The sequence below is a fragment of the Cebus imitator genome, unplaced genomic scaffold (genome assembly GCF_001604975.1).
Source record: "Cebus imitator isolate Cc_AM_T3 unplaced genomic scaffold, Cebus_imitator-1.0 Scaffold154, whole genome shotgun sequence".
Taxonomy (NCBI): domain Eukaryota; kingdom Metazoa; phylum Chordata; class Mammalia; order Primates; family Cebidae; genus Cebus; species Cebus imitator.
Genome location: NW_016107469.1, coordinates 2,501,137 through 2,573,225, shown reverse-complemented (window position 1 = coordinate 2,573,225; position 72,089 = coordinate 2,501,137). Strand labels below are relative to the sequence as shown.

The 72,089-nt window shown below is 35.7% G+C and overlaps 1 protein-coding gene across 1 annotated transcript; it reads right to left on the bottom strand.

Annotated features, from left to right (window-relative positions):
• Positions 1–27,593: 27,593 nt before the first annotated feature.
• On the bottom strand, positions 27,594–64,407 carry TEX9 (testis expressed 9). The gene is made up of 10 exons (XM_037743788.1): positions 64,359–64,407; positions 64,166–64,257; positions 55,574–55,637; positions 45,966–46,045; positions 41,486–41,534; positions 40,617–40,699; positions 38,580–38,755; positions 35,694–35,776; positions 35,125–35,298; positions 27,594–27,749 (listed from the first exon to the last, which is right to left on the bottom strand). The coding sequence occupies exons 1-10, from the start codon at positions 64,383–64,385 to the stop codon at positions 27,600–27,602; spliced, it is 978 nt and encodes a 325-aa protein (XP_037599716.1). The 5' UTR covers positions 64,386–64,407; the 3' UTR covers positions 27,594–27,599.
• Between the last annotated feature and the right edge of the window lie 7,682 nt (positions 64,408–72,089).

Genomic DNA, 72,089 nt, shown 5'->3' with positions numbered 1-72,089 from the left:
ATTTTCTGTCTCAATGATTTGTCTCATATTGTCAGTGGGTTTTTAAAGTTTCCCATTATTACTGTATGGGAATTTAAGTCTCTTTGAAGATCTCTAAGAACTTGCTCTATGAATCTGGGTTATCCTGGATTGGGTGCATATTTAGAGTAGTCAGCGCTTCATGTTCAATTGAACCCTTTACCATCATGCAATGCCCTTCTTTGTCTTTTTTGGTTTTGTCAGAATATAGAATTGCAAACCCTGCTTTTTTTCTGTTTTCCATTTGTTTGGTAAATTTTCCTCCATCCTTTATTTTGGGCCTGTGTGTATCTTTGCATGTCAGATGGTTCACCTGGAGACAGCATACCAATAGGTCTTGGTTCTTTATCCAACTTTTCACTCTGTGTCTTCAGGCATTTAGCCTATTTACCTTTAAGTTTAGTATTGCTACGTGTGAATTTGATTCTGTCACTATCATGCCACCTGGTTATTTTGCAGACACGTTATGTGGTTGCTTCATTGTGTCATAGGCCTGTGTACTTCAGTGTAGTTGCTGGTAATGGTATTTCATTTCCTTTTTATATTTTTTGCTTCCTTCAGGTGCTCTTGTCAAACAGGTCTGGTGGTAACAATTTCCTTCAACATTTGCTTGTCTGAAAAGGATTTTATTTCTCCTTTGTTTATGAAGCTTAGTTTAGCTGGATGTGAAATTCTGAGTTAAAATTTCTTTTCTTTAAGGATGTTGAATATTAGCCTCTAATCTCTGGCTTCTAGGTTTTCCACTGAAAGGTCTACTATTAGTCTAATGGGCTTCCCTTCATAGTTGACCTGTCCTGTCTCTCTAGCTACCCATAACATATTTTCTTTCTTTTTTATAATGGCTGCATAAATGTCTTCTTTTGAAAAGTGTCTTTTCATATCCTTTGCCCGCTTTTTCATGGGGTTGTTTTTTTCTTGTAAATCTGCTTTAGTTCTTTGTAGATTCTGGATATTATTCCTTTTTCAGATGGGTGGCCATTGGAAATTTTTTCCCATTCTGTTCGTTGCCAGTTCACTCTAATGGCTGTTTCTTTTGCTGTGCAGAAGCTCTTAAGTTTAATTAGACCCCGTTTGTTTATTTTGGCTTTTGTAGCCATTGTTTTTGGTGTTTTAGTCATGAAGTCCTTGCCTATGCCTATGTCCTGAATGGTGTTGCCTAGATTTTCTTCTAGCATTTTTATGGTGTTAGGCCTTAAGTTTAAATCTTTAATCCATCTGGAGTTAATTTTTGTGTAAAGTGTAAGGAAAGGGTTCAGTTTCAGCTTTCTGCACATGGCTAGCCAGTTTTTTCAACACCATTTATTAAACAGGGTATCCTTTCCCTATTGCTTGTTTTTGTCAGGTTTTTCAAAGGTCAAATGGTTGTAGATGTGTGGCATTATTTCCAAGGCCTCTGTTCTGTTCCATGGATCTATATGTTTTGGTACCAGTACCATGCTGTTTTGATTAAATCTGACAATTATATGTCTTGGGGTGATCTCATGGAGTATCTTACTGGGGTTCTCTGCATTTTCTGAATTTGAATGTTGGCCTGTCTAGCTAGGTTAAGGAAGTTCTCCTAGATGATATCCTAAAATATGTTTTCCAGATTGGTTTTGTTCTTTCTCTCTTTTTCAGGTACCCCAATCATCAGTTGTAGATTTGGTCTCATTACATAATTCTACATTTTTTGGCAATTTTGTTCATTCCTTTTTATTCTTTTTTTCTCTGTTATTGTCTGCCTGTCTTATTTCAGAAAGACAGTCTTCAATCTCTGGGGTTCTTTCCCCTGCTTGGTCTATTCTACTATTAATACTTATAATTGCATTTTGAAGTTATTGTGTGTTTTTCAGCTCTATCAAGTCAGTTACGTTCCTCTCAATACTATCTATTTTTGCTGCATTATTTTATCATGAATCTTAGCTCCTGCATTACTTGATCATAAATCTTAACTTCTTTGCAATGGGTTATAACATGTTCCTTTAGCTCAGTGAAATTCATTTTTGTCTACATTCTGAAGCCTACTTCTGTCATTTCAGCTATCTCAGTGTCAGTCCAGCTCTGAAACCATACTGGAGAGGTGTTGTAGTCATTTGGAGGAAAGGGTAAACTCTGGATTTTTGAGTTTTCAACATTTTTGCTCTGATTTTCATCTTTGTGGAATTACATAACCTTAATCTTTGAGGTTGTTGACCTTTGGAAGGGGTTTTGTTGTTGTTGTGTTTTGTTTGCTTTTCTTTTTACAGACTGGCCACTCTTCCATAGTGCTGCTGCAGTTTGCTGAGTCTACTCAGACACTAGTCATCTCAGTGTTTCCCTTTGCTGCAAGTATCACCAGTGGAGGATGTGAAACAGTAAAGATGGCAGCCTGCCTCTTACTCTGAGAGCTCTGTCCCAGGATGTACTAATCTTTTGCCAGCCAGAATGCATCTGCAGGAGATGGCTGGAGACCCCAGTTGGGAGGTTTCACTCAGACAGGAGGAATGGGATTAGGGACCCGCTTACAGAAGCAGTCTGGCTGCTTTTTTGTACAGCATCTGTGCTGTGTTGGGTATCCCTTCAGCCCCTGATAGTTTTAGGCTTTCCAAGACCCACAGGTTGGACTGGCTGAGATGCCCAAACAACAAAGGTGGTAGCCCACCCTTCCCCCTGGGCACTGGGCACTTTGTCCCAGGAAGAAATCAGAACTCTGTTCATAGACTTTTTGTTTGTTTGTTTGTTTATTTTTAAGACGGGGTTTCACCATGTTGGTCAGGCTGGTCTTGAACTCCCAACCTCAGGTGATCCACCCACCTTGGCCTCCAAAGTGCTTGGATTACAGGCGTGAGCCACCATGCTTTGGGCAGGTGTGGCCAGAGGCCCCAGCTGGGAAGACTCTTCCTAGGAGGAGGAGTAGATTGAAGTCCTATTTAAAAAAAAAAAAGCAGTCTGGCCACACCTTGACAAAACAGCCATGACATACTCGGAGCTGCCTTTGCCTTGGTCTGCTTGGACTCTATAGCCCACAGGCTGGAATAGCTGAGAACTCCAAACAACAAAGGTGGAAGCTTACTCCTCCTTCTCGGCACTCATCCCAAGAAAATATTAGAGCTCTGTCCATAGAATCTAAGAGAGGGTGGCTAGAAGCCCTGGCTGAGAAGTCCCACCCAGTAAGGAGAAACAGATCAAAGTCTTGCTTAAAAAAGCAGTCTGAATATATTTTGGTAAAGCGGCCCTGTTGTGTTGTGGGTTCCCTTCCTCTTCTGGACCATTTGAACTCTCCAAAGCCCTGCAGATGAATGAGTCATTCAAACAACAAAGGTGGTGTCCCACCCCTACCCCCAGGCACTTTGTTCCAGGGAGAGATGAGAGTTCTGTTCAAAGAATACAGGTGGTTGGGTGTGGCTAAAGGACCCAGTTGAGAGGTCCCACCCAGTGAGGAGGAATGAATTGAGGTCTTGCGGTGGGTGGGGGCAAAAAAAAAAAAAAAAAGAATTGAGGTCTTGCTTAAAGAAGCAGTCTGGCCACATTCTGGCAAAGTAGCTGTGTTGCACTGGGGTGGGGGTGTCTAATCCTCATCCAGATTTTACTAAGACTCTCCAAAGCTCACAGGCTGGAATGGCTGAGTCATCCAAACAGCCAAGATAGTAGACCACCCGCCTTCCCAGGGGCTCTGTCCCATCTCAGTTAGGCTCCATCCTCTTGCCAGTTGCTGGCTGGAATTTCAAGCCAGTGGGTCTTATTTTGTGAGGTGCCGTGGAAAAGGGGCCAGCAGACTGACACTGCTCAGCCCCCTTCCTAGTGGTATGTACGGACCTTTTGCATTGCTTGCATTGCAGTCACCTTTATCAGGCCTTGCTGAGCTGAAGTATGTAAAATTCCTGGGTCTCTGTGCATGCCGGAGAAGCTGCTCTGCCGAGACTCCACACAGTTATGTGTGTTGGACAGAAGGCCCTGATATAGTGGACTCAGGAGGGGATATCCTGCTCAAAGGGTTGCAAAGATTTGTGAGAGAAATGTTATTTACCAGGGTCGTACATTTACTTCCCACTTCCTTTGCCTGGGGATGGTAGTTTCCTTGGCTCCATGTTGCTCCTGGGTGGACTGTTGCCCTGAGCTGCTTTTCTTTGTTCTCTGTTGGTAGAGATGTTTCCCTAATCAGTACCAATGCAAGTACCTGGATATTTCAGTCGGAGCTGCTGTATTTACTCACCTATTTCCTTCCTCCCCGTGAGTGTCACACCTAGAGAACTTATGCATCCCTAAGGAAGATGGGATGCATATAACAACAACAAGGCTGAAAATATACACTGAAGCCAGATTGGGAAGGATCTTGATTTCTGTGCTGACCAATAAGAAATTATATTCTATACATTACTGGTTTTCAAACTGTACACCAATAAGGTATGAGAGCTTCTCAGAATGGCTTAGCTGAATTGGAGGGAGCAGTTAGGAAGATGGACTATAACAAATATTGGAGACTATTTTTATGGCAGTGGGGAGACACTGAAGGGTCTTTTAAGGATAACAAAATAAAGGCTTATTTTTTTTTTTTTTAGGGAGGAAACAGCAGCAGCAGCAAATAAAAAAATAAAAATGAATTTTTGTCAGAAAACATTGGATTCAGAGACCTCAGTTATAAGGCTCTTGCATTGTTCAGGCAAGAGGTGATAAATGCCAAAAGCAGGGGTTACTTAGTTAATGAGAGACAACATTTATCTGTCTTTCCAGTACCACAGCATACCCATTTTAAAGTATATGATATCAAATGTTTGTATTATAAGAATTTTTTCTATACTCTAAAAATTTACCTAAGATCATATATATATATATATAATAAATTTTAAAAGAAATAATTACTTTATCATTCAGATTTTTTTTACTATATTAGGTCTGAAACTTAATACCAGAATTTGGCTTCATCTGTCTTTCTTGTGACACTTTTCTGGAGGAAGGAAAGGTAAAATAAATATATCAATTAAGAATGAAAATAACTTCCCAGAATGACAAGGAAATGTCATGCCTATCACAATAATGGCAAGTATTGCATATTATTAACCTTTGCCTATTTCAGTTAGTCATCTATATTTGTATAGGTAATTCCCATTAATCTCAGTAATGCAGTATGATTTCTAATTCAACTCCTATTTCAATATCATGCCATTTCAAATTGGCCATGTTATATACTTCACATCTACAAACAATTAGGTGTGAACTGCTCTTTGGTTAGAATAATGTAAAAAAAGAAGAAAATTAGTTTTAAGGCTATCTTTCAAAATCTTTAAATTATTAAGTTTAACAGCTTTTCACAGATATTTATATTAGGACATAAACTGACAATCTGTTAGCCTTGGTAGTTAATTAGTCCTCTAATGAGAATTCAAAAAATTATATCTTGATCTCTGGAATCATGGTTTCATGACATAAATGCATATGATCTTGTGATATCAACCACAGTACATTTTAAAAATTCTCAGTTTTTAGAATACAGTAGCAGTCATGAGTAAAATGAACTGTTTAGTATATTTCATTATGTATATCTGTGTCTGAAAAAGAAATCAAAATATTCAATTTACAATAGCTACACGTAAAATTAATAACCTAATAATTAACCAAAGAATTAAAAAAAAAAAAACTCTACAATAAAAACTATAAAACACTAATTAAAGAAACTGAAGAGAGAACACAAAAAAAATGAAAAGATACTTTACGGTCATGGATTGGAAGAATTAGTATTGTTTACATATTCATACTATCCAAAGCAATCTACAGATTCAGTGCACTCCCTACCAAACATCAATGCCATATTTCACAGAAATAAAAAAAAGATGTTAAATCTATATGAAATAACAAAAGACCCAGAATATCCTGAGTAAAAAAAAACAAGATTGGAGAAATTACATTGCCTGAATTCAAATTATACTGTAAAGATACAGTAACAAAAACTGTATGATACTGTCATAAAAGCAAACATGTAGACTTATGGAACAAAATAGAGACCTAGAAACACATTCATATACCTACAATGGACTCATTTTCGACGAAGGTGCCAAGAGCGTACCTTGGAGAAAAAACAGTCTCTTCGATAAATGGTGCTGGGAAAATTGGCAATTCATATGCAGATGAATAAAACTAGACTCCTCTCTCTCACTGTAAACAGAAATCAAATCAAAAGAAATTAAAACTTAAATTTAAGACTTCAAACTATAAAGTTGCTACAAGTAAACATTGAGAAAACTCTCTAGAAAATTGATCTGGGAAATATTATTGAGCTATGCCCCACAAGCACAGGCAACCAAACCAAAATGGGCAAATGGAATCACATCAAGTCTTTTTGCACAGCAAAAGAAACAATCAACAATGTAAAGAGAAAATTCATGGAATGAAACAGAATATTTGCAAACTACCCATCTGAAAAGGGATTAATAATCAGAATATATTAGGAGCTCAAACAACTCTACAGGAGCAAATCTAAAAATGTGGTTGAAAAATGGGCAAAATATTTGAATAGACATTTCTCAAAATAAGACATACAAATGGCAAACAGGCATATGAAAATGTGATCAATATCATTGATCATTGGAGGAATACAAATTGGAACTACAATGAGATTTCATCACACCCCAGTTAAAATGGCTTATATTTAAAAGTCTGGCAATATCAAATGCTGGCAAGGATGTGGAGAAAAGGGAATGTAAATTGCTAGAAGCACTACAGAGAACAGATTGGAGGTTCATCAAAAAAGTAAAAATATAGCTACCATACGGTCCAGCAATCTCACAGCTGGGTATATATCCAAAAGAAAGAAAATTAGTTTATCAAAGGGATATTTGCTCTCCCATGTTAGTTCCAGCACTGTTCACAATAGCCAATATTTGGAAGCAACCTAAATGTCTATCAACAAATGAATGGATAAAAAAAATCATACTTATACACAATAAAGTATGGTTCAGCCAAAAAATAAGGAAATTCTGTCATTTGTGAAAACATGGACAAAACTGGAGGTCATTATTTTAAATGAAATGAACCAGGCACGGAAAGACAAATATTGCATGTTCTCCCTTAGTTGTAGAATCTTGGAATCAAAACACCAAAAATAAATGATTGAGGGGATGGATACACAATTTTTCATGATGTGATTATTATGTTCATTAAACAAGTAGATGTTTGATTAAAATTATCCACTGATTGAAGACAACCTTCTTCATTAGATGCTAAAGAACTTTGATTTTTTTTTCTCTTTTAAAGTAAAAATGGCATTTCTTGCTTAAAAAGAATTATTCTCCTTGTAACATAGAGATAGACTGGCATTGAATTTCTTTTTGAAGATGATAGTTGTATCCATCATTAATGGTGCAATATCTTGCACATAAATCTTAGCTCTGTGAACCAATTCTTTCTCAAAAGACTTTTAATCTTCTAAATGAAGCCCTCGAATTATACAGTTGAAGCACAACTATCTACAAATAAATTGTGATGTTAAAAAGGCACAAAAGGCTTGGTGAGAAAATATAATGGAATTTATTTTTAACAAATACTTCTGCACACTTTTTCAGGTTTATTTCTGTCATAAACTCATAGAAATGTAAATATCTCTGGAAAATATAACATTGTCCTAAGTCTTTCTGCCTAGGAACTGATGAAGGCAGGAATCTATTCCCATGTGAATAATTAAGATTAGCTAATTTCCTCTTCTTGCTATTTTAACACATGGAATTTGAATAACATAGTTTTTCGTATGGCCCTGCCTTTTCAAGACAACTTTTTTCAAATCTGTAAATCTACAAATGAAATTTACGTGAAAACACTCCACCTCAGAAGTTGATATGTCTTGACTGACATTAAGCTAATGTAGAAAATAGATGTTTATGACAACTATTCTCTGCTAAGATATAATATTGCATTTCACTAAAATCTACCTCTTTAAAGTTTGTGGCATGTGGGAGAGCATCATTAATTAAACAGCACTTTTCCCTTGGGCAACTTGGAATGTCAAATTTGGTTCAGTCAAATGGTTTCACATAATGAAGAATATGTATACTTTCTATATAGAGAAATTGGGAAGTACATTTTAGGTAGAGACAGTATATATTTGAGGATAGGTGGATAGTTTGGTGTGTCTCAAGCATGAGATGTAAGTAGGTTAGTAGTAGGAAATATGTTAAAGTAAGTTGAAATTTTAATTAATCAATGAGAAAATATGAAATTTAGAGATTGTGATATGATCAGATTTGTGTCTTAAGAATTTATCAAATTACTATTCTAAGTCAGATAAAGCATCTCTGAAGCATGAGTTGTGATAACTGCACCAGACTGCTAACTTCATTTGTGAAATTGAAATCTCTGGACACTTACTGATGTGTTAGTGAGAAGTATAACATTAATAATTTAATTCAAAAGTCTAGAGATAGGTGAAACAGGGAGGATAAGAAACTTTGTCATAACAGAGGTAGAAGTTTTACTTATGTATGTAAGCAAACACTCACCTGAAACACCAGAGTTCTTCAATGAAGGCACTTTCCAACCTAGGAAATATTAAAAACAAAGATGAAAATTTCTACTCCTAAAATAACCTTAAATTGGCTTCTGCAGCTTGTCTAATTTTAAATACTACTGACACTTAAGAAGACTACTAGAAGACAGCAACAACACTAAAATTCTCAACCTACTGTATGTATTTTCTTAGAATCATCTATTGAAAAGAAGAGATTTTTTACTCTGAAATCATGATAATTTTAGTAGAAACGCCATGAACTATTTCTTCTGGTAGTAATTAAACAAAAGTATGACTGCTTTTGTAAGGGTATATCTAGCTTATGATTTAAAAAAAGAAGCAAGACAAGGAAAATAAGCCAACAGTTTAATGCCTGCATTCAGCCAGCTGTCCTTTTTTTGTTGGTGTGAAGCCTACTAGTTAAAAATGTGAGTTATGACTATTACATTTACATTAGTAAAGGATTAGAAAAAGAATGATAAAAAGAAGGTTGAAGAGGAGGAGAAAGAGAAGGAAAAAGGAAATAAGAAGGGGAGGATTTGATAGATACTGTATGAAACCCAGAACAGCTAAAATATCTATCTAACTATTTATAGAAAAGATTTGCTGGACAATGACCTAGAGTATATTTGTTTACAACTTTTCATGACAGGAAGACATACATAAATATTAGCAAAAACTTCATAGGGTTATTTAAAAAGAAGTACGTAACAAATATTAGGGTCATACATTCTAGTTTCAGGGCTTTCACTTCAGTACCCTTCAAGATAAAATGAAAACTTCTCAGCATATGAATTTGTAACATAAAAAACTTTAAAACACTCAAAAAGTATTCATTTGTAAGGAAAAATATACTATATTTTATAGAATGAGACCTTTGTTAAATTGTTTAACTCTAGTACTAAAAATAGATTATCTGCTCTTAAACAGTTTTCAAGATCTCAGCCATCATTAGAATATGATATATTTAGAAGGTAGAAAACAGAACAACAGAAGCTGTTTTTCACCAAATGCTTTTTGGTAAGACAGAAAAAATATATACTTTGGGTAAACTCTTCCCAGAGTCTCTGAAGCATGAAACTACCAAATACTAAAATAAGTAAGACAAAATACAATTTTTATTTCTATGTTAATTTGCTGTCTTACAATTTTACTTTATTAGTTCTAAAACTTGCTTGTGGTGTCTCTGAAGTTTTTCTACATATAAGATTCTAATTTATGAACAGATACTATTTTACTTATTCTCTGATTGGAATAACCTTTACTTATTTTACTTGCTTAATTGCTCTGGCTAGAACTTTTAGTAGTATGTTGAGCACAATTGGTGAATGTAGACCCTTGCATTAATGCTGATCTTAGACAATGTGATGGTTAATACTGAGTGTCAATTTGATTGGGTTGAGTGATACCAAGTACTATTCCTGGGCATGTCTGTGTGGGTGTTGCCAAAAAAGTTTAACATTTGAGCCAGTGAGTTGCAAGACAGATCCACCATTAATCTCGTGGGCAAAATCTAATCAGCTTCCAGTGACTATAAAGCACAAAAGACCCAGAATAGCCAATTTTATCTTGAGCGAAAAGAACAAAAGGGAAGAATCATATTACGTGACCTGACTTCAAATTATACTACAAAGATATAGTAACCAAAACATCATGGTAATGGAATAAAATGAATACATAGACCAATAAAACACAATGCTGAATCTCAAAATAAATCCATACATCTACAGTAAACTAGTTTTTGACAAAAGTACCAAGAACGTACGTTGGGAAACCAACAATCTCTTCAATAAAAGGTGCTGGGAAAACTGGATATCCGTATGCAGAAGAATAGAATTAGACTCCTGTCTCCCAACATATAAAATCAACTTAAAATGGATTAAATACTTAAATTTAAGACCTCAAACTCTGAAGCTACTACAAGAAAACTTTGGGGAAACTCGACAATACATTGGTCAGGGCAAGAATTTGTTGAGTGATATCCCACAAGCACAGACAACAAAGCAGAAAATGGACAAATAAGATCTCATAAAATTAAATAGCTACTGCAGAGCAAAATAAACAATCAACAAAGTGAAAAGGTAACCCACAGAATGGTAGAGAATATTTGCAAACTGTCTGACAAGGGATTAATAGGCAGAATATATAAGAAAGTTAACAACTATATAGAAAAAAATCTAAAGATCTGATTTTTTAAATGGTCAAAATTCTGAATAGACCTTTCTCAAAAGAATACATACAAATAGCAACATGGATGAAATTGAAGGTCATTATGGTAAGCAAAATAAGCCAGACACAGAAAGACAAACTTTGTATGTTCTGACATATTTGTGAGAACTAAATATTAAAACAACTGAACTTATGCAGATGGAGAGTAGGATAATGGTGATCAAAGGCTGGGAAGAGTAGTTGAGGGGGAAAGAGAGAATGAATACTGGGTACAAAAATCTAGTCAGAATAAACAAGATCAAGTACTCAATAGCAGAACAGGGTGACGGCAGTCAATATTAATTTATTGTATAATTTAAAAATAACTAAAAGAATACAATTGGATTGTTTGTACAACACAAAATAAGATAAATCCTTGAGATGATGAATACCCCATTTACTCTGATGTGATTATTACCCACTGTACGCCTATATGAAAATATCTCACATGTCCCATAAATGTACCTACAAAAATTAAAACTAAAAACTTACTATGTACCCGCAAAACTTAACAATAAAAATAAATGTATAAAATAAAACAATTTCATTTAAGATAACATGAAAAAATAATAAAATACATAAGAATAAGCTTAACCAAGTGGTAAAATAATTGTACACTTAAAACCAGAAAGCATTGATAAAGTAAATTATTAAAGAAACAAATGAATAGACATATTTATGCATGGAAAGAGTTTGTATTGTTAAAATGTTGATACTATTCAAAGCAATATGCATACAGGTATTGATCGACTTATGACCTATGCAACTTACGACCATTTGACTTTACGAGTACAATCGCTAGCCACGACTGCTCCGCGTCTGGCAGCGCAAACGTTGCCCAGCTGGGCGTACGACAGTGCGGACCAGCTTCTGGCAGCACTACCATCTCCACGTGCACCATTTCAACCGTACATATAGCCTACTCAACTTACGACCAAATCATGTTACGACCGGTCTGCCAGTCCCAATCGTGGTCGTAAGTTGAGCACTAGCTGTATTTAATGCAATATCTGTCAAAATTCCAAAGCATTTTTAAGAAAGTAGAATATTCTTAAGATTCATATGGAATCAGAAAATACCCAAAATAGAAAAAAAAGTATTGAGAAAACATAAGCTGGAGGCATCACACTTTCTGACTTTCCAATATATGACCAAGTAACAATAATTAAAACAGCATGGTACTGGCATAAAAATAAACACATAGACCAGTGGAACATAATAGAAAATCCAGAGTAAAGAAAACATGTATATCAAGTCAATTGATTTTTGACAAGCACGCTAAGGACACACAATGAAAAAACTAAAAACTTTACCAAATGACGTTGGAACAATTGTAGGGGAACGAGTAAAAAAGACAAAAAAAGTAATTAGACTTTTATCTCACACCACACACAAAAATCAATCCAAAATGGATTAAGGACTTAAAAAATCTGAGAGTATTTAACTCCTTAAAGGAAACACAGTGAAAAAAATTCCTTGATGCTGATCTCAGCAATTATTTATTGGATATGAAGCCAAAACCACGAACAAAAAAAGTAAAAATAGATAAATAAGACTATATCAAACTAAAGTGCTTCTGCGCAGCAATGGAAACAATCAAAAGAGTGAAAAGGCTACCTGCAGAACAGGAAAAACTTTTTTTTCAAGCCATAAATCTGATAAGAGCATACTATCTAAAATATATAACTAATCCTTACAAGTTAAAAGCAAAAAAAAAAAAAAAAAAACAGTTGGGAAAATGAATTTAATAAGTGTTCACCCAAAGAAGACATACAAGTGGTATACAGGTATACGAAAAGATTCTCAACATCTCTAATTATCAGAAAATGCAAATCAAAATGAGTTCAATTCACATCTGTTAGGGGACTATTGCCTAAAATTCAAAAGATAGCAAATGTTGGTAAGGATGGGAAAAAATTAAAACCATTATACACTGTTGATGAAAATGAATTTTGGTGCTGCTGCTGTGGTAAATGTTATTCAGGTTTCTTAAAAACTAAAAATGGAACTACGACATTGTCCAGAAATCCTACTTCTGCACAGCAATGGAAATAATCCATTGAAATATACATTTCAAAATAATCAAAATAAGTATACTAAAGGCATATCTGCACTCCCATGATTTATTGCACCATGATTCACAATAGCCAAGATGTAGAAACAACCTAAAAGTCTACTGATGGATAAATGGATAGAGAAAATGTAACAGATGCATACAATGGAATATTATGAGGCTTTGAAATAAAAAAGTCTTTCTATATATGACAGCTTGGATAAAATGGAGGATAATTGTATTAAGTAAGATAAGCCAGTCACAGAAAGATAAATTCTGAATAATTCCATTTTTATTAGGTACTTATATTCTTTTATTAGGTAACTAAACTAGTCAAACTTATAGAAACAGAAAATAGCATGATGTTGTCAGAGGCTGTATGGAGGAAAAATACGGAGTTGTTCAGCATGTATAAATTTTCAGTTGTACAAGGTGAATAATTCTTGAAATCTAATAAACAACATTGTGTTTCTATTTAACAGTACTGTGTGTGCACTTAACATTTTGTTTAGAGGGGAGACTGAAGTGGTTTTACCACAATAAAGCAATAAAATAAAAAACAAAAGCAATGAAACACACTCAAACACAGTGCCCCCCTACACACACTCATGAGTACCCTAAGAATAATCAATGATTGACACTATTAATATTTTAAAGTATAATAAATGTGGCATGGTTCAGAAGAAAATAATCTTTTGAATCATATATGCTTTGGTCCCAATCTTGGCACTACCACTTGTTAGCTATATGATATTAGGTTACTTAGTTTAAGCTCTCTGAGACTCAGTCTCTTCTGTATAATGAATTCTATAACTGGCAAATAGCTTCATTGAAATTCATGCATATAAAATTATGATATAATATAAGAAATACTGGCAAACTTAACCCAGAAACACATCAAAAAGTTTATTCATCATGATTAAGTCGTTTTCATCCCTGGATGCAAGGCTGGTTCAACATACACAAATTAATAAACATAATTTATCACATAAACATAACTAAAGACAAAAAAACATTATTATTTCAATTGACACAGAAAATGCCTTCAATAAAATTCAACATCCCTTCATGCTAAAAACTCTCAATCAACTAGGTATTTATGGAACACACTTCACAATAATCAGAGTCATTTGTGACAAAACCACAGCCCATATCATACTGAAGAGGCAAAAGCTGGAAGCATTCCCCTTGAAAACTGGCACAAGACAAGGTTCCCCTCTTTCACCACTCCTATTCAACATAGTATTGGAAGATTTGGCCAGGGCAATCAGGCAAAAGAAATAAAAGGGTATTAAAATGTGAAGAGAGAAAGTCAAATTGCCTCTGTTTTCAGATTACATAATCCTTATTTTGAAAACCCCATCATCTCAGCCCAAAAGCTTCTTAAGCCAGTAAGCAACTTCAAAAAAGCCTCGGGATGCAAAATAAACGTGCTAAAATCACAAACATTCCTATACACCACCAACGGACAAGCAGAGAGTCAAATGGTGAATGAAATTTTATTCACAACTGCTATACAAAGAGAATAAAATACCTAGGCATACAGCCAACCAGGGAAGTGAAGGAACTCTTCAAGGAAAGCTACAAACCACTGCTTAAGGAAATCAGAGAGGACACAAAAAAAATGGAAAAGCATTCCATGCTCATGGATAGAAGGAATCAATATCCTGAAAATGGCTATACTGCTAAGTTATTTGTAGATTCAATGATATCTGCATTAAATTATCATTGACATTCTCCACAGAATTAGAAAAAAACTACTTTAGAATTTATATGGAACCAAAAAGGGCCCATATAGCCAAGATAATTTTAAGCAAGAAGAAAATTCTGGAGGAATCATGCTACCTGACTTCAAACTATGCTACAAGGCTACAATAACAAAACATCATGGTTCTGGTACAAAAACAGACATGTAGACAAATGGAACAGAACAGAGAACTCAGAAATAAGACTGTACATCTACAACTATCTGATTTTCAACAAACTTGACAAAAACAAGCAATGGGTAAAAGATTCCCTATTTAATAAACTATACTGGGAGAACTGGCTAGCCATATGCAGAAAATTGAAAATGGACCCCTTTCTTACATTTTATACAAAAATTAACCCAAAATGGATTAAAGACTTAAATATAAAACCCAAAACTATATAAACCTTAGAAGAAAATCTAGGCAATATCATGTCAAAAGCAATTGCAACAAAAGTAAAAATTGACAAATGGGATCTAATTAAACTAAAGAGCTTCCCACAGCAAAGGAAACCATCACACCAGAGCGAAGATACAACCTATAGAATGGGAAAAAAAATTTCAATCTATTCATCTAACAAGTCAAAAATTCAGAATCTACAAGAAACTTAAACAAATTTACAAGCACAACCCCATTAAAAAGTGGGCAAAGGACACGAACAGACACTTCTAAAGAGAAGACATTTATGTACCCAATAAACATATGAAAAAAAAGCTCAACATCACTGATCATTAGAGAAATGCAAATCAAAACTACAATAAGTTACCATCTCATGCCAGTCAGAATGGAGATTTTTATAAAGTCAAGAAACAACAGATGCTGGCAGGGCTTTGGAGAAATAGAATTGCTTTCACACTGTTGGTGGGAATGTAAATCGTTCAATCATTGTGGAAGACAGTGTGACAGTCCCTCAAGACCTAGAACCAGAGATACCATTGGACACACAATCTCGTTACTGGGTATATATCCAAAGAAATGTAAATCATTCTATTATTAAGAAATATGCATGTATATATTCATTTCAACACTATTCACAATAGCAAAGACATGGAGTCAACCCAAATGCCCATCAGTGAGAGGCTGGATAAAGAAAATGCAGTACATATACATCGTGGGATACTATGCAGCCATACATACTTATCAGCAAACTAATGCAGGAACAAAACAACAACAACAACAAAAAAAAATCATGGCATGTTCTCACTTACAAGTGGGAGCTGAACAATGAGAACACATGGCCACAGAAAGAGGAACAACACACATTGTGGCCTGTTTTCACGGGGAGGTGGAGGGAGGCAGAGCATCAGGAAAAATAAGTAATATATTCTGTGCTTAATACCTAGGTGATGAGATTATAGGTGCAGCAAACCACCATGACACACGTATACTTATGTAACCAACCTGCACATCCTGCACATGTATCCCCAAACTTAAAATAAAATTAAAATTAAAATAAAGAATTTTCAAAAAAATAGAAAGATAAGTATTTCTAGTAGTTATTTTAGGGTTTATTGAACATTCTGTAATAAATACAATTATTTACATATAATAGATGGTGATGTTCATAAATATTATCCCATGTCATTTTTTCCTGTTTATAATCCTGCTGTTTTTTAATCGGTTTTGATTATTCATGAAACAAAATAAGAAGAAGCAAATTTTATAGGGAGAGGTTGAAGAACAAGAAAAAAATATCTAGTATCAAATTGAATCTTAAGCCTGGGTTTCTATATTAACACTGCATTACAATGATCTCCTGCACAGTATAAGGACTGAACTACAGTATACCTAGGAGTTAATAAGAAAAAAGGATCAATATACTGTTAACAAAAATACTATCTTATCTCAGAGTGGACATCCTAAGACCTCTATTGCATGAAATCTCACTAATATTTGATGATCTTACAAGTTCAAAAGTTAGGAAGAGCCCTATTTTCTGGTGTAGGGCCAAGAGAAGCTGTTTCTTATTCTGAAGAGTGGAATATTGAGTTACATATTTCATAATATATAGTAATCATTTTAAGATTGAATCGATCAGCCATGGTATCTTCCCCCATAAGAAAAAAAATACAACACTTTGATTTCCATGTGTATTTATCCATATTTTATCTTTATTTCTTATCCATCAAAAATTGAAATACAAATTCTGTCAAGTTTCAAGGGGACTTTTAGCAAACTTTTGGCCACAGTTTTTTCTAAAAGCAATGCAGTACTTTTGAAAGTTCAGTACCTTTAACACGTGGTGTTTTTTGTTTGTTTTCTATAATATGATTTTATACGCATGACTTTCAATTAGGCCATTTTCGAAATGTCACAGCAATGAATCTAGAGAAAGTTGAAAGTTAAACCAGTGACGTAGGACTAAAATGAACACTAAATTTACAAATACTTTGTATATTATCATTAAAAAGTCCAAACTTCTGAAGTATAGGTTTCCTATAGAATCAACTTCTACTATAGTGTACTGAGAATTTGCCATGTCCAATGAAATTACTAATGAGTACCTAAATCCAGGGTCTCTTATTGCATCTTTCATTTTTCTACCCTGCACCTCTCATTATGCAAATTCTAATGTATCTAATACATACATAACTACATCTGTCATGCAACACCATTCTTTAGAATGCAGTATAAGGTTCACATCTCCCTGAAAGCTTTTCATGATTAACACCTTTTTTTCTAGAAATTGCCAAGAAAGAATGCCATATGATCTTTCATAATATGTGTTAATCATCTTAAGATGGGATCAATGAACCATGTATCTTCCCTCCACAAAAAAATTTGCAAAACTTCGACTTCCATGTGTATCCCATGTGCCATATCAGACTCATACCTTTATAAAATACATGTGTATAATTTCTACCCTGTACTTTCTTTCCTGTTGCTAGTACTTTTAATTACATTATCTTTGTCTACTGATATAAATTGAATATTCAGTGGTCTTTTCTATAAGGATTATATGAAATTTCATGGCAGACATTAAATCAAAATCATGTGAGAGCTCTTTCTTTTAGGCAATATCTGAATATTTTCAAACATTTAATCTCGTAACATGTATAAATGTAGCTGATGTTGCCATTGCCCATTACAAATCAAAGCAATGTTTCACTTAGCCAATTGCCATTTTTCATGGATTTATCAAATTCTGTCTTTGGTGGTTCACAGAGAACAGAATTTTTAGTTGTAGGGTATTTTAAAATACAAATTTCAAAGGTATACATTTCTTTATGTTGAGGAAAACTTTACGATTTTTTACATCATTCTTGGTTTATCAAGTAATGAACACACTTACACTAACTCAGTATTTGTATTTCCTAACATTAATACATGACTTTCAACTTTTATGTATTTAGGCATATATTTCTTTTTGTGTTTGAAACTCCACCACACATTTATACACATATAGGAATCACTGTGGACACTGGTGAAATATGTTTCCACAGTTCAAAAATCCAGCACATGATGAGTAGCACCAGAAAGATTTGGTTTCAAAATATAAAGCATCTTCCTCTTGTACAGAATCATATAGAACTGCAACAAGGTGTGCTCTTCTAGGTGCGTATTTCTACATACAAAGCAGTGCAGTGAAACAGGAACGGGACAATTATAATGATCAAGAGGATAACACCGATACGGGGTAAGAACAAACATGGTACTGGTACTCTTTTTCATGAAAAGATTCAATACAAATTTATTCAATGTCATTGGAGTGTATAAAATTAGAGTTATTAAGAAGGTGAACAAGCCAAGAAAAAGCGAAACTAATCCAGGCGATGGAAACGGAAACAATGAGTGCTTTTGCGGAGGAGGGGGAATTAACTGAAAAATAAGCACAAGGAAACATAGCAGTCAAATAAATGTTTTAGTGGAGGTTTAGTAACACAGGTGTATACAGGTTAAGACTCATTGAACATAAACTCTGTGTATTTTACTGTTTGCAATTTTGCCTCACTGAAAAAGAAAGGAAAAATCGAATAGCCCGAAATCACACTGATTCAACAAATATAAATGTTCCAGGACATTCAATCATTTTCTTGAAACTACATTAAACAATAATTTTTAGGAAAAATAAAGAAAACATATGGGCTAGGATCAATATATAAGGCACGTGGCAGGCTTTATTCTACAGTTTGGAAATGGAAACATTTCTATTAGGTTGGTACAATTAAAAGTAATGGCAAAAACCGCAATTACTTTTGCACCAACCTAATACTTTAAAAGGCCTGGATTTATTTTACAATAAAGGGGAGAAAATATTGATATTGAAAGTAATTTATTTTCCATTAGATTCAAGTAGCATTTTGTTCTATCCTTCAAAGTTGCTGATCTGTAGCCTCTCTTTCTCCACAAAGTAGTTTCCACATAAAATGTTATATATATATAATTTCCAGATTTTAAAAATATATTTGTATACATACATATGTAGAGAGAAAGGGGGAGGGAGATATATTATATGTATATATACTATATATATAATAATATCTATAGTATCTATAATATATAGCCATATTATATATAAATATAGAGATAAATTATATTTTATATTATATATAATAAATGTATAATACATATAAAATATGTATATATTATACATTATTATATTATTTTATATTATTATATTATGTATACTGTATATAGATATCTATATATAAATATAGAGAATCTATATAAATATATATTTTATATTTCTCCATATCTATTATTACCTATAATAGATAATAGATATTATAATCTATAGATAATACATATAATAGATATATATCTATATCATATAGATATAGACATATCTATTATATATTCTATATAGATTTGTATATATATTATGTATAATAATTATAATATTTAAATTTATATATTGTTGGGGCTCAGAAAATGATATCCTAAGATGTAATTTTTTTTTTTTTGTATCAACATGATAACAAAAGAAGTAGCCTCAAGGCCTTTCTGATCTCGTAGGGACTTCAAGTGGCATAGAAAATACATTTGCTCAAACCTCTGAAAATGAATCAAATCTTAAAACCAAGTATTTTTTCCAGTCTTATTTCCTCTCATAAGAATTTTCCTTTAAAAGCAATTCCACCTTATAGGTTTATTTTTGCAAATGTCTAGTGGCAAAGCAAGACTTTTTCAAAGTGAAAATTTTAAAAATCACTGATTTGTTGCCAGTAATAAAGACGATTCACCTGTAAAGGGTTATCATGATTAATTATAAGCGCTGCAGGAAATAATAACCTTCTGTGAAGCTTCTAGTAGTATTAAAGATAAAATTACTAACAGAGTAAAAATCAGAAATAGTTATAAATCTAGAACAACTTTCCATGATCTAACTAATTGTAATAATTTAGAAATCATGTGCAAAGAACATACTAACTTATTAACAGTAGAACTGTAAGGTTATTTTTCTATGAACTGGACAAAAATTCATCACTACTAAGCTCACTTTGGTTTAAAATTGAAATTCAGCATCATTCCAAAAGTGTTGGAGGCATTGCTACTGCTGTATAAGTAATTGGTAAAGGTGTTAAAATAAAGGATACTAGCCTCTGTCATACTCTCTCTCTCATCGTCAAAGTTTAAAATTTGTACATCTTTTTGTAGATAGTATATATTTGGAAACATATAAAGATAACATTTTAGGGCCTTCGTATCCTGTGTTAAAAATTACAGTTTAAATATATTTTAACAGCTTAATTGTGACTAAATACCAATTAGCTGAGAACTCATTTGTGTTTCACAATTGTGAATGCCTTTAAACATTTTGATCTGATCTGCAGTTTTCAGATGTTAGTGTTATTCAATGACATTAGTATTGTTTAATGAATCATCTGTTCATAGAGATGTTTCATGGCTTTATTTATTTATTCATATAAAACGTTTTTTTTGCTGAATGTAGAGGTTATGCTTTTGAATAAAGAGGCTGGCTTAGGAACTTTGGCTTAGGCACCCGGGCCCCAAAGGATTTCAACCACTCAAGCTAAACAACCAAGTACTTGGGGCTTAGTTTGTCTTTCCTCAAATAATATACTTGAAAGACTCAAGGAGTAATTCTGATATCTTAGTAGATATTATGTAGATTTAATTGTTTTTATAATAAAAACACATTTTGTCTGATTTGGTTTATCAGTTAAACTATCCTAATTCTGTATTTTGTAATCTTAAGCTTTTTAGTATTGGTGACAGAGGACATTCAAAAGTAGAAGGAGGAATAAATGGATAATAAAAATCTTAGGGAAGTAGAAAACTTGGATAGCTTTCTGGTGCTGATACTTAATTAAATTAGAAAGAAAAGGGCTACTAATTTTTTAAAAGTATATTTTAACTCACCAATAACTTTTCTCAGTGTTTCTCCTTGTTTTTCTTACCTTTCTTTTTTTCTCCAGGACAGCAACACTTTCTTAATGTAATGCATGGTGTTTACTCACAAGTTCTTTTTTTCTTAAACTCAAAAACTATACAAAAGATTTTCAATTGCAGTGTTTATGTGTGCTTTCTATACTGAGCTGAAAAATAAGCTGGTCTACAAAAACAATATTTTATACAACTATGCATACAATTTAGTTAATAAAGTGGATTCACAGTCATAGTGCTGGGTGCAATCATTTTCTATTAGAAGTTAAATGCATTTACTAGTTTCAAAGCTTATTATCTCTATGTATAATGTGATAATTAGATAATATTAGTAATTGGTGAGCATTTAATATGTGTTAAGGAATGTGATAAATGCCTTCTATGAATTATATCTTGAAATCTATGAATGGATTTCTCATTTCACCTATAGGTGATTGAAATTTAGAGGTTGCTTAGATTATACAACTTGCTTAAGGCTGCTCAGCTAATAAATGTCAGAGGCAGGATTTGAACAGCCTGTAAAATTAAAGAATCCATGCTTTTAAGCACAATAATAATTGAATATTCTGATGGAAAACATTGATAATTATGTCAATGAAATGTCCCATTGAATGAACTTGAATAAAATGTCATTCACTGAAAATGTGTAGTATATAGAAAACTTTTTTGGATTTATTTTCTACACTTTTTCTGTTAAATTTAAATGAATTTAATAAACTCATTATATAGGTTGATATAATCTCAGCTATAAGTATTACAAGTGAGGAACTTCACTGTCACATCTGGAAACAAAATGAAAGTTAAAAGGGATCAAGCATTGTTTGTAGGTATAAGGGGCACACCTTACTAGGCAAGATTATACTGCTTAAAAATTACCTTCTAATATTGGTTTTACATGTTTCAGAAATGTTACTAACATATTTTATAATTAAGGTGGTAAGGTTTTGCAGATTTGTGGTATGCAGAAGAGGTATTGAAAATAAAAACATTGTCTCCTTATTAGTATCAAAAATAATTAGTATTTTCTATGTTATCCATATATATTTGCTCAGAAAAGCTTCTCTTTTTAATTAAGAGATTTGGTTACAGTTTTATTTTTATTTTTTAATTGACAAAAATTTTATATATTTGTGGTATCCAACAACAACAACAACAAAAAATAGCTAGAGAGAAAGGGCATGTCCTCCTCCTCCTACAAAGGGAATCCATCAGGCTAACAGCAGATTTCTCAGTGGAAACCTAACAAGTCAGAAGAGAATCAGGGCCTATATTCAGTATTCTTAAAGAAAAAAAAAAAAGTCCTCAAGAATTTCATACTGAGCCAAACCAAACGTCCTAAGTGAAGGAGAAATACGATCATCTTCAGATAAGCCAATATTGAGGGAACTCATTCCCACCAGACCTGCCTTACAGAGCTCTTGAAGGAAGTACTAAACATAGAAAGGAAAGACCACTATGGCTAATACAAAAACACACTTAACCACACAGGCCAATGTCACTGTAAAGCAATCACACAAACAAGCCAACATAATAACCAGCTAACAGCACAACGGCAGGATCAAATCCACACATAGCAACACTAACCTTGAATGTAAGTAAACAGGCTAAGTGCCCAACTTAAAAGGCATGGAGTGACAAGCTGGATTAAATAAAAGCAAGACCCAAATGGTATGCTGTCTTCAAGTGACCTAACTGTTATGTAATGACTCTCATAGGCTCAAAATAAAGGGATGGAGGAAAAAGAATCTACCATTCAAATGGAAAACAACAAAAAAGCAGGGGTTGGAATTCTAATTTCAGACAAAAAGTTTCAAACCAACAAAGATCATAAAAGACAAAGAATGGCATTACATAATGGTAAAGTGTTCAATTCAGTAAGAATACCTAATTAGCCTAAATATACATGCGCATGACACAGGAGCGCCCAGATTCATGAAGCAAGTTGTTAGAGACTTAACAAAGAGACACAGACTCCCACACAATAATAGTGGGAGACTTCAACACTCCATAGTATTAGATCTTCAAGGCTGAAAATCAACAAAGACATTTGGAACCTAAACTCAATGCTGAAATAAATGGATATGAATAGACCATTACAGGACTCTCCACTCAAAACAAGAGAATATAAATTCTTCTTAGTGCTTTATGGCACATACTCTAAAACTGAACACATAATTGGACATAAAACAATCCTCAAAAATGTAAAAGAACTGAAATCATAACAAACATTGTCTTGGGCCACAGCACAATAAATGGGAGTCAAGACTATGAAAATCACTCAAAACCATGCAATTACATGGAAATTAAACAACATGCTCTTGAATGGCCTTGGGGTAAATAATGAAATTAAGGCAGACATCAAAAAGTTATTTGAAAATAATAAAAGATACAGCATAACAGAATCTCTGGAACACAGCAAAGGCAGAGTTAAGAGGGAATTTCACAGTACTAAATGCCCACATCAAAAAGTTAGAAAGATCTCAAATCAAACCTCACTTCACAATTGAGAGAATGGGAAGCAAGAAGAAATCAACCCCAAAGCTAGCAGATGAGAAGTAACAAAAATCAGATCTGAACTTTAGAAATCAGGACGTGAAAAACCATTCAAAAGATCAATGAATCCAGGAGTTGGTTTTTTGAAAACAATTAATAGGCCACTAGCTAGACTAGTGAAGAAGAGTTAAGATCCAAATAAACAAAATTAGAAATGACAAAGGGAATATTACTACTGACCCGACAGAAATAAAAACAACCATCAGAAACTACTATGAACACCTCTATGCACACAAACTAGAAAACCTAGAAGAGACGGATAAATTTCTAGACACATACATCCTCCCAGGACTGAACCAGGAAGAAGTTGAATCCCTGCACAGACCAATAATAAGCTCCAAAACTGCATCAGTAATAAATAGCCTACCAACCAAAAAAAAGCCTTGAACCCTATGGATTCACAGCCAAATTCTACCAGATGTACAAAGAAGAGCTGGTACCATTCTTACAGTAACTATTCCAAAAAACTAAATAGGTGGGACTCCTCGGCAACTCATTCTATGAGGCCAGCATCATCTTGATACCAAAACCTGGCAGAGAGACAACCAAAAAAGAAAACTTCAGGTCAATATCTGTGATGAACATTGATGCAAAAATCCTCAACAAAAAATCTGTACATCAAATCCAGGAGCACATCAAAAAGCTTATCTACTGTGATCAAGTAGACTTCATTGTCTAGATGCAGGGTTGGTTCAACAGACAGATATCAATAAATGCAATTTATCACATAAACAGAACTAAAGACAAAAACCAAATGATTATCTCAGTAGATACAGAACAGGCATTCAATAAAATTCAATACCCTTCATATTAAAAACTCTAAATAACCTAGATATTGAAGGAAAGATCTCAAAATAATAACAGCCATCTATGACAAACCCACAGCCAACATTATACTGAATGAGCAAAAGCTGGAAGCAATCCCTTTGAAAACTGTCACATGTCAAGGATGCCCCCTCTCAACACTTCTATTTAACATAGTATTGGAAGTCCTAGCCAGAGCAATCAAACGAGATAAAGAAATAAAGGGCATCCAAATAGGAAGTCAAACTATCTCTGTTTGCAGACATAATTCTACATCTAGAAGACACCACAGTCTCGTCCCAAAAGCTCCTTTGGCAGATAAACAACTTCAGCAAGGTTGCAGGATACAAAATCAATGTATGAAAATTACTAGCATTCCTGTATACCAACAACAGCCAAATCGACAGCCAAAGCAGAAAAGCAATGCCATTCCCACTTGCCACACAAGAATACCTGGGAATACAGCTAACCAGGGAGGTGCAAGATCTCTACAAGGAGAATTACAAAACAGTGCTCAAAGAAATCAGAGAAAACACAAATTGGAAAAACATGCCATGCTCATGGATAGGAAGATTCATTAAAATGGCTATACTGCCCAAAGCAATTTACAGATTCAGTGCTATTCATATCAACTACCAATGACATTCTTCACTGAACTGGAAAAAAACTATTTAAAAATTTACATGGAACCACAAAAGAGCCTGAATAGCCAAGGCAGTCCTAAGCAAAAAGAACAAAGCTGGAGGCACGTTGCCTGACTTCAAACTAAACTACAAGTCTACAATAACCAAAACAGCGTGGTACTGGTACAAAAACAGGCACACAGACCAATGGAACAGAATAGAGAGCCCATAAATAAGGCCCTACAACCATCTGATCTTCAACAAACCTGACAAAAACAAGCAATGGGGAAAGGCTCCCTATTCAATAAATGGTGCTGGGATAACTAGCTAGACCTATGCAGAAGATTCAAGCTGGACTCCTTCCTTCTACCATATACAAAAACCAACTCAAGATGAATTAAAGACTTAAATATAAACCCCAAAACTATAAAAACCCTGGAAGACAGCCTAGACAATACCATTCTGGACACAAGAATGGGCAGAAGTTTCATGACAGACAGAAAAAGCAACTGCAACAAAAACGAAAACTGACAAGTGGAATCTACGTAAGCTCAAGAGCTTCTGCCCAGAAAAATAAACGACTGGCAGAGTAAACAGACAACCTACAGAATGGGAGAAAAATTGTGCAAACTGTGCATCTCATAAAGGTCTAATATCCAGCTTCTATATGGAACATACACAAATTTACAAGAGAAAAACCCCATTAACAGGTGGGCAAAGGACATGAACAGAACTTCTTAAAACAGGTGACACATGTGGCCAATAAGTATGAAAAAAAGCTCAATATCAATGATGATTAGAAAAAACAAACCAAAACCACAATGAAATACCACCTCACACCAGTCAGAATGGCTATTACTAAGAAGTCAAACAAATAACAGGTGCTTGTGAGGTTGTAGAGAAAAGGGAACGCTTATAGACTGTAGGTGGGAGTGTAAATTGTTCAACCATTGTGCAAAGCAGTGTGGTGATTCCTCAAAGAAGTAAAAGCAGAACTACCATTCAACCCAGCAATCTCATTCCTGGGAATACACCCAGAGGAATGTAAATAATTCTACTATAAAGACATGTGCACATGAATGTTCACTCCAGCACTAGTCACAATAGCAAAGACATGGAATCATCTAAGTGCCCCATCAATGACAGATTGGATAAAGAAAATTTGGTACACATACATCATGAAATACTATGTAGCCATAAAAAAGAACGAGATCATGTCTTTTGTGGGAACATGGATGGAGCTGGAGGCTGTTACCCTTAGCAAACGAATATAGGAACAGAAAACTGAATACCGCTTCTTTACACATGTAAGTGGGAGCTAAATGATAAGAACATATGGAACACAAAGAAGGAGACAACAGACAACGGGGTCTTCTTGAAGTGGACAAGGCAGAAAGAAGGAGAGGAGCAGAAGAGATAACTATTGGGTACTGGGCCTAATACCCAGGTGATGAAATGTATGTACAACCAACCCGCATGACGTGTTGACCTATATAACCTTCACATGTACCCCAAAACCCCCCAAAACAAAACAAAAAACAAAATGGCTGGCTAGAATATGGAGAGTCATTTGTTTCATAGAAACCATTTTTCTTTCTACTTTCTTAATGTGTGAACTAATACAATATAGAGATCAAATCTACAACAGTTAGGAAATCCTGATACCTAGGCGGCTATTCTTCTTTTGGTTTCTTCAAAATCCCTTTAAAATGCACCAAATTGGGAGTAATACTCTAATAACATGCTAATTACTAGTAAGTCTGTAAAGATAACTTCTTAACTTATTCATTTAATAACTTCTATTAATAAATCCCAGTTATGCCATCTTTGATGGCCCTTGAGTATGAAAATGACCTGACCATGTAACAAACTATCTCACAGGTGACATCTTAAAACTCTGTAGTCACTATGCCACATATTTGCCTCTCAAACATGTTAGAGGACTTACCAAAGTCAGTTTCAGTCTATTCCTATTAAGTGTTACTAACTTAATCCAAAATGTATTATTTGTGTAAATTGAAGGTGGTTCCTAATTTCATTATCCAAGTCATTGTTAAATTATTAAATATTGTCCTAATTACTAAACAGAGTCCAATGGAATATCACTTATTATCCTTTCAGGTCAAGATAGAACCAAAAAGTAACAAGTATTTATAGAATGTACAAAAGGCTCTCATGCACACTGGCATTTGAGCCTTCATTTATTCAATAGTATTTAAGGCACAGAATGCTAATCTATGCCAAGCATTGGCTAGACACTGGAGTTACAGTGATCCTTACAATAATTTATCGAACTTGTTAAAACTGCAAATTCTCAGACCTCACTCCAGACCTACTGAATCAGATTTCTGGGCATGGGACCCAGCAATCTGTTTTAACAAGCCCTCCTGGAGATTCTGACACATGCTCAAGTTTGAGAACCACTGCCCTGTAAAATATAGCCTTACTTTACGTATTAGAAAACTGAGATTCAGAGAAGAATAAAGACTTGAGATACAAAAGATACTTTTTTTAACCACTTTTTCTAAGAGCTTAGAAAAGTGTCTGACATATAATATGGGCACCTGATAAAACTGGTTGAAGAAATGAGTCTTCAAGTTGTGCCATCACCCATTTATGGCAATAGACAAGCTAACATCATCCTAACGTGTTGGAAATCTGCATACTACAAATGAATGTATTTCTTCTGAAAAAAGCAATGTTCAGCATGACATCAAAAATTATAATTTAAGTATTGTTTTGACAGGTTCCTAAAAGAACTAGTTGCCAAAAGGGATCACTACAAAAGCTATTCAATTTTTCCATACCTTGTTATTTTGCCTTAATTTATTTAACTCCAGTTTATACTTTTCTGCTTCTTCTAGAGCTCTATTCAAGCGAACCTCTGTGGCACTTTGACTACTTGCAGCCTGTTTTTGCAATCTTCTTTTATCTTCTAATTCCTGTATGGTAAAAAAAAATATAGAACATTTATAAATACATCATAGGTTCCCCCCTTTATCATTCTGCAGTATTTTCCACATCCATATTCCTTGCTTTCTCTCAGATTTTACACACACACACACACACACACACACACACACAGACACACACACACACAGAGAGAGAGAGAGAGAGAGAGAGAGAGAGCTAGAGGCTGAACACCAAGTGTTAGACATCTCAAGGAATTCTCGCCCCAAACTGGTATTAGAGAAATATATCCTAAAAAACATTGTGTGACCTGGGCTTTCAAATTACATTTTGTTTGGAATTTTGTCTGTTTATTGACTCAAGACACAGTATACCTGTCCTCTATTTTATAAACAACTCTTTATAACTATATTTCTTCTTTTGAGAACCTCCCAAAAAAACCAATGTTAAGACAAAGCCTGCACTGTTTTTCTGTATACCTGACAAAGTATATCATTTAAGGATATATTCATCAAATACAAACATTCTATATAGCCCTATAGGAAAATCCCAATTCTGAGCAGAAACAACAGATCTTATAGATTATTTTCCACATCCTGGGATGAGTTTAGTCTTATATTTCTGCAAACATTCTAGGATATTCTGTTGCAAAGAGTCAACAGGCCAACACCTGAAGAAACATGAACATAGAGGATAAACTCCAAACTCCACCATAATCTTTACCCTGTTAACTAGCCTCATCTCCTGCCAAAGATGTTACTTTCAGTAATATCAGCAGTACTTGGATCTCTCCTAAACAGCCATGGTATTTCCTGTCTCAGTCTCTGCTCATGCTTTTCCTCCTAGCTCTGATCTCTGCCCACTCATTTTTACCTGGCTAGCACCTACTTACTTAGCTAGGTTTGTACTCTAGGGCATTAGCTCCCCAGGACATATTTCCATTCTAATCCTCACTATCCACCCAGATTCTATTAAGTACCCTCTTCAGAACTTCTGTAGCACCTTTAGACACATTTATCATCATATCTGCTATGTGGTATTGAAACTATTTCTTAACTTTATTTCCCCCATTGTAGTGTAAGCTCCTTGAAGAAAAGACCTGTCTTAATTTCTGCGTATCAAAAACACTTCAGTGGCATATAAAAGACACTAACAACATGTTAATTAAACTGAACTTATTTTGTAATACTAAACCCACTCTTCTTTATATCCCCTACAATGTAAGGCCTAGTCCAGAGCCTTACTCAATAAATTGAGCAGACACTCAAAAAATATGGCAGAATAAAAATGATGCAGTTAAAATACAGTTGTCTATATTCTTTTGTAATTTTTTTCCTGGCTATCTCACTATATTTTATTTAAAAACTGATCTCCCTGGCTCTGAGTAATTAAGGGGAAAAGCAAAACAAAACACATGCTGCTCTTTATGTAGGTTTCTAAACAAATCAAACTGTGTATGGATACCATCTGCTATTATAGCCTTCTTCACAGTTTTGTGGGTGGTAGCTACAGGTAGAGCTAGCTTGATTTATCTTACTGTTCACACAGAAAATGCAAAGATTCTCATTAGCTACAAAGTCCACATTTCTTGCTGCCTCATTCCAGCCTTCCCTCTTAAGAATAAAGAAATGAATTTTTGCCCTTCTCTTGCCTGCTGGTGACTTTGTAACCTACTAGAAAAATAAAAAATGTAACCTACTAGAAAAGTGGAAAACATCCTGTACCACATGACGTCCCCTATCTGTGAATCAATACTGCCCCCTTCTTGGGAGGGATGGGGGAAAAAATGACAGCCAGAATAGAAAAGAGGAAATAAAGTTTTTCTAATGAGTAAATCTACTAAAAAAAATTCTACTGTTACAAAAATGTAAGCAGTTACATGTTGCTAGACAAAAATTTCATGAAAAAATCTGAAGTCTTGAGTTGTACATTCATTTTTTAAAAACTAAAAAAAAATAAAATTTAACATTGAAATTCAAATACTATGAGCTAAAAGAAAAAATAATTTATCACTCTCTCATGATTATTAAACAATACATAAAAGGCACTGGGAGAGAACAAGAAAAGAGGGGCATTCATCATCCACAGCAGAAGACAAAACGTAGTAAATGCTCTGAGAATAACACAAAGCACCACAGGTAAGAAATAAAAAGATAAGGATAAATAATCAAGGTTTCATAAACAAGTAGCTAAGATATAAAAGAATGGACTTGGAGTCAGAAAACCTGCCAGCTGTGGTAGACACATTTCCATGGCTGAAATTAGGAGTGATACTATCTATACCTAACAGGTTTCATTCATTTATTTGACACATTTATCAAGCACTTACTACATGTCAGATACTATTCTACATCCATGGGCACACAAATTAACCAAAGTTCCTCCTCTCATGACGTTTGCATTCTAAAAGAAGAGACAGAAGAAGAACACATATATACACATACACATACGTAATATCTAGTAGTGATAAGGGCTATCAAGAAAAAGCAGGGAAAGGGGACAGAACAATGAGGGAAGGGTATTAACTATTTAAAATAAAGTGGTCAGGGAAGTCTTCCAAATGAAGTGAGGTAATGATTCAAGTAAAAATCTTGGGGAGTGGCTCACGCCTGTATTCCTAGCACTTTGGAAAGCCAATGCTGAAGGATGAACCCAGGAGTTCAAGACCAGCCTAGGCAACATAGGGAGACCTTGTCTCTACAAAAAAATTAAAAATGAGCTGGACATGGTGGCATATGTATGTGGTCCTAGCTACTCGGAAGGTTGAGGCAGAAGGATTGCTTGAGCCTGGGAGGTCAGGGCTGTAGTAAGCCATGATTGCACCACTGTACTCCAGCCTGGGCAACACAGTGAGACCCTCTCTCTAAAAAAATAAAATAATCAAAGCTCTTGGGGAAAGAATTCCCAGACAATAGGAACAACGAAGACAAAGATCCTGTAGTAAGAATCCATTTAACATATTGAAATATCACCTAAAAGGTCAGTGTGGTTTCAGTTGAGTGACGAAGGCACAATGTTAAGTCTTGAGATAAGAGAAGTGGGCAGGACAAGACTAGGTGAACCTTGTAAGCTTTACTTACTTACTTACTTACTTACTTACTTACTTATTTATTTATTTATTTATTTATTTTGGAGAAGGAGTTTCACTCTTGTTACCCAGGCTGGAGTGCAATGGCGCGATCTCGGCTCACCGCAACCTCCGCCTCCTGGGTTCAGGCAATTCTCCTGCCTCAGCCTCCTGAGTAGCTGGGATTACAGGTATGCACCACTATGCCCAGCTAATTTTTTGTAGTTTTAGTAGAGACGGGGTTTCACCATGTTGACCGGGATGGTCTCGATCCCTTGACCTCATGATCCACCCGCCTCGGCCAGCTTTACTTATAAATTTGGATTTTATTGTGAGTGACACAGGACCCTTTGGAGAATTTCAGTGTGTATGCATATGTGTGTGTGATGATCTGACTTAAGGATTACTCTGGACCTACTGTGGTATTACCAATCTAGGAGGCTATTAGAATAAGTAGAAGATAGTGGCTAGGACTTGGGTAGAAGTAATGAGCGTTTTGAGAAGTGGTTTATTCTATGTATTTTGAAGACAGAATTGATGGGACTTGTTGATGAGCTGAATCTGGATACAGGAAAAGAGGTAGATCAAGATGACTCCTCAATATTAGACTAAACAAATGCCTTTTACTAAGAGAGGGAAAAGGAGGAGAAGCAGGTTTGCTGAGGGCAGGGAAGCAATAGTTTCCTTTAGGATATGTGAAGTTTAACAAACAGTTGAGACATCAAGTGGGCAGAAATGAAGAGGAAAGAGCAAGAAACAGAAAGGTGAAGTTATCAACATACAGATGGTCTATAAAGCCATGGAACTGAATGAGATCATCTAAGGTTTAGATATAAACAGAGAAGAGACTTGGGCATTCCACCACGTAAGGCCAGGAAAATAATGATTGTGGTGCTCCAGAAGCTGAATAAATAGTGTTTCAAAAGAGTAATCGACTACATCAAATATTGCTGAGACGTAAAACCATGCGAGGAACAGCTGACCACTACAATGGACCACAACTACAATTGGTGACCTTTTAAAGAATACTTTCAATGGCAGAGTAGAGATGGAAGCCTAACAGAAGTATTTTCAGGAGAAAATGGCACATGAGATATAAAGACATTGAGTATAAACAATAATTTTGGAAAGCTTCATTACAAACAGGAGCAATGCTATAGGACTGAAAGTAGATATAAGATCTAAAGAAGTTTTAAAATAAATATATGAACGATTCTATGGCATGTTTGCACATTAATGAGAATAATCTGATAAGAGTAAATTTGATTTTGCGAGAGAAAGAACAATTGCCGGCGCAAAGTCCTCGAGTAGAAGAGACTATATGGAATCCAGTACACAAGTGAATGGATCAGCTTTAGACAAAAGAGGCAGTAATTCGCTGTTACCTGGAGTGGCGAGTGGCACAGAGGCAGAGAGGTTGTAGATTTTAGTGAAAGGATGTTATCTTTTGATTCTCTTTCCTTAAGAAAAAGGGGGCAAAGTCACGAGCCAAGTATAAGGAGGTAGGAAGGGGTATTGAAAAGTTGAGGGAAAAAGGCCAACTGTTTAATAATCATCTCTAAAAGTGGGAGAGGGAATTGGCTTCTTAGAAAGTGAGAGGAGAAAATGCATTACACTTGAGATTTGTAAATAATAAATACCCCAATGTCTTAGGTATTAACAATGCCTCCAATGTCTTGGGTATTAACATTTGCAAATTTCTGTAGCCAGCTTGAATTTCTCCTCAGAAAATGGGATTTTCTTTTCCACTGCATTGTCAGGCTAACAATTTTCCAAACTTTTGGGCTTAATTTCCCTTTTAAAACTGAATGTCTTTAACAGCACCTAGTCACCTCTTGAGTGCTTTCATGCTTAGAAATTTCTTCCACCAGATACCGTAAAATCATCTCTCTCAAGTTCAAAGTTCCATCTCTAGGGCACGGGCAAAATGTCACCAGCTTCTTTGCTAAAACATAACAAGAGTCACCTTTGCTCTAGTTTCCCACAAGTTCCTCATCTTCATCTGAGACCACCTTAGCCTGGATTTCATTGTCCGTATCATTATCAGCATATTGGTCAAAGACATTCAACAAGTCCCTAGAGAGTTCCAAACTTTCCCTCATTTTCTTGTATTCTTCAGAGCTCTCCAAACTTTGCCAGCCTCTGCCTCTTACCCAGTTCCAAGGTCACTTCAAAATTTTTGCCTATCTTTTCAGCAGCGCCCCACTCTACTGGTACCAATTCCCTGTATTAGTTCATTTTCACACTGCTGATGAACACATACCCAAGACTAGGCAATTTACAAAAGAAAAAGGTTTAATGGACTCACAGTTCCACATGGCTGGGGAGGCCTCACAAACATGTTGGAAGGTGAAAAGCACGTCTCAGTGGCAGCAGAAAAGCGAAGAGAGAGCTTGGCAGAGAAACTCCCTTTTTTAAAACCATCAGATCTCCTGAGACTTACTCGCTACATAAGAACAGCACAGGAAAGACCTGTCCCCATGATTCAATTACCTCTCACCAGCTCCCTTCCCCAGCAAGTGGGACTTCAAGATGAAATTTGGGTGGGACATACCCAAACCACATCAAATGTTTTATGTTCACTGAAAAAAACAGATTCAAAAGGCTATATCCTATGTGATTCTACTTCTGAGACATTTGAGAAAAGGCCAAAATGTCAGAACCAAAAACGGATCAGTGGTTGCCTGGGGCTGGGATTAGGGAAGGCCTTGACTAAATTCACAGAGAATTTTTGGGGGTTGATAGAACTGTTTTATGTCTCAATTATAGTGATATTCATACTACTGCATGCATGCATCAAAACTCATAGAATTGTACACTAAGAAGTGTGAATTTACTGCATACAAATTATATCTAAGTGCATCTGATACTAAAATTTATTACCAGATAATGCTAATTATACAAGACCAAGATGTTTAAAAAGCAGGGTTTTAAAATATGACCATACGAAAGAGAAATGTAATGAGGTACTAATGAAGGAGGCACATTTTCTTACTAAATCTCAGATGTGCTAAATTACATAGTTATTGTCACTACATTTTACAAAGTAATCTCAAACAGCATATTATCACAATGGTATACTAATATAAAATTTTTAAAGGTAGGATAGTTTATTTAAAATACATTCTCTCCTTAGATATGACACCAAAAGCAAAGGTAACCAAATAAATATTAGATAAACTGGACTTCATCAAAATTTAAAACTTTTGTGCCTCAAAGAGTACGATAAAGAGAGTGAAAGACAACCCACTATCTTTCAGTATCTGATCTGCAAATCATGTCTCTGATAAGGGCCTTGTATCTAAATACATCAAGAACTTAAAAGTTCTCCTTATTCAGTAATTTTAAAAAATTTAATTTAAAAAATGGGTAAAGATCTTAACCGAAATTTATCCAAAGAAGATACACAAATGCCAACAGGCACATGAAAAGATGTTCAGTATCATTAGTTACTAGGTAAATGCAAATCAAAACCACAATGAGGTAACCCCTTTACACCTGCAGTATGGCTATAATCAAAAAGATAATCTAGTAGATGTTGGTGAGGATGTGGAAAAATTAGGACCTTCATGCACTACTGGTAGGCATGTAAAATGGTATGGGCAGTTTGGAAAACAGTCGGCAATTCCTCAAAAGGTCAACACAGCATTTCCATATGACCCAGCGATTCCATTCCTCACTATATAACCAAGAGAAATGAAAACATATATCCACACAAAAACTTATACATGAATATTCAAAGTAGGGTTTAAAACAGCCAAACAGTATAAACAACCCAAATAACCCAAAGCTACCAATTGATAAACAGATAAATTAAATGTATTATATCCATATAACAGAATATTAGTTGTCACTAAAAAGAAATAAAGTACGGATAGGTGCTGCAACGTGGATGAACCCTAAAAATATCTTTAAAAGTCAGTTACAAAAGACCACATATTATATGATTCCATGTATAGGAAATTTCCAGAACAAACAAATTTATTGAGATATAAAATAGATTAGTGGTTGCCTAGGGCTGTAAGGGATTGAGGGGAGCAGGGTCAGGGTGTGGTGGCTAAAGGGTATGAAGTGTCTTTTAGGGATTATGAAAATTGGTTGTAGTGATAGTTGTACAATTCTATGAAAACACCAAAAGCCACTGAATTGTATACTTTAAAAGGGAGACTTACATACATCTCAATAAAGTTGTTGAAAAATATTCTCTGTAAGGGGAAAGAGTTTTCAGTAAATCCTAATAAAATAACTGAACTGTCAAAATGGCATCTATACAAATGTGTAATATTAATAATTTTATTGTATCTTTGGAATTAAGTTAGAAAATATACCAAAATAATTACCCTTTCTACTGAAGACAACTGTTGCTGTAATCCATCACACTTTTTGTTTGCTTCTTCGAAAAGAGTCTTATATTTTTCAACTTGAGACTGTTGCATATGAATTGTTCGCTGCTGTTTCATAAAATCTTCTTCAAAATTTTTTACTTGTAACTTTAAATTCTGAATTTCATCCTCCTGTAGTTATGAAATTATAGATTATGTGAAAAAACATAAGACTTGGTATCAAAACAAAGCAGAAAACAAAAAGAAGCTTCCTATGTTCTTTGATATTTATACACATTTCATGAAAAACAAATCACGGTCTGTCTTCAAAAATGGAAGTCAAATGTTTTATTTGCATTTAATAGCTTACACTACCACTTATAAGAGAATTCTAATTGTGACAAGAATTTAAGATATTTCAGCTCTGTGAAAATTCATCTCAGAATAAAGTTCAGTACTTATATACAATTTTTGAATTCAAAATTTAGCTATGATTATATCTAATAAAGCTATTCAAAAAATGTAATTGAAATTGCCCTATAATGTCTTTGAATATTAGAGCCTTTTAAGAGGTTTTCAAAACTTACCTTTTTATTGCATTCACATGCAACATTATCCAATTCTTCCTGCATAACATGGAGTTTGGCCTTTAGAAATCTGAGCTGTGCTTCTGTGAATTTAAATAATTATATTTACTGAGTTTTGCTGAATCTAAGATGACCTCAATTGTAGGACAGACCATTACTTTATAAAGAAGAAAACACTCAAGATGGGGAGTCTAATAGGAGATTATCTGTTAGGGGGCACTGTAGGCACAAACAGTCCTAACGTAAAGGTCAATGAGGAATAAATCCACTCAACAGAAAGAAACAATTAAGTTTGCAGATTAATTCACGCTCATCAGGGTGATCCAAACTACATATGAGAATTTAAAGTGGTCTCAGGTCTAATGACCCAGAGTGTTTGACAGGCACAGACATAAATCTTCTCTAACAAAACTCAGCTTCAATCCAGCCCTTGTGATTACAAAATGTCATTGACTGTAACAGAGATCCCAATTTCTGAGAAGTTAAAATGTAGTATATGTGTTTGTGAAGCAAAGAAATACACTAATACCTTACTGTCTAAGCTTTCTCCCACAAACCTTCAAGATCTATCTTTGGTACTTCACTGCCAGCAAAAGTTCATTATTCAATAATATCAGCAGTAAATCTTTTTGAAGTTTATAGGCCCATAAAGTAAATAAAGTAAAAACTGAACTTAAAATGCACTCGTAAGTCAGTCATTCAGTCATTTGTTTAAAAAACACCAAGTGTCTACTATCACAGCGGAGACTATATGGCATAGTAGGGATATTATAAAACAACCCTTAACACGTCATGGAACTTTTCTTGAGGAAACACTTGGAACTGCTCTGACAAGTCATTAGGACAAATTCCACTAAGCCATACGCATGTGACATGTGAAACATAAAACATCTCCATACACACTTCCAGCTGTTTTTAAGTGCCCTCAGTGTTACCATGGAGCTGATGAATCTTGGTTGCCTCTAACCCTACCTAGGTCTCTGTGGCCTTAACTCTCCTTCCAGTCTCTCATGTAACTCCAGGTGAGTAGGGAATAGAGGGAAATGAAGAATTAAAAAATGTAAAGTTGGCAGTAGTTGGCCTCTGAGGGAAAGAAGGAAGAAAAAACAGGAAAGCATGACTTTTCCCATTCATTTTTCTCCCTACCTTTAACCTTAGTAACTCTGCCTCAACCGTAACTCAAGAAGCTGAGTGCTCCCATGTCTGGAGGCCCACGGCAATAACCTCTGCTCCCCACTTGACCCTAGCTTTAATCTTACAAAGTAATCTGTGCTCCCAAACTACTTTATCTTTTTCACCCACATATAACCAAACCATTCCAAGCAATCATCTGAAATAAGAGGAAACTTTCCCAAAAGGGAAGACACCTAGGCCAAAGATATGAAAAAGAAAACAGAAGGGGGGACAAAGTTATAACAGGGCCATGAGACCTGTCACCATGTTCCTCTACCAAGGAATGATCAATGTCTTTCTCAAAAGCATCAAAAGAGACCTAAAGGCAACTTACTGCTCCACTTACCATCCCTTACCATAACTACCCCTAGAAGCTTGATTAGTTTAGTAAATACAGTAAGTGCAGAAGTAAATTGCTCCCTTATGACTAGTATGTAGCACAATAATTATTACACATATAAATTGTTAAAATTTTTCACAGAATCAGAGAATTTTAAAGATAAACTGACATGGTTTGGATCCGTGTCCCTAACCAAATCACATGATGAATTGTAATCCCCAGTGTTGGAGGTGAGGCCTAGTGAGAGGTGAATGAATTATGGAGGTGGTTTCTCATGAATGGTTTAGTATCATCTCTTTTGGTACTGTCCTCATGACCGTGAGTTCTCCTGAGATCTGGTTGTTTAAAAGCATGTCTCAGCTCCTCATGAGGCTGAGGCAGGAGAAGCGCTTGAACCCGGGAGGTGGAGGTTGCACTGAGCCAAGAGTGCACCACTACTCACACCAGGTGAGATTCCTCACTCCTTGTTTGGCTGCTGCCATGACTAGAAGTTTCCTGAGGCCTTCCCAGAAGCAGAAACTGCCATGCTTCCTATACAGCATGCAATACTGCGAGCCAATTAAACCTTTTCTTTATAAATTTCACAGTCCCAGGTATTTATAGCAGTGTAGGAACAAACAATACGTAAACTTTACGATCATCTAATACAAACTGCTAAATTTTCAAATGAATAAATTGGTATTACAGAGGGGCTAAGTGCCTTGCCTGTAGTCACAGTTAATTGCATTGTAGTTCAGCAGTAACTAGTCCATATATACTAAACTTACTTTGTTTCAATAGCATAGGAGGCTACTCATAAATTCAGTAATGTTTTTAGTTGATCTAAATTTAGTACTATTATTCCAGTGATATGCAAAGGATGAGTTAAGAAAAATTATATTCATTAGAAAACTCATTTGATGATTTTATCTGATGGGATGTCAATTCATTTGTCCTTTTGCATGTGTTGATTTAACTAAATAAAATTGAGCAACAGTAAATGAAAAGAATTCAGAAAAACTTTATTTTAATATTTTAACCATAAGGAATGGGTATTTTAACTTAAGTTGAAATGTATTCAATCAAACCAGTATAATACAGTCTTTTTTATTTTTCCTTTTTATAGTGGAAAATATGAAATATAAACAGAAGTAGGCGAGTTCGATGATCCCGACTTACCCCACTGCCTATCTTTAACAATAACTGACTGATGGCTGATTTTATTTCATCTATAATCCCATTCATTCCTCCCTCCACCATATCCTACTAGATTATTCTGAAACAAACCAAGATATCACAATACATTTTATAAATTTAAGAAATAGTTCCCCAGTATTTCTTTTTCTAAGTAACTGTGCTATAAAGATAAAAATAAAAAACAAAAGAAAATCTACCTGCTCCAATGTTGTTACCAGCACCAGAAAAAATGTCATCTATATATTCAGGTAAGGCTTCTTCCTCCAGTTGCCCTTCAATTTTGCTAAATGTTTCTGCAAGGGAAAAGTCTGAAAAATCCTCTGGAATGACAACATCGTTGGCAGTCTGTACATCAGAATATTTCAATTTAACACTAAAAAATAAAAATTAAATATGCATGTACATACATACCTATGAACAAAATAGGAAGGTAGAAAAGATACATGCCTTTTACCCAAATAAGCAGATGAAAATTATTATAAATTTAAATATATGGTGAAATCTGTAATTAATATTTTTAAGGATTATATTACGAGACTACTATTACACATTTTAAATTTACGATGATGTCTACATATACTTTCAAGGACTATATTATAAGAGAATTAGCAGGTTTTTGGTCTTTATGAATCACATGACCAGAGCTAGAAAAGGCTTTATGAGGCCAGACGGTCTGGACTTTGCCTCCAAATAAGAGAATACCAAAACTAAGAGTACTGCGCTTGGCCTACTAGGTCAAATCCAGCCTGTAGCTTTTAAATTTACATGCTTCTGGAGAAAAACTGTACAAAATGACATCACCCTGGCCATAATTCTGCAAACAGCAAAGAAAAATACCTCGTGAGAAAGAATTACAGAGTGAAGCGCTATTAGCTCAATCAAAGAACATTTTATCCACACAAAGAAACACATTCTTATTGCGATCAATATTAAACAAAAAGTTGGGTTTGATTTTTTTAATGAAATGGAGAAGTAAGACAAAATAAAATTCATTTCTAAAGGCACTGAAAATGGGCCAGGCCTAATTCATTGACACAAAAACAGATTTATGGTTCTCAAAGCCGAATTCACTCTTAAAACATAAGCAAAGGCTTCAGAATTCTTTTCATTTTAATTTTTTTGTGGGTACGCAGAAGTTATACATATTTATGGGGTACACGAGATGCTTTGATACAGGAATGCAATATGAAATAAGCACATCATGGAGAAGGGGGTATCCATCTCAAGCATTTATTGTTTGAGTTACAAACAATCTAATTACACTCCTTATTTTAAAAAAGCAAATAAGTTATTATTGGCTACAGTCACCCTACTGTTCTATCAAATAGGTCTTGGGCTTCAGAATTCTATTTGAAAAACCACATTTTTTTAAAAAAAGAAAATGTGACATTTGAAAAGATAGCCCTTCCCAGTTACATATACTTGTATGTATCGTGTATATTCTTTTTTGAAATCTATTGTATAGTTATTTTCTGTTCCTCATCACTTCACTTTTTCCCTCCCTTTTATTAAAAAAAAAAAGGTATTTAAACAAAAGACACAAAAATGAACAAAGAACTTTTCCAGAATTATAATGCAATTATCAGTCTGGGTAAGTAATGGACATATAAATTTTAAAACTTACTGAGAATAAGAAGAAGGTTGGTACAACCCAATCCCCCACCTTTGCTAGAAAGCCTCCTATCCCCGGGAGCATCTTGGGTCCCATTTTATGCTTATAATACTAAGCACTGTCTTGAATTCTTTCTCACCATAAACAACAAAATGTAAATTATAATTATACTATAGTCCTATTAAGAGCATGCCAAATCATTCTGTAGCTCAAAAGACAAAATAATGTGTGCACTTTGTCAAATACTCAAAAACTAGACTAGTTAGCCCATTTGGGAGAACTAGGCAGAGATAAAAAAAACAAACAACCCCCCAACACACACACCAAAAAAGCCCCTCAGTTGTAGTCACAGTTCTAAGAAAATAACTCACTAGAAATAACATATATAAAATTTTTTAATTTAGAAAGTTGGCTTAATGGAACAATATAAAATATCTGCTAATTGCTACAAAACATTTCTGAGTAGAAAATGTTCTAAGTTACTGAATGTGGGTAAGATATAAGTGGTGAAACTTTAGGGTATAAAAAGATCTGGAGAAACAGAAAGAGGTTAATAATTAAGAATGATGGTATTGTGAATTATGAAACTAAAAAAAGAAATACTTTGAAAACTATACTCTACCTTGAATTTGTTTTCCTTCCTTTATTTGCAGAGTGTAATTTGTTTTGAACCTTGTTTACAGGATCAATGTTTTTGGTCTTTGGCTACATGAAAATAATTGAAAGTCTTTATTAATTAGAGTCTAATCATTTGCTAAAGAAAGCAATACAGTAACACAAAGAATTGCTATTTTGCTACACAGAAAAACCGCTATTTTCATGGAATTACTAAAAATGTATTTTCAGAAATATCATAACTATATAGCTGGAAAAGACCTAGATAACACCAGAACCAAGAAATTCAAGGATCAGGAAAATGAGTCCTAAAGATTCAAAGGTATTCAGCTAGCCAGTGGAATGTCATTAATAAATCTGGACGTTCTGATTCACAGATTTTAATTTTCCTCCTGAACCAGTTATTTCCCAGGCAGGCCTTGGTGCCCTTCAGGTATACATTTCCCTTGGCTTAGGTCTCCATGGGTGGGAAACATAGATCCCAGTATGCTCTACACCTGGAAGAGTGATCTCTACACTGTAAATATTTAAATAAATAAATACTTTTCAAATCACCTTCTTTGTATATGAGTATCATTCTTTTCAATTCTTCTACTAGATTTAAGCTTCAGAGAAAAAAACAAAAACCCTCCGTTTACAAAGACATTTCACCTAGAATTTTTTCCACTGTACCTCCAAATTATTCAGTGAAATTATGAGACAACAAAGGATTCCATTTATTTTATGAGTGACATTTCATAAATGTGTCCCTCTGAGTATCAAGGTTGATATTCTATTTCTGTTGAGTCATACCCCTTCTCTTTGTCTAAAAAAGGCTGAAAAATAATCTAAGTTCTACAAAATGTAATTGAACTCACAGAAAGTTTGATTTCATACCTTCGTTTCTGAATGAAGATGAACTATCCCTTCGGATGGTAATGGACCTCTACAGATCAAAAATAAATATTATACACTGGTAACAGATGACACTGAGCTGAGACAATGAAATTCAACAATTATATTTGAAAGGGAAAACACTGAACAATCAAGTAGACTTTGCTATAATTCTAGTTATCCACATGCTAATTTATTTTGAATGAGTACTATAAACAAGTAAAATGCTTTGGTTATATAATTTGCCTTTGAGAAGATACAATATAATGCCAATATTCTTCTAGGAAAATGTAGCAAAAATTTTAATGAATGGAAATTATAAAGAGTGATTACTGGCTATCCACCCCAGTTACTCATTTTACAAACAATTCACCACAGGGCTTTTTATTGTGAGCCCACTCAATGTTACGGTTCTTCTAACGCACTTAAACATTTGGCCAGTGCCTGTTTTCCTCATTATACTGTGAACTCTGCAAGGGTGGAAATCATGTCTGTCTTGTACAATATTTTATACCTAGTCCATTTAAAAGCTTATATGCCAGGTACTACCGGCATAAGTATTTGCTGAGTGCATGAATAGCTACACCCAAAATGCAATTCGTTTTTATACACAAGGTTTTCAAAATATATTTGTAGTTTAAAACAAGGAGTATTTATGGAGGTCTGCAAACTATGTCCCACAGGTTGAATCCACCCACTCATTCATTTATATATTATCTATGGCTCTCTTCACACTATAGTCTTAAAGTTAAGGAGGTACAACACAAACCATATAGCCCACAAATCTAAAAATATTTGCTATCTGTCCCTTTACAGAAGGTTTGCCTAGCCCTGATCTATAGTCTTGGGCACTGTATTAGTATCTCTGAAAACATACCATGTTAGCATCTATTATTGCTATGAAGAAACTCCACCATATCTGCTGAGAACTCCTAACCATTGTAGGGGACATACAACTAAAATTATTTTCCATCAGATACCTCCTACTGAGATAGCCATGCATAATTTTTTTCAGTATTAAATGCAAAGATATACTTAGATAAACTTCTTAACTATTAGAAATATCTCTGGGAAGAAAAAAAGGCTTTCAAAATATGTTAAAAATTACAGAAACTAAAGAATCATTCTCACAAAGGACATGAAAATGTTTCCAAATATTATACAAATTTTAAGTGTCCTCTTTAATCTTCCTCATTTGAAATTAGTGTTTGTTATTTCCTTAATACATTTTCTGTACCTTTCATTCCATTCCCGAACACACATGCATACATATCAGCCAAAGGACATTTAAGGGTTATATGTCTCCATAAGATTTCGCAGTGATATTACTTTGTTAGTGTATTTCTGTCAAAAATGAGCTATAATATGGTCTTCTTACTGTTGTTTAACTCCATGCAACGTTTGTTTGTAATGCGATGGAAATGACTGTATGGTAAACCATGCTCCAGGCTGACTGGAAGATATGTATACTGTGTTATTAGAAAACTAAACTCTGGTTTCCCCATCACATTTTTTGACAGAGTCATCCTGAATGTTGAAGACCTATTATAATATACTCTTCCTAACTATAACTATTTAGGTACAATATCATTGTTCCAACCTGAAGTGAATGGCTTCTTCATAGAATTATCTCCCATATTCAGCAATTCCCAACTGTTCACCAAATGCCATGTTTTACATGGTAAAAGCCATCTGTTCAAATAGTAACAATAAGAGAAAAAACTATCTGATCTAGGTAAATAGAGCATCACGAGAACATCATCTTCTGTTAGCATCATTTCAGTCTTTTAATTTACTGGATAAATGCCATGTCTAATCTTACGTATAATCCAAATTTTGGAATTCTGATAATTTAAATATCTTTTTTCATAGAATATCAGAGTATTACATATAATAAGGATAAGTGGTTTGTTATATGTACACATAAATATGTATATCAAAATATAAAAATATTTAATTGATGTACTTTAAAAATACTCAAAAGCAAAACACATTAACTTCTTGGAAGATCAGGTCTGTTTACTCACCAGTGTAATACCAGTAACTTGACCTGACACAGTGTTCAAAAATTTTTTTCCTTCAGGTTTGAGATATGATTGATATCTCATACAATATACTCTTTTGAGTATACAGTTCAATACGTTTTAGCAAATGCATATGGTCACGTAAACACAACCACCACCAAGACAGTATTTCCATCATCTCAAAAAGTTCCCTTGTGCTGTTTGTTAGTCCCCTAACCCCTACCCAAACCCCAGACAACCACTTTGACTTCTGTCCCTAAAGTACTACCATTTCCAGAGCCTCAAATAAGTGGAAACATAGATTATGTAGCTTTTCTAGCCTGGCTTCTTTCACTTAGCAACTATGTTATTATTCTATTAGTAGTTCATTGCTTTTTATTGCCAAGTAGTATTCTATTGCATGGATACACCATAATTTGTTTATCCAGCCACCATTTGATAAATACTTGAATTATTTCCAAGTTTTGGTAATTATTATTAAAACTGCTCTAAAAATTTACATGCAGGTTTTTTTGTGAACATATGTCTATATTTCTCTTGGGTAAATATCTAGGAAGAAAAATACTGGATCACATGCAATAATTATTTTTGAATAAATGAATAATGTCCCAATATTTCACATGAGCCAAATATTCTCCCATGTCAGTAATAAACTTCTCTTTTGTTTCTAAACCCTGTAGGGCCATGCAGCTCTTACAGCCTGCTTCTTAATCTCGGAATACTGGGAGGTGGGAGACCCATAGTTATTTTAATATTTTTAAAGCCACAAATAATTTTAGTCCATTATTAAAGTTTGCCAATAAAACTTCCCCCAAATTAGTGAGTTTCTTCCCTAATTTCAGTCAGTTCTACATGCCATTACATTACCTACAATTCTTTTCAGGACTAATTATTTATTTCTTCACCTGACCTCTCTTTCTCAATTTAAAAATGGGTTACTTGTATACTGTCAAGCTTCTAAGGAGAGACTATAGCTGTAGTTAGGTCTTTGTCCTGGGCCATTTTATCCAAATAAAAAGTTTTACTATGTGCCATTTAATCTGATCCTTTCCCTGAGGAGCCTGAATCCACTGAAAAATTTTATCAGTGGTCATGAAGTCCACATGTTTAGTCTGATATTTGCCTCAAGGCTGAATTTTGATAGGTTTCTGTTCCTGAAACATTTTCTCAATTTTACATTGTAATTCTTGAGGTCTAAAACCACCTTACTTCACAACTCCACAATTACAACAAGGGCAATCAAGAGTGTGCTACTGTCATCACAGTTATATACATCAGTGGAACACTTATCAAAGTCCAAAAATAAAAACCGTATGTCTGTGGTCAACTGATTTTTGACAAGAGTGCCAAGAACATTCAATGGGGAAAGAATAGTCTCCTCAACAAATAATGCTGAACAAATGGATATCCATGTGCAAAAGAATGGAGGTTGGCTTAATATCACAAACAAAAATTAACTCAAAATGGATCAAAGAATCTGAATGTAAGAGTTAAAACCATAAAGCTCTTCAAAGAAATCATGGTTGTAAATCTTTGTGCCTCTGAATTAGATAATCAGGTATTCTCTTTTATTTCTGCTTGCAAATCAGCCAATTCTTTCCCAAAGTTGTCTCTTTAAGAGTACATACTGCTAATATTCTGTGTTCCATCCTCTTTCCCTAGAGAACAAGTTCATTAGACCACTGCTGTGCCTCCCAAATTACCACAAATGTCAGTTTTACTACATTCATTGCTGCTATGTAACATTAATCCTCTATCGTTTCACCCCCCAGTATCAGTTTCCTTGCTGGCTCTTCCCTAACTGCTAAGGTAATGCCATACTTCTGAGTTTTTTTTACACAGCATTCCAATCCCAATACCAATTTCAACATTAGCAAAAACAAGCAGGATAGTAACCTGAAAATTCCAGTGGCTTCACTGATTCAATATAGCAGCAGAGGGGGAGAAAAGCTGTTTTTTCAACATGTCCCACATATGGTCACCCAGAGACCAGGCTAGGAGAATTTACCAATTGGAATTCTACTCATCTGCATGGCATGGAAAGTCAGCTGGACATTCACTCACCAATTCTTGTCTATTCTGGCTTGGAAGAGATTAACTAAATTTCTGTTCATAGCCCACTGACAACTGTAAGAGACTTGGAACATTTGGTGATCATGATTGCCTCCGCTACAATATGATTTCATAGTTAATTAATGACATAGGTTCTACACTTTTCCTGTTTCCTCTAAAGTTTTTGAGATGAAGACAAGAATATACATTTCAAAGTAATATTCTGAAAATTACATGAGATAAAGAAGGTAAAGGGCTTGCATTGTATCTGACTGGTATAAGCCCCCTATAAATACATTATTCTTCAAATGGTAGATTTTCAATGTTACATGCAAAAAGATCTTACATAGTAAAAGATCCATACACATCATTAAAAATAAAGGTGTTTGAGAATTTAAGTTACTTACCTTAAACTATAATCATCTTTGTCATCACATGATTTCACTTGTGTTGAAAGAGGCCTAGATCGTACTTCTTGCCGATCTCTCTTAAATGAGTAAAGATAGGTCATATATCATGTAGGAAAAAAACAAGCCACTAAGATATATTCAAGTGCCTCTCTGAACATTCATCATTTCAGAACTGTCCAAGGTTTCCATAACGTAAAGGAACAGAATTCTATATGCTGTAGTATGAAGATAAAGTCTATAATACTAGTTGTACCTTCCATTTGTTCTGGGTTAAAAAAATTCCATCCTAAGGAGAAAATGTAAGAATATCAAGGCCTTTACATAATATTTATAACTCCGGCTTCCCCATCTCTTTAGAGCCTTCCATCTTATACAGCACACAATGGAAATTAGGAGGCACAAGAATGAAAAAAATAAATTCACTTAATGGGCAGAAAAACTTATATCGGGAAAAACTTTAATATTGAGAAGATGCTAAAATGTGAAAATGCTAAAAATGAAGTATCAGTAGTAAAAGCTTTTGGCAAAGACACATCAAGAAATGAAAGTGAGGCAAGATGGTGAAATAGAAGCCCACACTGTTCATACCATCTGCAGGAACACCAGATTTTAACAACTACCTGAACACAAAAACACCATCACAAGAACTGAAAATCAGGTGAGCAATCACAGTACCTGGATTTAACTTCATATCATTGAAAGAGACATTGAAGAAGGTTGGACAGATAGTCTTAAATCGCTGACACCACCCCTCTCTGACTCCCTCCTGCAGTGCCTGTGCAGCCCAAAGAGTCTGTGCACATTGGGGAGGGAGAGCACAGTGACTGGGGGACTGTACATTAAACTCAGTGTTGTCTCGTCAGAGTGGAGAGCAAGGTCATGTGGGGCTAACGCAGTACCTATGCATGGAGGAAGTATTTGGACCAGCTATAGCCAGAGGAAAAACTGCCCATCCTACGGGTCAGAACTTAAGTTTCTCAGCAAGTCTCACCACCACAGGGCAAAGTGCTCTGGGGTCCTAGGTAAACTTGAAGGGCAGTCAAGGACACAGGGATTCCAATTTCTAGGCAATTCCTAGTGCTGAGCTCAGCTCAGAGCCAGAGGACTAGGGTGGGACCTAGAGAGACACCAACTGTAACCTAGGGAGACATCAACTGGGGCACTAAAGGATTGCTTACACCACGCCTTCCCCAACACCAGCCAGTGCAGTTTGCAGCAACAAAAGTAGCTTCCTCCTTCTGTTTAAGGAGAGGAAAGAAGAGAAAAAAGAGGATGTTGTCTTGCATCTTAGATACCACCTCAGCCATGGAAGGCAGCCAATATGGTGCCAGGTAGAGTCACTAGGCCACCATTACAAGCCCTAGCTCCTGAATGACATATCTAAACACACCCTGGGCCAAGAGAGAAGCTGCTGCCTTGAAGGGAAGGACCCAGTTCTGACAGCATGCATCATCTGCGTACCAAACAGATCATGGGCCAAAAGTAACAGCAGCAATGCCAAGGTATTAATAGTATGCCATGGGCCTTCGGTTCTGAGACATACTGACTTCAGGGGTGACCCAGCACATTCCCACTTGCAGTGACTACTCTTTCTGCTTGTGAAGGCAGATGGAAAAGTAAAGAGGCCTCTGTCATTGCACCTTATGTATCAGCACAGTCACAGCAGGGCAGAGCACCAAGTGGGCTCTTGTGGTCCTGTGGCTCCTGTTTCCAGGAGTTGACTCTTAGACAGCATTTACAGACTTGCCCAGGGACAGAGGGGAGCCCATTGCCCTGAAAGGTGAGTCCCAGGCCTGGCAGCATTCACCACAACCTGACTGAAAAGCCCTTGGGCTTTAAGTGAACACTAGCAGTGGCCTGGCAAAACCCTGCTATGGACTAATGGTGGTCGTGACGACAAGGAGAGGCTCCTCTGCCTGTGGAAAGGGAAGGGAAGAGCAGAAAGGACTTTATGTTGTAGTCTGAGTGCCAGCTTAGCCACAAAACACTAGAACACCAGATACATTTCTAAGATTTTTAACTTTAATCTCTGACTCCTAGACAGCATCTAGACAGCATCTGTGGACCCAGCCAGGGCTTGTGAGAAGGACACAAACCTGGCTGGCCTCATCACCTGCTGATTGTAGAGTGCAAGGGTCTCAAGTGAACATAGGTGGTAGCCAGGTAGTGTTCACAACGGGTTGTAGGCAAGATCTAGTGCTGTTCTGGCTTCAAGTGTGACCCAGCACAATCCCAGTGGTGCTGTGCAGGGACTGCTTGCATTGCCATACCCCCAGTTTCAGGTAGCTCAGCACAAAGAGAAAGAGACTCCATTTGTTTGGGAAAAAGTAAAGGAAGGGAACAAGAACCCAGGGAATTCTTCTGGATCTTATCCAAGACCACCAAGGCATCTAAGAGTCTACCAGAATCCTAGTGATATTGGGTAGGGGACCTAAGTCCCTTCAAATAAACGGAAAGTCTTCTCAAGAAAGATGGGCACAGGCTGGGTGCGGTGGCTCACACCTGTAATCCAGCACTTTGGGAGGCCGAGGCGGGTGGATCACGAGGTCAAGAGATTGAGACCATCCTGGTCAACATGGTGAAAACCCCGTCTCTACTAAAACTACAAAAAATTAGCTGGGCATGGTGGCGTGTGCCTGTTAATCCCAGCTACTCAGGAGGCTGAGGCAGGAGAATTGCCTGAACCCAGGAGGCATAGGTTGCAGTGAGCCAAGATCATGCCATTGCACTCCAGCCTGGGTAACAAGAGCGAAACTCCGTCTGAAAAAAAAAAAAAGAAAGATGGGCACAAATAAGATGAGAATGTGAACACTACAATACTTAACTCTTCAATGCCTAGACACTGACAAACATCTACAAGCATCATGATTATCCGGGAAAACAGGACTTTGCCAAATGAACTAAATAAAACACCAGTGACGAATCCTGGAAAAACAGAGACGTGACCTTTCAGACAGTGAATTCAAAATAGCTGTTTTGAGAAAACTCAAAGAAACTCAAATAACAGAGAAGAAATTCAAATTTCTATCAGATAAATTTAACAAAGAGATTGAAATAATTGTAAAGGATTGAGCAGAAATTATGGAGTTAAAAATGCAACTGACATACTGAAGACTGCATCAGCATCTCCTAACAGCAGAACTGATCAAGCAGAAGAATTAGTAGTCTTGAAAACATGCTATTTGAAAATACAGTCAGAGGAGACAAAAGAAAAAGGAATGAAGCATGCCTGTAAGATCTAGAAAACAGGCTCAAAAGGGTAAATGTAAGTGTTATTGACCTTAAAGAAGAGACAGAAAGACAGACAGAGGCAGAAAGTTTATTTGAAGGGATATCAGAGAACTTCCCAAACCTAGACAAAGATATCAGTGTTCAAATACAAGAAGATAATAGAACACCAAGCAGATTTAAGCCAAAAAAGACAACCTCAAGGCATTTAATAACCAAACTCGCAAAGGTCAAGGATAAAGAAATGATCCTAAAAACAGCAAGAGATAAAGAACACAAAAAGAAGCTCCAATACATCTACCAGCAGACTTCTCAGTGCAAATCTTATAGACCAGGAGACAGCGGCATGATGTTTTTAAAGTGCTGAAGGAAAAAAAAAAATCATTTACCTTGGAATAGTCTATCCAGTAAAAATAGCCTTTATTATTATTATTATTATTTTAAAATCTAACCTTGATAAATAAAACTAAATGTTTATTTACACCAAAGAATTCCAACACTGGACCTTTCACATATGAAGGACAAAGTATTCTATATATACACACACAGCAAGGGGTGGCAGGGCTGTAACAAGAGAGTTTATAATCTTTAAACATGAAAGAGAATAACAGAACTTTCCAGAAAAACAAAAGCTGAGGCATTCCATCAACACTAGACCTGTCCTACAAGATATGCTAAAGGTAATTCTTTAACAGAAAAGAATGTTAATGAGTAAGAAGAAATCATCTCAAGGTACAAACGTCACTGGTAATAGTAAACACATAGAAAAATACACAATATTATAACACCGTAACTGTGTATAAGCTACTCTCAAGTAGAAAGACTAAATGATGAACCAATTAAAAATAATAATTACAACAACTTTTTAAGACATAGACAGTACAATGAGATAAACAGGAACAACAAGTTAAAAACTAGGGAGATAAAAGTATAGAGTTTTTATAACTTTTCTTTTTGCATGTTTATGTAATCAGTGTCAACTTGTCATCAGCTTAGATCGATGGCTTACAAGATAGTATTTGCAAGCCTCACAGTAACCTTAAGTCAAAAAACATACAATGACCACACGAAAAATAAAAATCAGGAAATTATACCACAAGAAAAAATCACTTTCAATAAAAAGAAGACAGGAAGGGATACTACAAGACAACCAGAAAACAAATAATGAAATGGCAGGATTAAGTCCCTTATTAGTAATAACCCTCAATGTAAGTGGACTAAATTCTTCAATCAAAAGATAGACTGAGTGGATGATGAAACAAGACCCCATGATCTGTTGCTTACAAGAAACACACTTCACCTATAAAGATATACATAGACTGAAAATAAAAGGGTAGAAAAAGATATTCTACACCAATGGAAACAAACAAACAAAAAGGCAGGAGAACCTATACTTAAACAAAATAGATTTCAAAACAAAAACTGTAATAAGACACAAAGAAGGTCATTATATAATGCTAACGGGGTTCACCCAACAACAGGATATAATCACTATAAATATATATGGACACAACACTGGAGCACCCAGATACATAAAGCAAACATTATTTGAGCTAAAGGGAGAGCTGCACCACAATACAATAATAGCTGGAAACCTCAGCACCACTTTTAGCACTAAACAGCTCTCCCAGAAATTCAACAACCATCAGACTTAATCTGCACTACAGAACAAAAGGACCCAACAGACATTGCAGAACATTTCATCCAAAGACTACAGAAGACACATTATTCTTCTCAGCATATATATCCTTCTCAAAAACAGGCCATGTATTTTAGGTCACAGAACAAGTTATAAAATATTTTAAAAACTGAAACAATATCAAGCCTCTTCTCTGAATGCATGAAATAAAACTAGAATAAGGACAACTTTGGAAACTATACAAAGACATAGAAATTAGGCAATATGCTCCTAAATGACCAATGGGTCAATGAAGAAATTAAGAAGGAAATTTAGAAATTTCTTGAAACAAATGATAATGGAAACACAACATACCAAGATCTATGAGATAGACTGAAAACGGTCCTAAGAGGGAAACATGTAGCTGTAAGTGCCTATAACAAAAAAGAATAAAAATTTCAAATAAATGAATTAGCAATGCATCTTTTTTTTTCTTTCTGTTTTCTCCTCCAGAGATTCACTCTGTTGCCCAGGCTGTAGTGTAGTGGCACAATCATGGCTTACTACAGCCGGGACCTCCCTGGGCTCAACAATCCTTCCTCCTTAGCCCCCCAAGTAGTTGGGACTGCAGGCATGCATCACCACATCTGACTAATTTGTATTTTTTGTAGAGATGGAGTTTCACCATGTTGCCCAGGCTGGTCTCAAACTTCTGGGATCAAGTAATCCATTTGCCTTGGCCTCTCAAAATGCTGGGATTACAGGCATCAGCCATCACATCCAGCAAACAATGTATCTTAAAGAACCAGAAAAGCAATAGCAAACCAAATCCAAAATTACCAGGAGAAAAGATGAAGATCAGAGCAAAAATAAATGAATTTGAAATGAAGAAAAGATCAATGAAACAAAAAGGTTTTTTTTAAAAGATAAGCAAAATTAGCAGAGTAACAAAGAAGGGAGATAAACCAAATAAATACAATTAGAGATTAAAAATGAGGCATTACAACTGACACTGCAGAAATTCAAAGGCTCGTTAGTAGCTATTATGAGCAACTATATGCCAAGAAATTGGAAAATCTAGAGGAAACTAATAAATTCCTAGACACACACATACAACCTGCCAAGATTGAACCATGAAGAAATCCAAAACCTAAACAGAACAATAACAAGTAACAAGATTGAAGCCATAATAAAACAATTTTCCCAGTAAAGAAAAGCCCAGGACATGATGACTGCACTGCTGAATTCTATCCAACATTTCGAGAACTAATACCAATCCTACCCAAACTATTTCGAAAATTAGAGGAGGAGGGAGTACTTCCAAACTCATTTTATGAGGCTAGTATTACCCTGATACAAAACCAGACAAAGACACATCAAAAAAAGAAAAGTACACACCAATCTCTCTAATGAATGTTGATGTAAAAATCCTCAAAAAATACTAGCAAACTGAATTCCATAACACATTAAAAATATCATTTGCCCTGACCACATGGGATTTACCCCAGGGATGCAAGGCTGGTTCAACATACACAAATCAATCAATGTGATACATCATATCAACAGAATGAAGGACAAAAACCATATGATGATTTCAACTGATCCTGGAAAAGCATTAGATAAAATTTAACATCCCTTCATGATAAACACTTAAAAAACTAGGTATGAAAGGAACAGACCTCAATATAATACTAGCTATATGACAGACCCACAGCTAGTATCATACCAAATGGGAAAAACTGAATGCCTTTCCTTTAAGAACTGGCCCATTTTCACCACTGTTATTCAACACAGTACTGAAAGTCCTAACTAGAGCAATCAGACAAGACAAAGAAATAAACGACATTCAAATCAGAAGGAAGCACTCAAATTATCCTTGTTTGCAGATGGTGTGCTCTTATATTAGGAAAAAACTAAAGACTCCATCAAAAATTATTAGAAGTGATAAACTCAGTAAAGTTGCAGAATACAAGATCAACATACAAAAATCAGTAGCGTTTCTATATGCCAATGGTCAACAATTGGAAACAAAATAAAAAAGTAATCCCACAAATAAAAAAGGGCCACAAATAAAATTAAATACCTAGGAGTTAACATAACCAAAGCAGTAAAAGATCGCCACAACAAAATCCATAAAACATTAAAGCAAGAAACCGAAGAGTTCACAAAAAAAAAATGAAAAGATATTTCATGTTCATGGATTAGAAGAATCAGTATTGTTAAAATGCCCATACTACCCAAAGCAATCAACAGACTCAATGCAACCCCTCTCAAAATACCAATTGCATTTTCACATAAATAGAAAAAACAATCCTAAAATTTATACAAAATCACCAAAGTCCCAGAACAGCCAAAGCTATGTTAAGCAAAAGGAGCAAAACTGGATAAATCATATTACCTGACTTCAAATTATACTATCAAGCTACAGTAACCAAAACATCACCGAAGTGGCATAAAAACGGACATACAGACCAAAATAGAGAAAAATCCAGAAACAAATCCACACACATACAGTGAACTCATTTTTGACAAAGTTGCCAAGAACACATACTGGATAAAGGACAGTCTCTTCAATAAATGTTGCTGGGAAAACTGAATATCCACATGCAGAAGAGCAAGACTAGACAACCTTCCTCTTCCCATATACAAATATTAAATCAAAATGGATTAAAGACTTAAACCTAAGAAGTTAAAACTATGAAATTACTAGAATAAAACACTGGGGAAACAGGACATTGGAGTAGACAATGATTTCTTGAATAATACGCCACAGGCACAGGTAACCAAAGCAAAAATGGACAAATGGGATCACATCAAGTTAAAAAGGTTCTGCAGTGAAGGAAACAATAAAGTGAAGAGACCACCCACAGAATGGGAGAAAATATTTGCAAACTACTCATCACAAAGGATTATAAGGCAGAAAATATACAGAGCTCAAACAACCCTATAGGAAAAAAACCTAATAACCCAATTCAAAAATGGGCAAAAGATCTGAATAGACATTTCTCGAAAAAAAAAAAAAACTGCAAACAGGCATTAAAAAATGTGTTCAACATCACTGATCATCAGAGAAATGCAAATCAAAACTACAACATCATCTCACCTCTGATAACATGGCTTATATCCAAAAGACAGGCGTTAACAAATGCTGGTGAGGATGTCGAAAAAGGGAACCCTGGTACACTGTTGGTAGGAATGTAAATTAGTACAACCACAAAGGAAACAGTTTGGAGGTTCCTCAAAAAATTAAAGTTATCATATGATCCAGCAATCCCACTGCTGGGTATATGCCCCAAAGGGGGGAAATCAGTATATCAAAGAGATACGTGCACTTCCATGTTTGTCACAGCACTATTCGCAACAGCCAAGATCTGGAAGCAACCAAAGTGTCCTCGAACAAATGAACAGATAAATAAAATGTGGTACGTATACACAATGGAGTACTGTTCAGCCATAAAAGATAACGAGCCCCTGGCACTTGCAACAACATGGATGTAACTGCAAGTCACTGAGTGAAATAAGCCAGGCACAGAAAGACAAACATCACATATTCTCACTTATTTGAGGTATCTGAAAATCGAAACAACTTAACGTGGAGATAGAGAGTTAAGCATGGTTACCAGAGGTTGGGAAGGATAGTGGGGGATGCAGGGGAGGGAGATAAGGATGGTTAATGGGTATAAAAAAATAGTTAGAAAGAATGAATAGTATCTAGTATTTGAGAGTACACAGGTTTATTATGGGCAAAATAATTGTACATTTTAAAATAGTAAAGAGTGTAACTGGATTGTAACACAAAGGATAAATACTTGAGGGATGGATACCCCATTTTCCATGATGTGATTATTACACAATGCATGCCTGTATCAAAATATCTCATTTACCTCATAAATATACACACTTACTATGTAAGTACAAACATTAAAATTTTAAAAAAGAGAGAGTAAACAAAAATTAAATATGAGAAACCTTATATTGTTCGCTTCTGCAGGGGTGGGAATCCACTCCTCAACCCCTTTTCTAGCTTGTCTCAGTTTTCTATTATGTTTTTATTTGTAGGGAGAAATTCTTTTTAGGGGGCTCTCTAAGCAGAAAATGTAATGATCTGTCATTCTACTATAATGTGGGGTCCTTTTGTACAAGTATTTTCCTACTCTTCAGACACTGGCAAAAACTAAAAGGTGAAATAAAAATATTTTTAGTAAAACATTTAATTATAAATCTAACTAGCAAATCTGTAGCCATTATCAAAATATGTTACTTTAAATGTTATGTATGATACATTTCTTATTCCTTAACAAATAATCATTGATTTGTACAAGGCATTAAGATAAAATATTGCCTAGGTTTTCTTCCCTGGTTCCATCAACTCCATTTTGGGGGATGGGGAGGCAGAAATTAAGAATTAAAATTAGGTAAGAACTGGTAGAAAGCTTGAAAGTAGACTCTTTACACCTCTAACGAGAGTTACTCTATCCTATCAATTAATAATAATAATTTACAATGAGAATTTAGATGACTGGTGCATCTAAATGGAAAATACTTTTTCAGTGGCTTTCAGAAAATGTGTGCTTATTAAAAACTTACACATACACACATACCTATACCTATGCATATATATTCATGTTAGGTTTATAATAATTCATTGAACTGAACACTCATGCTTTGGCTAATTTTTTGTACATATATCATACATCAAATTAAAAAGTTAAAACACAAGCACTTATATGGAATTATTAATAACTGTACATTTACTTACTATTATTTCCTTAGCTTGTCGAACCACGTCAGCTGTTTTTGCCTGCAATTCTGCATTTAAACGCCTAAAAGCAGAAAGTAATAACTGAAATATACTGAAGATCCTAACAAAAATAAAAATTAAACTTTAGCAATTACACCTTATCAAGTGACCTAATCAACAAATGCCAATATATACATATAGCATCTTTACTCTAAAATGAATACAGCCGTTAAGAACTTATCCTCAGCTCATGATTCCTCCTCCCTTGTGGGAGGAACTCAAACACTAAGTATTAGCCTTTCTGTGGCCGTCTATTAACTTCAAGTGAACTAACTTATCTGACTAATACATTTAGGAAGAATCAACTGGTTAAGTTCAACTCTGTTCCATTCACTACCTTCTTGGGGTTAGCCTACCAGCAGAGAATACAAATTCTAACCTTGCTTCTCCAGAGACAGGCCCTGTTCTAATTGTGGGCAGAGTGTTGGGAAGACCTGCTCTGGTCTGGGGTGTTGCTGGAACTGGGGAGCTAAATGTGAGGTTTGGTGAGCAGACACAATGTGGCTCACATTTCAGCTACACACTTTAATATCAAGCTTCCTCAGAAATAAAGGTGACTATATTGATCTCTACCTATCACTCTTTTAATTATGCTTTTTTTTTTTTTTTTTTTTCCTGAGACGGAGTTTCACTCTTGTTACCCAGGCTGGAGTGCAATGGCGCGATCTCGGCTCACCGCAACCTCCACCTCCTGAGTTCAGGCAATTCTCCTGCCTCAGCCTCCCGAGTAGCTGGGATTACAGGCATGCACCACCATGCCCAGCTAATTTTTTGTATTTTTAGTAGAGGTGGGGTTTCACCATGTTGACCAGGATGGTCTCGATCTCTTGACCTCGTGATCCACCTGCCTCGGCCTCCCAAAGTGCTGGGATTACAGGCGTGAGCCACCGCGCCCGGCTATGCTTTTTTATTCTACTTGGAAACTAGCAAGAATAGGAATACTGTTTACTTGATCCTACATTAAGACTGCAAGAATGACAATATTATTGAAAGAAACTGTTTTTAAAGGAAAAACTGCCCATAACTCTACCACCACCATCCAACCATTTTTATTTTTAATACTCTCTTCCAGTTTTTATCTATAGCATATACACAATTTTATACTGTTTTCCCACAGCAATATAAAAGAAATACCTATCTCGATCTAATCTTTATAAGCATGTTACATAGCTATACAATAATTCAATAAATTGAAATTAATATAATGTACTGACCTCTGTCACTATTGTTATGTCCCCCTTTCACTTTTAAAGGTTAACACCACAATAAACATATTCAGAAGCATATCACTTTTTCTACTGTTGAAATGTCACATTTCTAGACTATCTAGGATCTTTTGAGGTTATGTGAAGGAGATATGTTAAGGATTTTAAAAATTAGATATCTTGTTTTTCTTCGACATGTAATTCAGAAGTAACACAAAACACAATTTCCATCCCCAGGGAAAAAAAGGGGGAGATCAGTACCATATCCTTTAACAGCATGAAGCTTTAAGAAATATTTCTATATCTTAGGATCACTTGGTCAAAAGAAATATACCTATGAAAGACTTAAAGGTGTCTTTAAAGTGTCATTACTTGATTTTTCACATTTCCCTAACAAGAATCACAAGGACTTAACTGGAAGTTTCCAATTAATATAATGGACCCAGATGATTGAGACAACAATTCTACTCTAAATCCACAGAAATGTCTGATAAAATGTAATGGAGGAAACATTGCTAAGCTCAAACTCAGGCAAGGGAAATGCCCTGGCACTAAGAATAAAGCAGCAATGCAAACTGAGAGCAATAAACAGGAACAGAAGCCAAAATAGCTGAAAAGCTAGAAGTTGAAGCATGTAAGACATGAAGGGATAAACCTGTGAAGCACAAACTACAAAAACTCTACCCGCAACCTTAGGTGAGCAGAAAGGAAACCAGAGCCATGGGCAGAAAAGATTCTCTTGTGAGTAATTAAACAAGAGGGAAGTCCAAATTCATCTTATCCAGATGATACAGGGACACCATGCCAAAACTTTAAAATAGAAAAAGCTGGTGTGGAATCAATGAAAACTCTGAACTCGTAAAGGTAAATTGAAAACCACCCTATAAGGACATTCACTCGTCTACAATATATAAACTTTCTCAGAAAGCAAACTGCTAAAGGTGACTTCAAAAAGGTAACAAATTGTGTAAAGAAATAAGCCAAGGAAAGAGAGAATCAGCAGATGTGAGGAAACAGAAAATTTGTATTCTAGGAAAAAGAGATACTATTAATAATTTTTAAAAGATTTTAAATTACCATTTTGAAAAAAAAAAAACACACACAAATGAAAAACATTAGGCAAGACTCAGATTTTATCACAAAAGAATGTTGAATTTGAAAAAGATCCAAATACAAATTATATACATGAAAATCACAGGCACTGAAATTAAGAAATCCGATAAAAAGGAATGTGTGAATTAGAAGACAGATAGAAAGAAATCACCTACAAGGAGATACAGAAAACAAAGGGATAAAAACACAAAAGACAGGTTAACATCCATTAAAGACAGATGTTATGTACCTACTATAACAGAAATTATAGAAAGAAATCCCAGAGAGGGCTGAGTGCGGTGACTCACACCTGTAATCCCAGCACTTTGGGAGGTGGGGAGGAAGGATCACTTGAGGCCAGGAGACCAGCCAACATGGAGAAACCCCAACTCTCCTAAAGAAATACAAAAATTAAGGCCGGACATTGTGGCTCATGCCTGTAATCCCAGCACTTTGGGAGGATAAGGCAGGCAGATCACCTGAGGTTAGGAGCTCAAGACCATCCTGGCCAACATGGTGAAACTCTGTTTCCACTAAAAATACAAAAATTAGCCAGGCATGGTGGCAGGCACCTGTAATCCCAGCTACATGGGGGGCTGAAGCAGGAGAATCACTTGAACCCAGGAGGCAGCGGTTGTTGTGATCTAAGATCACGCCACTGCACTCCAGCTTGGGCAACAAAAACGAAACTCTATCTAAAAAAAAAAAAAAAAAATTATCCGGGTGTGGTGTGTGGTGTTGCTCGCTGGTAGTCCCAGCTACTCAGGAGGCTGAGGCATGAGAATCGCTTGAACCTGGGAGGTAGAGGTTGCAGTGAGCCAAGATCCTGTCACTGCACTCCAGCCTGGGCAACAGAGCAAGATTCTGTCTCCAAAAGAAAAGAAAAGACAAGATATCCCAAGAGGAGAGAATGTCAATATTTAGAGAGCTAATGCTGAGAATCTCCCAAACTGAAAACATGGATCTCATGAAGAATAAAGAAAACAAATCTACACGTGTATACATCATAGTAAAAGTACAGAATTTTAAAGAGAAAGAGAGTACTCCCTAAACTACCAAATCATTATTTCAAAAGAACAGAGAAAAATAGTCTATCACCATAATTATCTAAAAAGCTAACAGCAGACGACTCATTAATGTTTCTAACATTCTAACATTTCTACCCTTGTATTTCCAACAGACAATATAAGGATATCTTTAATGGGCTGAGAAAGAAAAACTGGCTATCTAGAATTACATTCAGATAAACCGTCGTTGAAGAATAAGTGCAAAGTAACAATCTTCTAATAGACTGAAGAGTTTAAGACTTAGTTTTTCACAGAAGGAAGTAATGAAGCATCTATACTTCAGGAAGGAGGAAAACTGAATCTGGAAAAAAAGAAATCATGAAGATATCGAAAAACATGCTAAATCTAAACTAGTACAGACTATAAAAATAACACTGATGATTAACTGGGTGTGGGTGTATTCAAAACAACAAAGTAAAATATCATCTAACTTAAAGGACAGAGGAAACCAAGTTAAAGCATTCTAATATCTTTCCAAATCAGTAACAATAAAGACATAATGAAAATCCATTCAATCCAGCATCAGAGAGACAAGAACCAAAGGCAAGACATAATAAATACAAAACAGGCCGGGTGCGGTGGCTCAAGCCTGTAATCCCAGCACTATGGGAGGCCGAGGCGGGTGGATCACGAGGTCAAGAGATCGAGACCATCCTGGTCAACATGGTGAAACCCCGTCTCTACTAAAAATACAAAAAAAAAAAAAAATTAGCTGGGCATGGTGGCGCGTGCCTGTAATCCCAGCGACTCAGGAGGCTGGGGCAGGAGAATTGCCTGAACCCGGGAGGCGGAGGTTGTGGTGAGCCAAGATCGCGCCATTGCACTCCAGCCTGGGTAACAAGAGCGAAACTCCGTCTCAAAATAAATAAATACAAAACATAAAAAATAAGGTGGCTAAGACAACTTCAAGTTATGTAATAATGTAAACAAGTTAAATTCACTTAATTAACAGGCAGAAATTATCAGACTGGTTATAAAAAGAATGCTCTTATTGATAAATGACATACAAAGTTTGAAAATAAAGGATGAAGAAAGCTATAATAGACTCCGCATAAGAATGAAAGGAATCAACAAGATTTACCTAAGGCAAATAAGATACTCCCAAACAAAAATGGCCACAATTACAATGAATTTTTTTCTATAACTGATGATTTTTAATACACTTCTAACAGAAACCAATAAAACCAGAATGAACAAAAAAGTTGAGTTTAAGAAACCGTTATCATGGATAACAAATATAATTGGCTTAATCTAACAGGTTAGCCAACAAATAAAAAATATACTTTCTATAAAAGAACACATAGAACTTCTACAAAAAGTGAACATGCATTTGGCCACAAATAAGTCTCAATACATTTAAAAAAACTTAGTATCTTATCAATTATCTAATCATAATGCAATTTAAAATAAACTAGGCCGGGCATGGTGGCTCATGCCTGTAATCTAAATCAGAATAATAATAATTTGGGAGGCTGAGGCAAACAGATTGTTTGAGTTCAGGAGTTAAAGACCAGCCTGGGCAACATGACGAAACACCCTCTCTACAAAAAATATAATACAAAAATTAGCCGTGTGTGCTAGCACATGCCTGTAGTCCCAGCTACTCAGGAGCCTGAGAGGTGAAGGTTGTAGTGGGTTGAGATCACGCCATTGTACTCCAGTCTGTGCAACAGATTGAGACCTTGCCTCAAAAAAAAAAAAAAAAAAGTTAGCCTGGCATGGTGGCATGTGCCTATAGTCCCAGCTCCTTGGGAGCCTGAGGTGGGAAAACCTCTTGAGCCCAGGAGTTCAAAGCTGCAGTGAGCCATAATTGCACCACTGCACTCCAGCCCGGGCAACAGAGCAGGACCCTGTCACATACATACTTAGAAAAGTAAAAAGTAGACAACAGCAAACAACTCTATGTGCTTGCAAACTAAAAAACACCCTTCTAAATAATCACTATGAAATCACGTAATATTTAGAACTTAATAACCATAAGAGAAATATACATCAAAAGAAGTCTTGGAATGTAGTTAAGCTACAGATGGAGAGAAATTTAAAGACTTAAATATATTTATTAAAAAATAAGAAAACAATAAATGAGGTCAAGAAACTAAAAAAAAAAAAAAAAATTAATCCACCCCAGTGTAGAAGAGATGGTCTGTCTGTCTTTATTTCTATAAAGATTAATGAAATTTTATAATAGCACAGATTACCAAGAAAACCAAACCTGGTTCTCTGAAAAGACCAATAAGACAGATAAATCTCCCGGGACAAAAATAAACAATGTTGGAAAGCTACCAAAAGGAGGGGTGTACATGGTTACAGATACAGTAAAGATTTCAAACATACAACCATAGAGTCAGTTTACGCTAATATATTTTAAAACACACATGCACACTTTTCTAGAACCAAAAATTATTCTAGATATAGAACATCTAAATAGATAAGTAATCATTAAAGAAGCTAAATTCATAGACAAAAAGAGTCTCCTTAACAAAAGAACACTACACTGACACAGTTTCACAACTTTAATCAAACGGCAAAAAAAATCTCTAATTATAAAAAGCTCCCAAGAAAAGAAGCAAAACAAGAAAACTATTCAGTTTATTTCATCTAGCCAGAATAATACTGATATTAAAAACAGAAAGGATAAGAACTAGAAAAAAAGTATAACACCCATTTCACTTTTGTTCATAGATGAAAAAACCTACATAAAAAATTACACCCATCAAATCTAGCAGTCTTTAAAGGAAAACAGGAAAACTGCCTTTGCAGTTCAGTATGTTAAAGCATTAAAGGAGGGAAAAAGAACATACCACCACCTGAATTAATTGGGGAAAAAAGAAGTTTTGATATATTAAACACTCATTCAAATTAGGATTTAAGGGGAAGAATTTTAAACACAAAAAAAGAATCTACCAAAACCCTAGAGCAAACCTCAAATGTAGTGATTATTAAAAGTGGGCTTCTCAAAATCAAAAACAAGGTAAGGAAGCTCACCATCACTTTTTCTATTCTGTATCACATGGGAAGTCCTAAACAGAGAAAAAGAGAGAATGCAGGAGAATTATCAAGGGAGAAAATGATCATAATTTGCATATAACTGTCTTCATCAAAAATCCAAGGGACTTCATAGAATGAATAAGAGTCCAGCAGGACTGAAGATCTGTGTTTGTATGTAAATATAGATGTAGCACCAACATCTAAAAATCCTACATTTATAACCAATTAGAAAATATAATAAAGTCCACTTATTACATAGCAACAAAACCTATTCAGCACCTTGAAGCAAATTATATATGCAAGAATTTTATGTAGTAAAACAAAACACTATTAAAGGTTAAAAAAAACACCCTGTAAATGGAGAAGTATCATATTTGTGGAAGATTCAATAGCATAAATAAGTCCGTTATCTGCAAATTAATCTGTAAATCCAATGTAACTGGGATTTATGAGGGGGCTTGCCCTACCAGTTATCACGTAACCTTACTGTTTAGCTATTGGTATAATACAGGAATGAAGCTTAAAAAACCTATCCACTTGAGTGGTTAGCATCTTCCTTAGTCTATCCTCTCAAATAGTGATTATTTCCTCCAACAGGAGCAGAATTGCAAAAGGTTTTCGATTCAGGGCCCTAGGAAGTAGCGTTCTAATGATTAATGCCGAGACAACAGGTGACAAAATAGATACCACACTGTTATAATCTCATATTCTTGCTTATAGAGATGGCCAGACATTTTACTCTTCTACCTGACACAGAAGTACTCTAGAAGATTCAGGTAGTGTAGAGAGTTGCTCCGTTCATATGCTTCACATGTGCACAACTCAGTACAGAAAACAGAACAACTAACAACTGGCCACCAAGTAATACTGTTTAGGATCTCGCTTTATAAAACAACTCATGCTAGAATAATAGTCCCTGTATATTTCTTATTTTAAGCAGGACGATATCCCTAACGATGCACCAGCGCCAGGTGCAAAATATACTCTCAACTATATAGACAACAGATTAAGTTGATTAAGTACACTTGAGATCTGGGATAATAGGCACATTTGATCAGAGATAAGAAGAAATGATTATCTTCCTACTTGCTGTGGTAAATTGGTGTATAGTTCATCTAAACAGAGTACTCTTCAGTGTTAATTTCAAATATATATCATATGTAGCTCACACAGTAACTCTAACCCTCTGACACAAACTCCCAACTATTTACAAATTTTAAACTAGTTATTTTATATTAAATCAAAAAGAAAGGGAGTTGTTTTAGACACTTTTTTTATGAGGGTATGCACAATGGCAAATAAACAGACATGGTCTCTGCCCTTGGAACTTACAGTCCAGTGGAAAAGACAGACAAAAAGGAAATTAACAAATGAATTTATTGTAACAAATTATGCTAACTAGAAAGAAAAATCAGGAGGACGATTAAAAAGACCAACAAGGGAGCCTACTTAGCATGGTCAAGGAAGGCCACTCACAATACAGGTTGAAGGCGTGTGTGAATTGTCTCTTTCCTGAGACAGAAAAAAAAACTGAGTGTTTTCGAACTAAAAGGCCAGTTAAGCTGGAGAGTTTTAGGGGGGAAATGGGAACGGGAATAAGATCAAGTAAAAAGGGCGCAGGAGGAGCTTTTAAAGTTTAAGAGGAAACCGCTGTAGTGTTTTAAGCAAAGGAATTGCATGATCAAATTAAAAGATTACATTGGCTGCTGTGTGAAAACTTAGGGATGATGAGTGGAATGGGCCAGGAACGAAAGCTTGTCAAGATACTTGTAATTACACTGAGACCAGATAAGGAAAATTTGAACGAGAACGGTAATTCTGATTGCACTAGGAAGCATGCTTCAATTTAGAAACCAATGTAAAGGAAATTTACGTAAGGTAAACTCTATGAACTTGCTACTAAGCGAATAGCCTAAACTAGGAACTGAACTATTCGTGGCAATTCCTGCTACTCAAATAACTTCCAAAAGCATATTGCTGTTTACTTGGGCTATACTTTCGCCCACTTCAAATATCTTCTAAGACGCAGGCGAACTACTCAGGTGAAAGACAAAGGATAAACTGCGAGTGAACGAGATGACGAGAAGGGAATGCTGCAGAGTGGTCCTGAAGATCCAGCCAGTCTTCAGAAAAAGTACTTGTAAGCAACCTTATTTAGATGAAAGAAGGAAGGAAAGCTCAACCGCAGAATTTCTTACTTATACTCTTCCTCCAAAGCGAGGAGGTCCGGTCCAGGTGTAGAGGGTTGCTGAACGGGTGGCCGGAGCGGAGTTCCTGGAACGCTGCTTCTCTGTAAAAGAGGGAGAGAGTTTCAGACCCGATGATAAAGGAGGTTAGGCATCCTAGTCGCCGGAGCCCGGACGCTCCCCAGGAGCCTGGAGTTGAACTGACCGAGAGACCGAGACTTCGCCCCGCCATCTTCAGCAACAGCCACGCGGTTACCGAGGCAACGACGCACCTTCCCGCGAGAGTTTCCGCATCCCGGGCAAACTCCCGGCCCGCCGAGGCCTTCCCATTTCCAGGTTCTGTGCGGAAAGTGGTGGGAGGTTCTGGCAGTGGGTCCGACCCTTAGTCGCACCACTCAGCACTGCCCCAGGAGCTAACTGCGAATTCGACATACAGCCAGTGCAAATTATCAGCTTGGGGTGGCGGGGGGCGGGGGAGCGTGTAGGAGTTTTAACCAAAACAGGCAGGTTCATTGCTGCTACTCCACAGAAAGCAAGCTGGTGGGGAAGTCCCTTCCTGTTTTGCTTTTCAAACCCTTAGTGGCTACTGACCTTCACTCCATTTGTTTAAAGTGAACTCTTCAGTGGAATTCTGAAGTTTTGATTTCTAACTTTTATTTACAGCATGCACGGCTAAGATCGCAGGCTCTCAAGTTAGTCAACCTAAATTCTTACACTGGCACTGCCACTTAGTTAGTTACTTATGTGGCCTTGGGCAAAACACTCTGTATCTTGGCCACTTCATCTGTCAAAAGGGAGTGAGAATAGTGCCCACTTCACAGTTATTGTGAGAAACAAATGAATTCATGCTTAGGATCATGCCTGAAACACGTAAGCAGTTAATAATTCCAATTGTTTTGGAATAAAATGGACGTCCAGAAATAAACCTTAATGTGTGTATGGTCAACTGATCTTTAGCAAAGGTGCAAGACCATTCAATGGGAAAAAAAAATCATCTTTAACAAATGGGGAGACAACTGGATATCCTAGTGCAAAACAATGCAGTTAGATCCTTGCTTCACATCATATACAAAAATTAAAATGGAACACAGACCTAAATGTAGGAGTTAAAACTCTAAAGCTCTTCAAAGACACTGTTGGTTCAAATCTTTATGACGTTGAATTACAATTCTAAGACTCTTTGATGGATTCTTAGCTATGACAACTGAAAGCATTACCAAAAAAAAAANATTACCAAAAAAAAAAAAAGAAAAAAAAGGCAATAGATAAATAAAATCAGCTGGGTCCAGTGGTGCATGTATATAAACTATTGAAGTTTATATTGACTATAGTCCCAACTACTCAGGAGACTGAGACGGGAGGATCGCTTGAGCCTGGGAGATCAAGGCTACAGGAAGCCATGGTCACACCACTGCACACAAGCCTGGGTGACAGAATGAGACCTTGTCTCAAAAAAATAAATAAATAAAATAGACAACCCATGTAAAAATGGGCAAAGAATCTTGAATAGGGGTTTCTCCAAAGAAAACATACAAATAACCAAAAAGAACATGAAAAGATGCTCTATATTGTTAGTCTTCAAGGAAATGAAAATTAAAACCAAAATTAAATGACACTTGACACCCACTAAAACAGCCATCCAAAAGGATGGACAGCCAGGTGCAGCGGCACACCTGTAATCCCAGCACTTTGGGAGGCCAAGGTAGGTGGATCACCCAAGGTCAGGAGTTTTAGACCAGCCTGGCCAACATGGTGAAACCCAGTCTCTACTAAAAATACAAAAAATTAGCCAGTCATGGTGGCACATGCCTGTAATCCCAACTACTCAGGAGCCTGAGGCAGAAGAATCACTTGAACCCAGAAGGCAGAGGTTGCAGTGAGCAGAGATCACACCACTGCACTCCAGCCTGGGCAACAGAGGGAGACTCCATCTCAAATAAGTAAGTAAGTAAGTAAGTAAGTAAGTAAGTAAATAAATAAATAAATAAATAAAAGATGGCCAATAGAAGGATGTAGAGAAACTTGAACCCTCATAAACTGTTAGTAGGAATGTGAAAATTGTACAGCCACTGTGAAAAGTGGTCTAGCCATTCTTCAATAGTTTATATACAGAGTTACCACATAATCCAGCAACCACTACTAAGCATACACCCAAGCAAAATGAAAACATAATGCACACGAAAAGTATATATACAAATGTTTATAGCAGGATTATTCATAATAGCCAAAATACAAAACAAACCCATAATGGTCATAAACTGATTAGTGGTTGAATAAAAACTGGTATATTCATACAATGGAATATTAATCAGAAACAAAAAAGAATGAAGCATATATATACAGCAATATGGATGAACCTTGAATCTATTACGCTAAGTGAAAGACGCCATTCACAAAAGATCAACTATTATCTAATGTCATTCACAAAAGATCACACACTATAGCATTCTATTTCAATATAACTGCATGTTATAGGAAATGTCCAAAAAAGGCAAATCTAGAGAGACAGAAATAGATTAGTAGTTGCCTAGGCTTGGCAAATAATGGAGGATTAGCTAAGGAGTTACAGGGTTTGGGGGATGCTAGTGAAAAAAATTGAAAATTGATTGTGTTGATGGTGTACAACTCTGTGAATACACTGAAAGCCAATGAATAGTACCTTTTATATGGGTAAATGTAGATATGTGAAAAAAATCACTCAAGCTGTTAAAACATCTTAAAAATAACAAATTATTTATAACATCAATGGATAAAGAAAGGAAGACTATGCTAGCACTAATCAAAAGGAAGCCAGAGTAGCTATATTAATTTCAAACAAAGATGACATCAGAACAAGGAAATTATGAGGGACAAAGAGCAGCATTAATGATAGCGTCAGTTCTCCAAGGGGACAGAACAATCCTGGTGTATATGCTCCTAACAGTGTCAAAATGCGTAAGGCCAAAACTGATTGGATTTGCAAAGAGAAATAGACAAATCCATTATTATATTTGGAGACTTCAACACTACTCCTTCAGTAATCCATAGATTAAGCGGGCAGAAAATCAACAAGAGTTGCTCTAGACAGCACCATCAATCAACTTGATGTAATTGACATTTATAGCACACTTATTTGAATAACAGCAGAATGCACACTTTTCTCAAAGTCTCGTGGAATGTTCACCAAGCCAGAACACATTCTGGGCCATAACACATATTAATAAATTTGAAAGAATAGAAATGATATAGTTTAGAGTAGCTGTAACAAAGTACCACCAAGTGAGTGAATTAAAACAACAGAAATGTATTTTCTCATGGGTCTTGAAGCTAGAAGTCCAAAACCACAGTATCAGAAGGACTATGTTTTGCTTGAAACATGCAGGGGAGAATCTTTCTTTGCCTCTTTCTAGCTTCTGATGGTGGCTGTCACTCCTTGGCATTCCTTGGCTTGCAGCTGCATCACCACAACCTCTCTCTGCCTCTATAATCATGTAGCATTTTCTCTGTGTGTTTTTGTGTTTACATGGCATTCCTGCTTTTCATAAAGACTCCAGTAATATTGGATTTTGGCCACCCTAGTGACCCCACCGTAACTTGATTACATCTGTAAAGATCATATTCACAGGTACTGGGGGTTCAGACTTCAATATATAGTAGGGAGGGAGAGGTGGCACACTTCAACCTATAACAGAAACTATGCAAACTGTGGTCCCAGACCACAGTGAAACGAAACTAAAAATCAGTAACAAAACAGCTGGAAAACCACAAAATATCTGCAAATTAAATCCACACTTCTAAATAATACATGGATCAGGTAAATATCTAGAAGAATTAAAAAACATTTTGAACTAAATAAAAATTGAAATATAACATCAAAACTCGTGGAATTCTCTGAAAGCAGTGCTTGGAGTGCTTAGCATTCAATGCATATATTAGAAAAGAAGAAAAATCTAAACTCGATCTGAATGTCTACCTTCAGCAGCTAAAGGAAAAATATTAAGATTAAGGAAAGCAAAAGAAAGGTAACAATAAACATTAGCTCATAAATCAATGCAATTGAAATCAGGAAACAATAGAGAAAATTACAGAAACCAGAATCTAGTTAAAATCAATAAACTTTTGACTGTGCTGACCAAGAAAAAGAGAAGATCCAAATCGCCTGTTCTGTGTTATTTTCTGTGATGTGCAGTCAGGTGTGTCCATGAGAGGAAAACAACATTTCTTATACTCACACGTCTTAGAAATAGGAGCCATGCCATGCCGTACAGGGTTACATGGGGAAGCCTTGGGGTAGTTAGTCAGGAGGCAGAAAGCAGGAGCCAGAGGAAAGCCTTGACTAGAGCCTTTGTTGGAGTTTCCACAGGAAAAGCAAGGTAGGGTAGAGTAAACAGATTAGGATTGGCTAGTATGAATACTTTCAGAGGGCCTTGGAGTATACAGGTTGTCCCTAGTTATCTGGTAGGTATCTCTGCAATGGTTAAGACAGAGGAAGGCCTGTTGCATATGGGCCAGACAGAGGAGGTATGTCTTGATATTTAGTTTTTTATATACCAAAGCCGTTCTCCCTGGATAAGTCCTTTTGCTTCGCTATGAATTGGCTTGCCTCAGGAGGGCATAGTTTCTCCCAAGTCAGGAAGGATTTTTTAAAAGATGTCAAAACATTATAATATACAGAAAATTTAAAAATATAAGCAATATAGTACCAATATTAGAAATGGGATATAAGTCATCATTAATTGTCCCATGAAAATTAAAACAATAATCAAGGAATACTATGAACTCTATGCCCAAAAATTTAATAAAGTAGATGAAATGGAGCAATTACTTGAAAGATACAAACTACCAAAACTCATGCAAAGAGAAACAGATAATCTGACTAGGCAAGGACGTTGAGTCAATAACCTTCCAAGAAAGAAAACACCAGTCCCAGATGGTTTCTCTGGTAAATTTTAACATACATTTAAGGAGGAAAGACCAATTCTACATAATCTTTTTTTCTGGAAAATAGAAGCAGAAGGAACACTTCCCAATTCATTCTATGAATCTAGCATTACCCTAATATTAAGAGCAACTAAAGACACTGTAGGAAAACTACAGACTGGAATTCCTTATGAATACAGATTTTTAAATCCTTAACAAAATTTTAGCTAATATAATCCAACAATGTCTAAACAGAATTATGGAAGACAAAGAAGTGGGATTTATTCTCAGTATACAAGGATGGTTCAATATTCTAAAATCAATCAATGAACACAGCACATTAAGAGGTTAAAGAAGAAAAATTATAGGATCCATATAAATTCATGCAGCAAAGGCATTTGATAAAATCCAACACCCTTGAAGGTACCAACGCTCAGAAAACTAGGACTAGTGGGAAGTATCCTCAACTTGATGAAGAACATCCACAAAAAAAAAAATCTACAGCTTAATGATGAGAAACTGGATGTTTTCTCCCTAAGATGGGGAACAACACAAACATGCCCTTTATCATTATTATTATTTAACATTACCTCTGACGTTCTAGCTAGTGAAATAAGAAAACAAAAGGAAACAGAGTATACAGATAAAGAAGGAAGAAATAGGGCCGGGCGCGGTGGCTCAAGCCTGTAATCCCAGCACTTTGGGAGGCCGAGGTGGGTGGATCACGAGGTCAAGAGATCGAGACCATCCTGGTCAACATGGTGAAACCCCGTCTCTACTAAAACTACAAAAAGTTAGCTGGGCATGGTGGCGCGTGCCTGTAATCCCAGCTACTCAGGAGGCTGAGGCAGGAGAATTGCCTGAACCCAGGAGGCGGAGGTTGTGGTGAGCCGAGATTGCACCATTGCACTCCAGCCTGGGTAACATAATGGACCTCCGTCTCAAAAAAAAAAAAAAAAAAAGAAGGAAGAAATAAACAATCTTTGCGTATAGATGACATGAAATGTCTATAAAAAAATTTAAAAACAGAAAATCCAAAAGAAGAAATAAAACTCTCAATTTGTGTATACATACAATGGACAATACAATAGTATTCAGCCTTAACCACAACAACAAAAAAAAACAGGAATGAAATTCTGAGACATTCTACTACATGAATGAACCTTGCAAACATTTTGCTAAGTAAAATAAGCCAGACACAAAATGAAAAATATTGTATAATTCCACTTGTATGATGTGCCTACAAATGGTTAATTTATAGAGACAGAAAACAGAGTTAACCAGGGACTAGGGAGAGAGGGAAATAGGAGTTATTTTTTCATGAGTACAGAGTTTCTGTTTGAGATGATGAAAAAGTTCTGAAAATGCATAATGATAATAAAATCATTGCACAACTTTGTGAATGTATTACACTTAAGGCTACCAAATTGTGTATTAAAACATGGTTGCCATGGTAAATTTTATGTATATTTTACAATAAAAATTTCCACTAGAGGGATATCCTACAAAATATCCAATAAGCACTCCTCAAAATTGGCAAGGCAATCCAAAACAAGGCTGTGAAACTGTCACAGCCAAGAAGGACTTAAAGAGACATGACAACTTTGTAAAGTGATTATATTAGTCTGTTCTCACACTTCTATAAAGAAATACCTAAGACTGAGTAATTTATAAGGGTAAGAGGTTTAATTGACACAAAGTTCTGCATGGCTGGGGAGTTCCCAGGAAACTTACAATTATTGCAGAAGGGGAAGCAGGCATGTCCTACATGGCAGCAGGAGAGAGAGTGAGCATGTGAAAAAGGAAATGTCAGATACTTATGGAACTATCAGATCTCATGAGAGCTCACTTACTATCATGAGAACAGCATGGAGGACACCACTCCCATGATCCAATTGCCTCTCACCAGGTCTCTCCCTCAACACATAGGGATTATGGGGGTTACAATTCAAGATGAGGTTTGGGTGGGAACACAAAGCCCAACCACATCAGTGATATACTGGACCAAACCCTAGAATGGGAAAGACATTAGGTCTAAAACAAGGAAATCTGAATAAACTACAGACTTCAGTTAATAATAATGCATTAGTAATGGCCTACTAATTTTAACAATTTAACCATATTAATATAAGATCTTAATAATAGGGAAAACTACATGCAGTTTATATGGGAACTCTCTCTATGATATTCTCAGTTTTTGTGTAAATGTAAAACTTCTAAAAAATATTTTTTAAAAGTAAGTTAAAAGGAATTTTCCTCCTTCAACAAAATTCTGAGCTAGATGCTCTGCAACACCCTTCTGCTGTACAACAACCAGATTCTGAAAAACAAAACAAAACAAAACAAAAACTTATCTATGCATTACTGAACTTGAAGGAAGTAGGAGAAATTTCCATGTGTCCTGCTGACATCTCACCCTCCAGATCTCTGCACCACAAATAAATAAAACCATGTGATAGTAAGCAATTAAGAATAAAAAGGCCAGGCATGGTGGCTCACACGTGTAATCCCAGAACTTTGGGAGGCTGAGGTAGGCAGTTCACAAGGTCAGGAGTTCAAGAACAGCCTAGCCAATATAGTAAAACCCCGTCTCTACTAAAAATACAAAAATTAGCCAGGCGTGGTGGTGGGTGCCTGTAGTCCCAGCTACTTGGGAGGCTGAGGCAGGAAAATCACTTGAACCCAAGAGTTGGAAGTAGCAGTGAGCCGAGATCATGCCACTGCACTCCAGCCTGGGCAACAGAGTGAGACTCTGTCTCAAAAAAAAAAAAAAAAAAAAAAAAAAAAAAAAAAGAAAAAAAAAGAATAAAATGGTTAAGATGAGAAAATGCCCAGGGAATTGCATTCAGAAAACAAGGCTTATATCAACAGCAATATGGAAGAGCTAAATTTGAGACCTCTGTGTTAAGCTAAAAACTGAAAGAAGCTAAAAGTGGACTGGTAGCACCACAACAGTCCTACCAGATTCCAACACAGATCTTCTTCAAGAGCAATTTCCTAGTTGAGCCCACTAGATTCCCAGGTTAAGATTAAGAAA

Coding starts and splice junctions, on each gene's coding strand:
- TEX9 (XM_037743788.1), bottom strand. CDS start 64,385: ATGGCGGGGCGAAGTCTCGGTCTCTCG. Junction 41,535..45,965: donor AAAGATGATTATAGTTTAAG/GTAAGTAACTTA, acceptor TTTGATCTGTAG/AGGTCCATTACCATCCGAAG. Junction 38,756..40,616: donor GGAAGGAAAACAAATTCAAG/GTAGAGTATAGT, acceptor TTTATTTTTTAG/TGTTAAATTGAAATATTCTG.